This window comes from Entelurus aequoreus, linkage group LG07, assembly GCF_033978785.1.
Source record: "Entelurus aequoreus isolate RoL-2023_Sb linkage group LG07, RoL_Eaeq_v1.1, whole genome shotgun sequence".
Taxonomy (NCBI): Eukaryota; Metazoa; Chordata; class Actinopteri; order Syngnathiformes; family Syngnathidae; genus Entelurus; species Entelurus aequoreus.
The window spans coordinates 52,697,165-52,769,253 of NC_084737.1; the positions used below are offsets into that span (position 1 = coordinate 52,697,165).

General features: G+C 38.9%; 4 protein-coding genes and 2 non-coding genes across 9 annotated transcripts; 2 read left to right on the forward strand and 4 right to left on the reverse strand.

The window, feature by feature from the left end:
- Positions 1–5,760: 5,760 nt before the first annotated feature.
- naca (nascent polypeptide associated complex subunit alpha) lies at positions 5,761–24,683 on the reverse strand. The gene is made up of 8 exons (XM_062053949.1): positions 24,602–24,683; positions 23,967–24,041; positions 9,257–9,342; positions 6,773–6,850; positions 6,542–6,688; positions 6,314–6,442; positions 6,097–6,219; positions 5,761–5,885 (listed from the first exon to the last, which is right to left on the reverse strand). The coding sequence occupies exons 2-8, from the start codon at positions 24,034–24,036 to the stop codon at positions 5,871–5,873; spliced, it is 648 nt and encodes a 215-aa protein (XP_061909933.1). The 5' UTR covers positions 24,037–24,041; positions 24,602–24,683; the 3' UTR covers positions 5,761–5,870.
- Positions 5,951–6,023, reverse strand: LOC133654433 (small nucleolar RNA SNORD59). Its single transcript, XR_009826888.1, has one exon. It is a non-coding gene; the product is annotated as a small nucleolar RNA SNORD59 (small nucleolar RNA).
- LOC133654435 (small nucleolar RNA SNORD59) lies at positions 6,922–6,993 on the reverse strand. Its single transcript, XR_009826890.1, has one exon. It is a non-coding gene; the product is annotated as a small nucleolar RNA SNORD59 (small nucleolar RNA).
- Positions 16,782–19,752, forward strand: LOC133654002 (E3 SUMO-protein ligase ZBED1-like). Of its 3 annotated transcripts, none has more exons than XM_062053927.1 (4): positions 16,783–18,039; positions 18,300–18,434; positions 18,610–18,915; positions 18,992–19,752. In XM_062053927.1, exons 1-4 carry the CDS (start codon positions 16,927–16,929, stop codon positions 19,112–19,114), a joined length of 1,677 nt encoding a protein of 558 aa, XP_061909911.1. In that variant the 5' UTR covers positions 16,783–16,926; the 3' UTR covers positions 19,115–19,752. The 3 variants fall into 3 exon arrangements, with proteins under 3 accessions (XP_061909910.1, XP_061909911.1, XP_061909912.1); XM_062053928.1 differs by having other exon boundaries at positions 16,789–16,999; positions 17,084–18,039; positions 18,610–19,752; XM_062053926.1 differs by having other exon boundaries at positions 16,782–18,039; positions 18,610–19,752.
- A 427-nt stretch (positions 24,684–25,110) lies between the features above and the next one.
- On the reverse strand, positions 25,111–38,431 carry prim1 (DNA primase subunit 1). 2 transcript variants are annotated; one of them, XM_062053941.1, is made up of 14 exons: positions 37,885–38,431; positions 37,702–37,825; positions 37,435–37,592; positions 37,255–37,361; positions 37,104–37,177; positions 36,881–37,017; positions 36,723–36,781; positions 35,680–35,791; positions 35,507–35,596; positions 29,955–30,087; positions 27,329–27,398; positions 27,120–27,241; positions 25,401–25,499; positions 25,111–25,315 (listed from the first exon to the last, which is right to left on the reverse strand). In XM_062053941.1, exons 2-14 carry the CDS (start codon positions 37,811–37,813, stop codon positions 25,296–25,298), a joined length of 1,293 nt encoding a protein of 430 aa, XP_061909925.1. In that variant the 5' UTR covers positions 37,814–37,825; positions 37,885–38,431; the 3' UTR covers positions 25,111–25,295. The 2 variants fall into 2 exon arrangements, with proteins under 2 accessions (XP_061909925.1, XP_061909924.1); XM_062053940.1 differs by having other exon boundaries at positions 37,702–38,429.
- Positions 38,432–48,869: 10,438 nt separating this feature from the next.
- On the forward strand, positions 48,870–66,950 carry LOC133654010 (rho-related GTP-binding protein Rho6-like). The gene is made up of 5 exons (XM_062053947.1): positions 48,870–49,102; positions 51,910–51,997; positions 64,639–64,748; positions 64,833–64,967; positions 65,035–66,950. Exons 1-5 carry the CDS (start codon positions 48,983–48,985, stop codon positions 65,278–65,280), a joined length of 699 nt encoding a protein of 232 aa, XP_061909931.1. The 5' UTR covers positions 48,870–48,982; the 3' UTR covers positions 65,281–66,950.
- Positions 66,951–72,089: the final 5,139 nt, after the last annotated feature.

Sequence of the window (72,089 nt, forward strand, 5' to 3'; positions counted from 1 at the left end):
TAACAATCTACAAGGTTAATACAGTTCGCTTGTCTTTCTTCCCCTCCTATTATCTGCTTTCTTTTGTATCTCTAGTTATCATTACAAATATGTATTGTTGCATTTGAAACAATTGTATTGTTGATAATAGAGATGATTATTGTTATTATTCATTATCAACGGTGCTATTTCTATTGGTATTCGTATTGCTCCATTTGTAGTGTAATATGTTCATTATTATCCGAACCCTTTCACTGTATTTCTTTTGCACTATCTTGTTTTGCTTATGCATTATTTATGTTCTTAGTTTTTTTTTTGCTCTATGCTTTTTAACCTGTAAAGCCCTTTGGTCCAATTTTAAAATTGTTATAAACGTGCTATATAAATAAAGTTGCTTTGCCTTGCCATTGTCATTTCTGTATTATTATTTACTTCACTAACTGCTGCTTTGCTATCACTTTTCGTATCATATTTGTGCATATTGTATTTGCTGATGCTGTTCTGTTGTTGTTGTCTCTTTGTCTTATCCCCGCAATTTCCCCCTCTGTCTTCCTTTTTCCCCTCTTTCTATCCCCTCCTGCACCAAATAATAATATGAATCCATTTAATAAAGTCAAATACAAATAAGGCAACAAGAGAAGTATCCCACACTTCTCTTTTGTAAAGTAAATATTATACAGCCGATATGGGCATCTACATCAACAATATAATTTGCCTGACTAGCTGCACAGGACAAAAAATAAATAAATAAATAAAATAAAATAACTTAAAAATAGAACTACAACAACTTCGGATTGTTTTCTTTGCTTTACTTTGGCCAAAAACAGAAAGAGCACATTCTTAATGTACATACCATACTGTAAATAATCCTCTTGACAAAACACTTGAAGTTTGTTGAAAATTCTGAGGAAAAATTGGTGCAGTTTCAAAAACACCATGAAGAACACAATGAATTTAGAATCAATGAATTTAGAATTAATCTCAGTGCATCTACAAAGCAATTAAACTTTAAGTCACAGCCCATCTAGGATTGAACAAAAAACAAAATAAAGCAGAAATAAAAGCTTTTATGTATCAACTACCTAATTTGTCATTTCCACATATTAATCCTGTGCTAACTCATACAAACTGAGGTAAAAACTATTTAAGATGGTTGAGTTACTCCCTGCTTTTGAGGCATCACTGTGTACTGATAGAAAAATAAAAGCTGTGCAATGTGTGAACAATTTCAACAAACCAAAAATAAAAATGTAAAAGACCTACTCTTTTGCAGTAAATCACAGTGTTCACTTTCTTTAAATTTGCACAGAAGACAATTTTCACAGAACTATATCAATGTGCAGTGTCTCTCATGCAGCATTTTAAGTGAAGTTACCAATTGCTTGTTTTACGTTGGGCCGAGGGGGAGGAGTGTACCTCTTGCTTAGTATACATACCAAAGACTATAAAAATGGGACCCATTACCTCCCTGCTTGGTTAGAATTGGGGGTTAAATCACCAAAAATTCATTACCGGGCGGCCACCGCTGCTGCTCACTGCTCCCCTCACCTCCCAGGGGGTGAACAAGGGGATGGGTCAAATGCAGAGGTTAATTTCACCACACCTAGTGTGTGTGTGTGTGTGACTGTCAGTGGTACTACTACTACTCGACCCTGTATAAACTATTTGCTTGCTTAAAAGAATTGCTCTTGCGAGATCCAGTGGACACATTTAGAACTGCAGTTTCTTAATGTAAAAATGCAGCTAAATTTTTTAACACTCAGCAAACTCATTACGCGGGCCGGATTGAACCTGTTCGCAGGTCTTATCCGGCGGGCCGCATATTTGTCATCCCTGATACATATATACACACACACACACATACATATATATATATATATATATATATATATATATATATATATATATATATATATATATATATATATATATATATATATATATATATATATATATATATATATATATATATTCACATACATATATATATACATATATATATATATATATATATATATATATATATATATATATATATATATATATATATATATATATATATATTCACATACATATATATATACATATATATATATACATATACACACTTAATACAAGTATCAGTTATGTCTTTGTTTGTGGAGCTTTTCTGCATGTTCTCGTTAGCCAAGTATACACTAAAAACTTCAAGCGGGTATTAGTAGTTTTAAACTGTGCTCTACTACACACCTCCAACTACTCTTCTATTAAAATATAATCGTGCAGATCTTTTCTTCACTCTTTTATCCACCAGAACTGTATTTTCGAACAGTGATTCTTCGTGGTACACGGGTTCCATCTAGTGGCATGCCAAAGAATCACTTAATTAAAGTACAGTGTTATATTTTCATTGTGCCTTCTTTTTATTGAATACTTAGGCCTACTACACTACTGTGTTTTAATGTTGGTCATTATGGGAGTACTTGGAGAGCCAAGAGTTTTGAGGTGGTACTTGGTGGAAAAAGTTTGAGAACCACTGATTTAGAAATAAAGCCCTTCTCTATAAACAGCTTTAGTCATCAAATGTTCAATGGTAGATGTAGAGGGGGTGCATAATGTTTTGGTTTTGTTGTATTCCAATGAACTGGGGAATTTTTGAAAAACAGATCTCATAATACATAATAGTTATTTCTTCAAATTATATTTATTCCTTTTTTATGTGTTATAAAGATCTCTAATTTTTGACAGACCCTTTATTGCCCAAGATTTGAACCCCACAACCTTCTCTTCCTGGGGTAATGGAGTCATTTCTCCATATTGAAAATAGAAAGAGAGGGTTTTTTTAAGATACTTCTTTACCTGGTACCACACTACAATTATATTATTGGATTTGTTTTTCTTTTTAAATTCTTTGGTGTTTGCAAAAAACAGGAAGAGTAGATCAAGCTGGAGTTCCTCCATCTGTGAAAAAAGTTTGCAATATTCTCAGCTGTGATGGGACATTAAAGCCTCCTCTGCCAGTTGTGCCATTATATTCCTCTAAAGAATGTTTATTTTCCTAGTAGTGACATTGGTACCGCATGGAAGTCCAAAAGTATTTTTTGACATTTCTTGCATTATCGGTTCATAAGAGGGACAAGCGGTAGAAAATGGATGGATTGACATATTACTAACAATATATGAAAGTTGTGGAACAATTAGAATCCCCAAGTATGTGAACCAATCTAAAATGTTGAATAGGATGGCACTCTCAGGTCTTTTTACGCTCTGATTTAAGAACATTGATGATTTAGTTTTTTTCAACTTATAGCCTGAGATGTTTTCAAATGTAAGCAATCAAGAGTTCTAACAATTCAGAGAAAAATGTTTAAAAAAAATATATATTTAGTAATATTACATCAACTGCAAAAACAGCCAGTTGATCCTTGTCAATTTTGGACAAAACCGTTTTGATCTTTATCAACAGTGTTTGGAATTATTTTCTCTAGCTTCCTGACTAGTATAGTCAACATTTTAAGTCTACATCTAAAAGATTAATTTGCCTAAGCTGTGTTTTCACATGTGTTTACTTTTCCCAGTTTTGATAGCAAAAGTTATTAATGTTCCTCTTAAGGACGCTGGACGGATTCCATTATGCAATCCCCAACATTTCTAATAAGGCTATCATCAGCTAATGTTTACATGTTTGATGAACCTCAATGAAAAACCCTCCCTTCAGACTCAGGATTGTTCCTCATTTAACCCTCAGAGTAGATTTGGGACTCTTTTGACCCCCGAGGTCATTTATTGCTTTAATTTTGGCCATAACTTTGGTTTTGTTATTCCGAATGGAATCTTTCTATAAGAGGGGTTTTTCATGTTTAAATATATTTTAATTTTAAATACTTTTATATACAAACCATACATATGTTATAGCCATACAGTAGCTAAAAGACAAAAAGGGCATTATGAAGTTTAGTCTACAGAGCATGTTTGGATTCATATTTATTTCTACTTTTTCTGCTCAAATCAGTCAATTAACTTCAGTCCTAAATACAACTAGCAAACATGTCTTGTTTTTATTGCTTTGATTTGATCCAATCATGTAATATTTTTTATTTTGAAACACTTCCGTGACATGTACTTATCTATAAAGTAAATGTTAAAAGGCTGAGCAAATTTGTAATAAAATAATTTTGGATAAACTATTTTTTTGCTGCGTCCGATTACAAAAAGGTCTCCTTTGACCACTTCCATCCACCCATTTTCTACCGCTTGTCCCTTTTGGGGTCACAGGGTGTGCTGGAGCCTATCTCAGCTGCATCCGGGCAGTAGGCGGGGTACTTTATAACTACAATTTGTAACAGAGTCATTACACAATATTCTTCCAACAGGTTTTTCACCTTTATCTTTAAGTCTTTATAGGATTGACACTGGTTTTGCTACACACATTTCAATAAATCAAAATTTTGACAAGTATCTTGAGTGTTGGGGTTTGGGGAGGAGACCCTGCCCCAAGTGGAGGAGTTCAAGTACCTAGGAGTCTTGTTCACGAGTGAGGGAAAAGTGGATCGTGAGATCGACAGGCGGATCGGTGCGGCATCTTCAGTAATGCGGACGCTGTATCAATCCGTTGTGGTGAAGGAGCTGAGCCGGAAGGCAAAGCTCTCATTTTACCGGTCGATCTACGTTCCCATCCTCACCTATGGTCATGAGCTTTGGGTTATGACCGAAAGGACAAGATCACGGGTACAGGCGGCCGAAATGAGTTTCCTCCGCCGGGTGTCGGGGCTCTCCCTTAGAGATAGGGTGAGAAGCTCTGCCATCCGGAGGGAGCTCAGAGTAAAGCCACTGCTCCTCCACATCGAGGAGCCAGATGAGGTGGTTCGGGCATCTGGTCAGGATGCCACCCGAACGCCTCCCTCGGGGGGTGTTTAGGGCACGTCCAGCCGGTAGAAGGCCACGGGGAAGACCCAGGACACGTTGGGAAGATTATGTCTCCCGGCTGGCCTGGGAACGCCTCGGGATCCCCCGGGAGGAGCTGGACGAAGTGGCTGGGGAGAGGGAAGTCTGGGCTTCCCTGCTTAGGCTGCTGCCCCCGCGACCCGACCTCGGATAAGCGGAAGAAGATGGATGGATCTTGAGTGTTATATTCTGCCATCTACTTTTTCCTGCTTTAACACTTTTTCTTGCTTTGAGGTTTCTCTGGATTTAGAGCTGGTTTATCATCTGTTCCCTAATAAAGGCTTATAATGCCCCCCACCTTGAGCTTCTTGAAGTTTCTATTGTATTAATTTGAAAGTAGTTTTATTTGTTCATCCAGAAAAGTAAGAAAGTCAAAATCAGTCATCCATTTTATTTTGAGCCTCCATTTTGGATTACCACTCACTAGTTTGGAGTCATGGTAGCTCAAAGAGTTATGGGGATGACCTGACAGCAGTGATAAGGTTGTATGAAACATTTGACATTTTATTATTGCGAAACCAGGATGTAATCAATGCAAGAATATAATTGGACGAGTGCTGAGATAGTACAGTATTTTTTTTTATTCAGTCGGGTTGTTCTCTCTTTAAACATGGATTAAATTATTTCATAAAATTCAAATGGGGTAGGTCTCTAAACTCGGCATCACCAACAGCTAAAAATCTTATTCTGGAAGTTGGGTTAACAAGTATGAATGTAGCTTTGTAATTGAATGGAAAATTTAAATAGTCTTAACTGTATGTGATGCGGTTTATTACCTTGGGGAAAAAAATACTGCTTTATGACTTACCATTAGCTCTTTAAAAAAGTTATTTTTCCCCCAAAGAAGGACAAACAACATTTTCATATTATCAAGCCACAATTTTATTTCCATAGTCGGTATAAATTCTATAAATGAGCCAATATTGAATCAGCAACCACACAAACACTCCTTTTTGCCAGGGTCCCCCTTACATTGTCAACTCCTGCAATGAAAACAGAATTGATCAGCAAGTGTTACGACTTCTTTCCTCCATGAAGCTCAAGAGCCTCTTCTCAGGCACAGAATTGGCTTCACTTGACTCAGAAGAACGAAAGTCACTGTATTAAATCATCACTGAAGAGTTCTCGGTTTGAGCAAACCACTTGAAATGGCCTACTCAAGTTATTATCTAGGAGATAGTCTGGAGAACTTACCATAATTGCATTGACAATGTCATTGTTGTTGTTTTTCAGGGCACGAACAGCCTTTGCCCGCGATACGTTAGCTTGTGACATAACCAGTTCAATGTCTTTGACCTCAACTCCAGTCTCGTCAACCTAAAATAAGGTCAGGGTTGTAAATGCATTGTATGTACAAACAATAAAAGCGTAAGCTTTTGATCATTTGTCCAAACAAAGAAAATCTAATAACCTCTTCTTCTTCGCTCTCCTCCTGTACTGTTGGCGTCTGTGTATTTTCCTGGATATTTGACACAGCTTCTCCCTGCACTTTGAATTTTTCTGCAGCAGCCAGCTGTGCTTGTTGGGAGAGATCTTCGATCTAGATTACAAAACGGGGGGAGATCAATACAAGAACACTAACACAAAAACACTAACGCATGCATGCAGTAAAAGGAGCCATAACTTGATTACTCCATACCTTAGCTTCACCGAATACAATATATGTGTCTGACGCAGGGCTTTTGTACACATCTGGTTTGGTAATAACGAACAAGATGTTCTTGGACTTGCGAATGGTTACTCTGGTGACACCTGTTACCTGTCTGAGACCAAGCTTTGACATTGCCTGTTTAAAAATATAAAGAAAATAAATAGAACATGTTGCATGGTTGTAGCAAAGTCTGAGTTCACGACAGGAATTTGGGATTACCTTTCGTGCTTTCTTTTCACTGCGGCTCTGTTTGGCTTTACTGACGGGTTCCTCATCTAATTCAGCAGCAGCCGCAACCTGTTTCAAGCAAAGTTCATCCTTAAATTTGCAACCAGAAAAGTTGGCATTTTTATCCAAAAATATTTTCTTCGTCTCAGTACAGAAAGGGTGGCTTCAGTATGCTCAGAAGAACGAAAGTCACTGTAAAACATCATTGAAGAGTAGGAGTGTAACGGTACATGTATCTATATTTGTTTGAGTACAGAAGCTTTGGTTAGGGTCAATTTTCCACATGGGATAAATTTCAAGTGAGGCACAGGATGGGTACATTCGCCATTGTTATGCACCTCTCACAAGCCCAGGTATTGTGCCAAAAAGCGGATTCAAATTTAGTAACCAGATATTATATATTGCACTAATTTACTTTGTCAACAACAAAGCTTATATTAAAGCTGTCAAATTATTGCACTAATGGCAATTATTTAATGAAATAATTTAATATTTGGCATGTTATGTTATGAAAGTCACAGACCTGATCCCAATAGAACATTTATGGAGGAAGCTGAAAGTCTGTTGCGGAGCAACAGCACCAAAAGCTACAGGATATGGAGAAGTGGGCCAAAATCTCCACAGCTTTGTGTGCAAACCTGGTCAATACTACAGAAAACATTGGCTCGCTGTAACTGCAAACAAAAGTTCCCTTACCAAATATATTTTTCTGATGTATCAAAAACGTATTTAATGCAATAAAATGGCAATTACCTAAATATCATACAATAAATTTCTTTTTTAATATAAGATTTAAAATTTTTACAAGACATATACAGCAGTATACATTGAAGTTTTGGCTGCAGTTCACTTGCTACTGATGAGCCACAAGTGAGCAGAAATGGATAAAGAAAAGGGCACATTATGGAAATATCAGGTTCAAAACCATAGCAAGTTGTTCTCCCGACAAGGACTATTTTTTGCTGAAGAGGAAAAAAATCCCTGCAGCAAACGCCTGCTGCGAGCGTCGTTCTAGAGATTGGTGGTGCTTCACTTCCAGGTTCAGATTACGATTAAGGTGCAGAGATAACATAACATTTAGATTGTTACTGTGACTGCTTCAGTAAGTCGACAAAAGTTCAACAGAAATGAAAGACAGTCGGCAGGATGTCGAAAGGAGACTTTTTTTTATTGCAAACAGTCGATCCGACATCAAAACATGTCAAGACACTTTCTCAAACCAATCACACCCTTTTCCTGCTTCAAAATAAAAGTACTACGCTATACATCCGGTTTAACTATGTTTAGGGTTTCTCCTTAATGTAGGGGCTTCATATTAGCCGCCACACCTAACAAAATAAATATAATGTATTGTAGCGTCCTGCTAACATCGTGCCCAATTACGAAACGGTGTGTTCAAAGACCATGGGAAAATGACCACCATAACACACTAACATACACATTAACACCAGCCATACGCTCAGGGTTGTCTGGAGCGGAGGCAGCGTGTCCACGCTTTAATATATTCGAGATATAACCGGAGACAGCTATCTTCACAATTTAAGATGACACTGCGTTTTTTAATGAGAGAAATGCTGCCAGCAACACGAAGCAATTGTGCTTTTCGCCTTGAACATGGCGTGACAGAATCAAAACAGAGTCTCTAAATACAAGTACAATCGCCAGTAACACCATAAATAGATGGCAGATTTGTTGCAAGTTGTTTTTATTGCAGAAAAGGTGACTAAAAGGGATTTGAGAAATCTCCCCCTCCAAAAAAATTCTTAAGTACATTGTACAAAAAGCAGCAACAATCTAAAAATGGAACAAAATATTATGTAAGAAAATATATATGTTAATACTATACTTAATAGATTTGTTTTAAATGTATATTCACATCCCTTTTTAAAGAATATATGCATCATAGCAAATCATGCAATGATGTCATATCAGCCACGCCCCCACCGCCACAGGTATTTTGGCAATTTAGGGGAAACCCTGACATTGAAAAATTAAAAATGTCTTATATTACCATCATGCTTTGTCAGAGATGTTTTCTAATGTTATTCTGTGATATTTGCACCTAAAGGAATGCTAGTATATCACTTAAGGAATATGGAGTGTATTTTTCTGGCTGGCTGAAACATTGTGTAAAGTCTGTTATAGCATGTTCTCGTCAAGTCCTCAAATGTGATTTTCAGCATTTTTATTTTAGATTTCATGTCTCACTGTTGAAGTGTACTTATGATACAATATTGGCCCTTTACATGCTTTATAAGCAGGAAAACCTGCAAAATGGTCAGTGTATCAAATACTTGTTCTCCCTACTGTATAGCAAAGTACATGCCCACATTTTAACATTTTCTATATGATACATCTATATTTTTTTTAGAATTTTATTAGAAAATGACCTTATGTTCTAATGTTTAATTTAAGGCGTACCGTTACAACCCCATTAAAAATTCACACCAAAACATAGGGCAAAACTTAACACACCTGGGCTTGCTGTGTCTGTGTTTGTGCTGAATCCTGTTCCTCTAGCTCCGGGACCGAGTCGTCACTCTCGGACTCTGTGCCAGACCCTATGTGCATGAACCAAAACAAAGTTGTAACACAAAGACCCTTAACTTACCGTATGTGGAAAATGCTATTATTCTGGGCAATGACAATTAATGAAAATAGTCAAAAATTAAATTGTATTTTGCTCTTTCAACCACATTTATTTTAAAAAGAGTGTAGTCTGTGTATAGCGTCCTAAAGGTATTAAAAACCAACGTAGATTAGACCTTCAAATAGAACAAAAAAATTATTTACATCGTTATTTGATAAATATACCTAACTGAGCACATGGGAAAAAATATCCCTTTAACAACAGGTGGACAGATTAGTAACAAGGAAGAAAGAAGGAAATACCCTTATCATTCTTGATCACAGGCTGCACCACTGCTGGGATTCGATCAACTGGAGGGGCAGTTTTGAGTGATGGGACAGGATCTGTACTTATCTCAACATCAGATTTGACAGGGGCAGGCTTTGCAAGGGCTTCAGCAAATGTAAGTTTGCAGGATTTTTTTTCAGAGACACAAGAATCTGCAGTAAGTGTGGAAACCAATTTGGTGTCCACAACTGGTTTGGCGCTCTGTACAGGAGCTGGTTTAGTTTCTATATCAGGCTTGACCTCAGCTTTTGGCACAAGTTTCTCTGACTTCGCAGCCTCCGCTACAACATGCTTGTCCTGTGGGGCTGGCTTGGCAGCCTCCACGGGAGCGGGTTCATCCCGTGGGGCTGGCTTGGGAGCCCCCACGGGAGCGGGTTTGTCTTTAGGGTCTGGCTTTGCAGCCTCCAGGGGAACAGGTTTGGCAGTCTTGTCTTCTTGAGCTAGCTTAGTGGCCTTTACAGGAGCAGCCCTGCCCTGTGAGGTTGGTTTGGCTGCTCCCACAGCAGGTGTGTCCTGTGGCGCTGGATTTGTAGCCACCACGGGAGCGGGTTTGTCCTGTGGGGCTGGCTTGGTAGCCTCCACGGGAGCAGGTTTATCCTGTGGGACTGGCTTGGTATCCACCACAGGAACAGGTTTGGCAGCCTTGTCTTCTTGAGCTGGCTTAGTGGCCTTTACAGGAGCAGCCCTGCCCTGTGAGGTTGGTTTGGCTGCTACCACAACAGCGGGTATATCCTGTGGCACTGGCTTGGTAGCCTCCACGGCAGCGGGTTTGTCCTGTGGGACTGTCTTGGTAGCCACCACGTGAGCGGGTTTGTCCTGTGGGACTGGCTTGGTAGCCACCACGGGAGCGGGTTTGTCCTGTGGGGCTGGCTTGGTAGAAGCCACGGGAGCAGGTTTGTCCTGTAAGACTGGCTTCGCAGTCTCCACAGGAGTTGGTTTGTCCTGTGGGACTGGCTTGGTAGCCACCATGGGAGCGGATTTGTCCTGTGGGACTGGCTTGGTAGCCACCATGGGAGCGGGTTTGTCCTGTGGGGCTGGCTTGGTAGAAGCCACGGGAGCAGGTTTGTCCTGTAAGACTGGCTTAGTAGAAGCCACAGGAGCAGGTTTGTCCTGTAAGACTGGATTGGTAGCCACCACGGGAGCGGATTTGTCCTGTGGGACTGGCTTGGTAGCCACCACGGGAGCGGGTTTGTCCTGTGGGGATGGCTTGGTAGAAGCCACGGGAGCAGGTTTGTCCTGTAAGATTGGCTTAACAGTCTCCACAGGAGCGGGTTTGTCCTGAGATACTGGCTCAGCAGCCACCACGAGAGTGGGTTTGTGCTGTGGGGCTGGCTTGGTAGCCACCACAGAAGCGGGTTTGTCCTGTGAGGCTGGCTTGGTAGCCATCATGCGAGCGGGTTTGTCCTGTGGGGCTGGCTTGGTAGCCACCACGGGAGCGGGTTTGTCCTGTGGGGATGGCTTGGTAGAAGCCACGGGAGCAGGTTTGTCCTGTAAGACTGGCTTAGCAGTCTCCAAGGGAACGGGTTTGTCCTGTAAGACTGGCTTGGCAGTCTCCACGGGAGCAGGTTTGTCTTGTGGGGCTGGCTTGGCAGTCTCCACGGGAGCAGGTTTGTCTTGTGGGGCTGGCTTGGCAGTCTCCACGGGAGCAGGTTTGTCTTGTGGGGCTGGCTTGGCAGTCTCCACGGGAGCAGGTTTGTCTTGTGGGGCTGGCTTGGCAGTCTCCACGGGAGCAGGTTTGTCTTGTGGGGCTGGCTTGGCAGTCTCCACGGGAGCAGGTTTGTCTTGTGGGGCTGGCTTGGCAGTCTCCACGGGAGCAGGTTTGTCTTGTGGGGCTGGCTTGGCAGTCTCCACGGGAGCAGGTTTGTCTTGTGGGGCTGGCTTGGCAGTCTCCACGGGAGCAGGTTTGTCTTGTGGGGCTGGCTTGGCAGCCTCCACAAAAGTGGGTTTGCCGTGTGAAACTGGTTTGGCACCCTCCACGGGAGCGGGTTTGGCCGATGAGTCTTGCTTAGCAGCCTGAACAGGAGCGGGTTTTGCATGTGAGACTGGATTGGTAATCGCCACAAAAGTGGGTTTGTCCTGTGAGACTAGTTTGGTAATCTCCACAGGAGCAGGTTTGTCAGCAATTTTGTCCTGTGGGGCTGCCTTGGCAACCTTAACTAGAGCAGGTTTATCCCAAGGAGTTGGGTTACCAGCGTTGTCTTGTATAGCTGTTTTGGCAGTCTCCACTGGAGAAGCCTTCACGGGAGCAGAACTGTCCTTAGGGGCTGGCTTGACAGCTTCAGGAGAGGTGTTTGCTGTTGCCTTAACACTCTCAATTTCCCCCAAGGATTCAGCTTTAACCGAGGCCAAGCTGACATTTGATACCTTTAGAGGGGATTTAGTTTGCAATGCATTTATGGTATCTGAGGTAACAGTTGGAACTTGTTTTTCTTCAGTTAGATTTTTTTTCTTAGGAATCTCAGCAAGCATGTTCTTTTTCTGTATTTCCTCTGGAGGCACATTCTTAGATTTGGATTCTTTTTTAGATACCCCTCCAGGTGTAATGGTATTACACTGATTTGGAATTTGTGTTTGCCTTTCAGGTGGGATAAGTGGTGGGAGATCATCAGCAGCAGGAACAGTAGCATGTGTCAGCATAGCTACTTGAGCAAATTGGGAAGTTTCTGGGTCTGCAGTAGCTTTTGCAACAACTGGTGATCTTTTTGGCTCAACTTGGGCAGGTTTATCACCAACAAATGGCTTGCTACCCTTTGATTTTTTACTTGTTTCATTGACTTTGACATTCCGAGGTATAAAGGACTCTTCGTTCTTGGCCTTTTCTTGTTTGCCAGCCTTTACAATCTTTGGGGCAGAACGAGTACCCTGAATAGACGAAGGGGAAGAAGCTAAAGGAGATGGAACTGGTGACAAGGGAGTTGAGGAAAGTGTAGATTTGGGTGAGGTAGGAGAAGAGGAAGATGCAGACATAGAAGAGCGTTTTCTCCTGCCAGGAACAGCCTTTGGGGCAGAAGAACCCTGAGCACTTTTGGCATCTTTGCCTTTGGACTTAGTGGGGGCAGCTGTCCGAGGTTGCTGGGAGGAACTTGGGACAGGTGGTGTAGCTGAACAGGAACATATTTTTTTACTTTCTTTTGAACCAAGAAGTGTTGCACATGCTGGTTAAATTAACAAACCAAAACACAAATATTCAAGGGGTAAGAACACAAACTTGTTCAACACTGGAGTTTGGTTCAAAATGATTGTTTAAATGCCACACAGAAAACCTTTCGGGAGGTGCTTAAGTCTCAACTAAAAATGTTTTAATGCATTCTACACACATCACACCATGCACATCATCTGCATTGAAACTCAAATAACTATTGAATTATTCTCTGTAAGACTCTTATAAGCCTGCTAATTTCATGTTAACCGTTTAGTCTCTGCTATAACGTGGTTCCAAATAGAGTTCTTTTTAACTATATTCTACTTATTTTGTTGTCTCATTGCTTTACATTTGACTTAGCTTAGCAGTTAGCATGGCTTCCCATCTCCAGCTCTTTCTTGCGCAGTGTGAACTAAACAGAACACATATACGGCAAAAGCAGGATGGGAAATAATGACAAACCTCACAGGTTGTGGCCAAAAGGTGTTTGAGAAGTGTGACATTGGTCTGTTCTCATTTTGCGCTAGCTCGGCCACATTCATTTACAACTCTCCATCCAGGATAAGATTAACCTGGGATTTCGTCTTGAATGGATTAAATTGATTTTTCTCTTTATTACTTGTAAATACATCTTTAGAACCAAATTTTAGAAAACTGATGACTGTTTGCTCTTTTCTAGGCTCTTTGTAATGTACCTCTTTATTTGAAGATTAATCATGCAAATGCTGTGTTGAGGAAGAAATTGTAGCCTCTGCTGGATCAGTCAGACCTTTTTTAGAGATGGCACTGGTGCCAACTTGGACTTTTCACCTTGCTAGGTCATGTTCTGAGATATGGTTTTACCATTTGGTTGATCATCGGTGAACTGAATATAAGTTGCTCGGGCAGGGCTAGAGAGTTATGGGGAATTCTCTGATGGGTTGGCCTTATTTAAAGTATGGACAAGCATCTCAGTATGGACAAGCATCTCAGAAGAATCAGAGGAATGTATTACTCCTGCAGCTGAAAGCTAACAGGGCAAGGAGCACTTCAGGGAATCTCGGGTGACAAACTGGGTAGTTTGTACTCAAAACATGAAATGAGAAAATTACTTGCCTGTGGTTCGTGGGCAGATGTTGGAAAGGAGTGTTAAACACTGAATCCATGCAGTGTTCAATTTTTTTTAAACAAAACGTAACCATATCACTAAAGTATGGGGGTGCACAGAAAATATTTGATATGACAAAGTATGTCAATGAAAAAATTAGATAACAAAAAAAGTAATGTGTTATAGGTGTGTTAGTGTGAGCAAATAAGTGCTAATTTTCCCACGTGCCGTGCTGTTAACTGCTTGTCGTAAACTTCCCCTGAGCTTACTGTAAACAACCATGCTGCAGATTCTGTGGGACTTCTTCACGGTTTTAGAAGACATTACGCGCTATATGTTCTAAAAGCCGCGAGGAAGAAGAAAAAAGTGCTTCAAAATATTGAAAAAACCTTATCAGCCACTTTAAATGCCTGTGTTATGAAATTCTACAAAAAAATCCTACAAAAATGCCCTAAAGCCGTCTGCAAAAAAGATGTGTACAAACAATAGGCAAATCTAAATTTAAAGAATAAAATAATTATGTTGACTATCATTGCGAGACTTAAACCACTTTGCAAAGGTCATGCTATTGATTATTTTTTTAATGCAATTAATTTTTTTCCTCAGCACTCTTTTACACAAATTTTCTCCGTTCTCATGGTTGGAAAACAAAGATATGTCAAGATGTAGCTGTAAAGGTACGTGTATTTTTTGGTCATTGTACTTACATTTGAATAATGACAATTAAAAAACAATTGGTTTTGCTGGATTTCATTGGGAAATACAACACATTTGGAAAAAAGCAGTCTTTTTGTGTCGAAAATCATTAAATAGATCTAAAAAACTAATTATTTTCTATTGGTATATAAAATATAAAACAAATTGTTTTTTTAGATTTGTTGTTGCTTTTCTAGACTGAAATAATAACTTTCAAATTCTTATTCACGAAAAGAAAATTTTATGAACACAACATACACTGACCTACAATCTTGCAGTAGCAAGGAAGACCAGGGGCCGTACTTATCAAGCTTCTTAGAGTGCCATTTTACACTTAAGTCCTGAGAATTTGCGAAATGTAGCCCTACTCTCAAACTTAAGAATAAAAGCTTTTTATCAACGTTCTTAAGTCTAAGAATCAATCCTACTCTCCACGATATTTAAGAGACCTTCAGAGGTGTCTTAAGTGGTTAGGAGTTGCCAGCAGGGGATGGCACTGAGGCGAGAGAGACGTGCGCGAACATTCAGGGAGCGGAACGATGTTCTGGATTTGTTTGATGACGAGCAGCTGATCAAACGGTATCGTTTAGACAGAGCGGGTATTATTTTTGTCACAGATTTAATACTTTTCGATTCCATGTTGATTTCTGCATGTGGCTGCAGTGGGCTAGTATATATAGAGTCACCCACACCAGTTTCAAATTAGTTGCCTAATTAATGAATTGGAAAGAAAATGTTATGACAGTAGCGTATGTGTGTGGCCGTGAGGTGAGTGACGTCAGTGAGTGTGTGGGCGACAGAAGAGAGGGAGCGGTAGTTGGTAGTTTGTTTTGTATTATTTTGTAGTTTATTGTCAAAATATACACTCCCATTGTCCACTTAAATATTTCCAAGATATTTCTTTATTCTTAGACAACGGATTCCCTTCCGTGATTGGTCATTTCTATGGACACAGAAATGACGTCACCTAAAATTCCATTTACGGCACATAGTAATGTCGTAATTCAGCTCTGAGTGTGACACTTAAGATTCAGTCCTACACTTCGCTGAAAGTGTGAGTAAGACGCTTGATAACTAACTTTTAAGTGCAGCTTTCAGCGAAGAATTTATTTACTCTTAAGTCAACTCTTAGCAGACTTCTTAGGAGTAATTCTGAGAAGCTTGATAAGTACGGCCCCAGATGTTTTGGGGCAGGTCTTACAGCTTTTGTCATTTAAGAGGCCCAATAGCAGTGGGGAGTGTAGAGAAAAAGAAGGAACGAAGTGACTACAACTTTATACTAGGGTTGTATGGTATACGGGTACCAGTATAGTATCGCGGTACTAATGAATCACTATACTCTAAAAAGTACCGGTTCCAAATTTTTTTTTACGGGCATGATGGCGCACCGTCACGTCATTACATTGCTGGGTTTACGATCAGAGGAGCATGTTTGGCAGCGCACAATCATGGAGTACTTCCAAGCAGACAGTGTATAGACAGAAAAGGGAGAATGAACGCATTTTGGTCTAAAAACTGACAAAGCTATAACACGGAAACGCCCTCAGGAAGAGGTGCTTTAAGACATGGCTAGCAGCTAACATCCATCCGGAGTCGGCATTGTTTTAGCTACTTCTAGATCACTAATCCTCGCCTCCATGGCGACAAATAAAGTATGTTTCTTACAAGTATCATCCCTGCAGGACAAGGAATAGCTAAACATGCTTCACTACACACCGTAGGTTACAACAGCTCACTGGCGTCACTGCTAACAAAAGCTAGTGCGCCTGAATGTAAACAAAAAGTACAATAGTGTATCTAGTCGATAATACTATTATTACCTCTGTGTTTTATAGGCACAAAATCTGTCCTTTTTTAAAATTCATATTATGTTTCTAAACTCAGGAAATATGTCCCTGGACACACGAGGACTTTGAATATGACCAACGTATGATACTGTAACTACTTGTTATCGGATCGATACCTAAATTTGTAGTGTCATTCAAAACTAATGTAAAGTATCCAAACAACAGAAGAATAAGTGATTATTACTAGGGATGTTAACAATTAATCGATTTTCGATTAATTGTCGTTAAGAAATTACCCGATTAAAATTAACGATTTCAATTAATTGACAATTCCGTTCTGTCACGGTCGGTGCGGTGGTTTTCTGTGTGAAGGTAATGCTGAGTTTATACCTCGCTAGTCCACACGAGGGAGTTGTTGCTTATTGTACTTTTTCCAAGCAGCAACACCATCACGTGACCAGCCCTACATGTCCGCTGTACACATGAGAGTCCACATGCGAGAGAAGAAAAACAAACATGAAGCGACGCAAGAGAAGTGCTGTGTGGGAACATTTCACCCTAAAAGAGGACGATGCAACGTGCAAAATATGTAAGGCTGTTTTGAAGTACAACAATTCAACCAGTTCGTTAAATTACCACCTAAAAAGTTTACATGCCGCTGTGCTTGGAGGAGAGAGTGGAGGCGGAGCACGGCCAGGCCAGCCCTCCGTCGCCGAAGCGTTTTCCAAAAGAAAAGCGGTGTGTGATGACGCACGGGCAGAGGGCATCACCCAGAGGATTTGCAACATGGTTGAAAAGGATATGCTGCCTATAAGCATTGTGGATGGCAAGGGGTTTCGTGAGTTGATGAACTATTGTGAGCCAGACTACCAAATCCCTTCTCGAGAAACAATAACAACCCGCATAGAGGCTCGCTACAAAAGAAAGAAAGCCGAGCTGAAAGCACGACTGGCCAACACGCATGTAGCAATAACCACTGACTGTTGGACGTCAAATACAACAGAGAGCTATATCACCGTCACTTGCCACTACATGGAGGACTGGCTGATGAGGTCGGCAGTCCTAGCCACAGAGAGTATGCCGATGAGCCATACGGCTGATAATTTAGCAGAACGGCTGAATGAAATTGTGCATGCATGGGGGCTGACCGGGCGAGTGATAGCCTGTGTTCACGACAACGCGAGTAACATCGTCTTAGCAAACAGCCAACCTCGAGTCGACTGGGCCTCTGTTCCATGCTACACCCATACCCTACAACTGGCCATCAACGATGGTTTCGCTGGGACCCTGCACCAAGTCATCGCAGCTGCAGGAAGATTGGTCAAACACTTTAAGCACAGCACTAAAGCCACCAAAGCGCTGGAAACCAAGCAAGGCCAAATGGGCTTGGAACGCCACCAGCTCATTCAATCCTGCAAAACGAGGTGGAATTCAGTCTGTGACATGTTTGCGAGACTGGTGGAGCAGCGGTGGGCGGTGTGCGCCGTACTATCAGACCGCACGTTCACCAAGCTGTCTGATGCTCGGACACTTGAGATCAGAGACGACCACTGGAAAATCATGGAGGAAATGGGCCCTGTTCTAGTCGCTCTGAAGACAGCAACTACCGTGATGTCTACAGAGACTGAGGTAGAGTATTACTTTACCCCCCCCCCCCCTTGCACGATTTTGTCATTTGAATTTGAATGCTACTTTATGCATATCACTGTTCTCTGTGTAATATATTTCCAATGTCATATATTATGAGTGAAAAAAAAGAGGGGGAAAGAAAACGTAAGCTTTCTTTTAGTTGACCTTGTACCTATTTACCTAACCTGTGAATCTGTACTGTTATGAAACTTTTCTATACAAAGGAACTAAACTCAACTAATATATATTTTTTTCTTCAGGTGTCCATATCCAACACGTATCCCATCAGCTTCGGTTTAATCGACGTGCACCTCAAGAAGAGAGTCGAGGGAGACTCAGGCAAAGTGGCAGAATTCAAATCTAAAGTGGCTGCTTCACTGAGCAGACGGATGAAGGTAACAGCTAATGTCTATTATTAATATTATTATTGCAGCATCTAATAAATAACCTATACAAAACATACATAGCATTGTACAAAATATGCATTGCCCATGTAAGGTTAGGTGGCACTGCTTGCTTATTATATTAATAATTGAAGTTATATTATTTATTTGTTTTTATTTGACACAGATTGCATCTGATGACTTCCTAACATCAACCCCAATGATAGCAACGATGGTGGACCCTCGGCACAAGCACCTGTCATTTCTCAGCCCAGCCAGGAGGATTTCAGCAAATGCCAAACTGCTTGAACTGGCTCAAGCAGAAGATGTGAGCTCCACATCCACAACAGCAGATGGAGCAAGCTCTGCCTCTGCCAGTACCACTGGAGAGGAGGAGGAGGGGGCTCAGCCAGACGTGCCTGTCCAGGAAGCTGCACCACAGAGACACACATCTGCTATGGTTCAACTCCTGGGTGCCTACTACACCAACCAGGTCACTAATGATGTGGAGAGAGAGCTGGACAGTTTTCTGAAGGATGCTGTGCCAAACCTTGATTCTGATCCCACAGATTGGTGGGGAAAAAATGAAGCAAGGTATCCGAGGTTGGCAAAAGTGGCAAAACGATACATGTGTATCCCTGCTACATCAGTGCCTTCTGAACGCGTGTTCTCAGCATGTGGCCTTACTGTAACCAAGCTGCGCTCACGGCTCACACCTGAGCATGTAGACATGCTCATATACTTGAATAAAAATGAATAAGCAATTGTACCCATGGGCCATGTTACATGTATGAGGCAGAGAGCCTTCTCTAAAATGTGACTTTTCCCTTTGTTAAAATTTCAATTGTCCACCTGCCTGATGATCTAAATATTAAGTTGATTGTTGTAGCCAGGGTTGGCTAAACTTGGCTTGCTTAATATTTTACTATCACGATCACCATTGTCTTTCAGGAATGTTTACTTGAAGTTGTTGTCAGCCTGTTTCAAGCTGACTGATTATTACATTAATGTTTACACTAATAGTTTGTGAGAGACAAACTAAGATGGGCATAGTGCATGCACTTTATTTTATTTTATGCAGTGACATGTTTTTCATTCAGTTCTTCTGTCAGCCTCACTTGAGCCCAAATGTTAAGTTGAATCAATGACTGTTCTTCTGCAGCAGGCTTAGGTTTACTTATTTTGCTGTTACTTACAATTTCAGGGATGTCTGCCTTATATTTTTTCAAGTTGACTGTCATATAGGCACTTTTCCCAGTTCAAGAGGGATTCAATTAATGTTGCAGCTTGCAGGCTGCTAGCCTTCTAATAGTTTGTGAGACAGACTAAGATGTGCATTGTGCATGTTGTACACTTGATGTTACTTTATTTTTCTTGTCTTTACAGTAGTGAGTGAGTGACATGTTTTTTCACTTCAGTTCTTGTCAGCCTCACCTGAGTCCAAAGGTGAAGTTCTGCAGCAGACTGCAACAGCCAACAGGCTTACTTATTTGCTGCCTGCTGTTACAATTTTCAGGGATGTCTTCCTTGTATTTTTTCAAGTTGACAGATAGGCATTAGGCACCTTTCCCAGTTCAAGAGGGATTATATAAAATAAAGCTAGCTATTATGGCTGCTGCCACTACCAAGTCTTGCATGTGTGACAAGACTAAAGTGCACTTTATATTATATTCCTCATGTTACAAAGATGACTTACTTTTGTATCAAATAAACATTTGATTAGGGAATACAATGTCCTTTGTATTTTATACCAGCAAAATTTTGATTTTGATTTTGTACCTTATTGAGGGGAAATCTCAGATGGGGGGAAAACGCCGCTTTATCAACTAATCGATGATCGATCGATAAGGTTATCAACTATCAATTAATGAAATAATCGATAATTTGCATCCCCAATTATTACATTTCAACAGAAGTGTGGATAGAACATGTTGAAACGGAAAATAATCAGATATAGGGCTGCAACAACTAATCGATTAAAATCGCTTATAAAAATAGTTGGCGATTAATTTAGTCAGCGATTCGTTGGATCTATGCTATGCGCAGAGGCTACTTTTTTATTTATTTATTTTTATTTTTATAAACCTTTATTTATAAACTGCAACATTTACAAACAGCTGAGAAACAATAATCAAAATAAGTATGGTGCCAGTATGCTGTTTTTTCCCAATAAAATACCGGAAAGGATAGAAATTTAGTTTGTCCCTTTTATCCGATTATTAATCGATTAATCAAAGTAATAATTGACAGATTAATCGATTATCAAATTAGTTGTTAGTTGCAGCCCTAATCAGATATTAACGGCAAACGAACAAGTGGATTGATTAATACATTTTTACAGCTTGTCCTTTATAATTTTGACAAAATAATAGAATGAGAAATGACAATATATTATTGAATATGTCAGCAGACAAATTAGGAGCCTTTGTTTGCTTACTTACTACTAAAAAACATGTCTAGTATGTTCACTATTTAATTTAAGGCCAAAATTGTTCTTTGATTGCAATAACAAACATGTTTAATGTACCGTAAGATTTTTTGTTCAAATAAAGCCAATAATGCCATTTTTTGTGGTCTCCTTTATTTAGAAAAGTATCGAAATACATTTTGGTACCGGTACCAAAATATTGGTATCGGGACAACCATACTTTATACTACAATGGCGGACTCGAGCAAACCTTTTTGGGTAACACTTCACCATATATGGAGATATCCGCTGTTACTAGCAGCAAATACATCACTAGCTGCTCAAATTCCAAATGTCTCGTTTGGAGCAAGTACAAAATAATGCAAGATTGTTTACTAAATATCTCAGTCATGCTGCCTTGGTTTGCGTTCAAATTTGTAAGACTTATGGGGACCCAAATACACAAAACAGGTACTGACAGGTAAGAAAATTTGGTTTTGCATGATGGGACCCCTTTAAAGCATAACAAAAAGCTGAGAGACTGCTTCTATTCCAAAATACTCATAGATTGGGTTATTGTCCCGATATTAATATTTTGGTACAGGTACCAAAATCTATATTGATTTGTTTCAAAATAAAAGGGAAACATGTTTAGCTCGTCTCGTTCTGCACGGGTGATACTTGTGAGAAACTGAGTTTGTCGCCATGGAGGTGAGGATTAGTGATTCAGAAGTAGCTAAAAACACGGTGTGGACAAGCATTAGCTCACTATGTTTAAAGCACCGCTGGCAGGATAGTGCTTCAGTCTTTATCAGTTGATTTTAAGCCAAAATACATCCGTTCTCCCTGTCACATCTCCACTTGTAAATGCTGTGTGCGTGTGTTGACTTGTGACCTGCGCCCTGGCTTAGATTACCAGCAATGTCACACTGGTGCGCAATCAATGCATGAAAGAAAAAGTCTGCTACTTTTTAAAGGCAGTACACCGTATTTCCTTGAATTGGCGCAGGGAATATAGTATTCGCACGTCTAGAATTACTGCCGGGTTAAACTCGTTTCTCAAAATAATTAACGCATGCTTGGCCTTATCGCCGGTTTATTATTGAAGCTTGATCAAATTCGTTTCGCAAAATACTAATTTTATTATCGCATGTCTATAATTTTCACCGGGTCAAACTCGTTTCGCAAAATATTTAGCATATGGCTAGAACTTCCACCGGGTCAAATTCGTTACGTCACGAGTGACGCATCTGTCCTCATTTTCAAAATGGAGGAAGCTGCTTTCAGTAGTTTACAATCGCACAAAGGAAAAACGATAAAGAGCTATTCAGTAGGATTTAAGGTCCAAGCTATTGAATACCGGTACAGTATGCTAAAGAGAACAGTAAGCAGCTATGTTTTATTAATATACCGTAGCTGCGTGTGTGAAATACTGTATAAGTCATTAAATGACTCCCGCCTCCTGGTGGTAGAGGGCGCTGCCGTGCTAGTGATCCTTCTTGCGACTTCCGGTACTGCAGAAGAAGTGAACACACGCAGCAAGAGATTTTTTTTCTCTTCCTTTTAACAAGGAGGATTACATAAAATAAATCTCAAATAAAACAGTTTTCTAAACTGGACTTTCAATCGAAGCAGGAGGTAATAATTAAAGGAATATCTCCATCGAGACAGAGACTTTTAAAACGGAAAAAAGAAAATAATGAAGACTTCTATAAACAAGTTATCGATGCTTTTGGTCAGAAGGAGCTGCAAATGGACTCCATTTATAAGTACAGGTAAGACCATAATAACGTTTTTTTTAAATTAAATGTGCTTTTCATGATGGTATGCTTACATCACACTCAAAGCGCACGCCTAAATATTATGGATTCCTTTTGGTAAACGCCGGAGTGAGAAGAGGTTTTAAAATAATTACCGCCCCTGCGGCTATTCAAGGAAATACGGTAGTACCCTTTTCTATTCATTAGTACTGGTATACCGTACAATCCTAAATTAAGGTATCACTGTATTTATTGGTGTTCACAATGTGCTTCTCCTTGCAAAAACAATTGATTTGAGTGCAAGCTTACACAGGTCTTACTATTTTTTTTTATCAGGCAGCACAATTACAACACTGAGTTACACCCTCTGATTCACAATTATAAAGTGGATGACAGAATGAATGCCACACTAGCTTATAAACTTAACTTTAGGTACAAGTTAATGTCTTGATTGTACTTCTTGTTAAGCAAAAAACAACACTTAAGTTAAACCCTCTGATTCACAATTATAAAGAGAATGACCAAATGAATGCCACACTTGCTTATAAACCTAACTTTAGGTACAAGTTAATGTCTTGATTGTACTTCTTGTTAAGCAAAAAACAACACTTAAGTTAAACCCTCTGATTCACAATTATAAAGAAAATGACAGAATGAATGCCACACTTGCTTATAAACCTAACTTTAGCTACAAGTTAATGTCTTGATTTTACTTCTTGTTAAACAAAATTACAACACTTAAGTTAAACCCTCTGATTCACAATTATAAAGAGAATGACCAAATGAATGCCACACTTGCTTATAAACCTAACTTTAGGTACAAGTTAATGTCCTTGATTTTACTCCTTGTTAAGCAGTCCACAGCTTATTAATGTCGGAGACCAACAATTTTGAAGCCTTTCAGATCAAAGTTACATGTGCTTAATTTATTCTCGAAGTATAAACCATTGTACCTCTAAAATTATTACAATTTAACAATCTGCAACAGAGGCAAGGACTACCACAATTGCATTGGTACAAGTTGATTTGCCGCATCAGTAAATATTTGTGAACTGAGATTTCAAGACCATTAATGTGCACACAAAACATGCTTTTTAAAACAAATGCAGTTGTCAGAGCAAAACACACTATAGTGTATTAATACAAAGGGATCCTGGATTTCTCTGAAAGCAAAGCCATGACAGTAAGCGACACATGTGCAACACATGGCTGCTGGAGGTCAGTTACGTTGCATGCACCCGATATCAGCAATCCAACCACCCCATTTAAATCAAGTGTGCACGTTGTGACCGTCATCAGCATTATTGCGTAGCAGTGTCCCACAAGTGTCGCTGTTTTGATTTAGCACAGCATGCAGATAAGATAGAATATACGAACCGGTTTCCACTTGTGGTTGCTGCAGCTCTTGCTCCGTGACAGGGACCGTTTCTGTTGCTTCGCCAGGCATGGTTGCTGACAAAAGACGTTAACATTACGTCATAGCAAAACAAGCAGTAATGTGAACTAAGTACGGTAGACGAGCTTTGTCGACAAAAAGCACAAACGTTAAGACTTTCTACTTGTAATACACTGTCTACTCGTAACACACTGGTGTCAATACTTCGAGCTAGAAAGGCAACCCGTGCTTTAGCTACTAAGCTACACAGCGGTTTTACTTCAGCTAGGTTGCTTCTTTTTTAATAACGTTGAACGTTAACGACAACACTCATCTTCGGCCTTTACGCAAATACCACTGTTTAAGACAGTAGTTGTCAAAAAAACTCCTTCATTGATTACTGAAAAAGCGGCCCTGAAAACCTGCATCTAAACTACAGAGCCATCAAAACTCCCCCATTTTGAACTGGCTATCGGAAGCACAAACTCGCATATAATGTTGACAAAATGGACAACATATGCGAAATAATTTTACCGAATGATGAACACTACTTTGATTTAACTTATAATAATGTAACTATGAACTATAATGTCTCAAAACCAGTTGGATGATATTAGATTTATAGCGAGACACTCACCAGCTCAGGATGCTATTTCCAAGATGGCTGTGAGAAAGAACTTGTGACCTCTTTGAAACCGGATATCCCGTTTCAGATATTACCTTCCGCTTCTGGGTTAAGTTAAAATTGAAACGCTCAGTGCTGTGCTTCTTTTCACATGTATACTGCGCTTTTTTTTTTTTTTTACAAACTCCAAAGGTAATGACAGAATAGTAAAAATACTTTAGTATTTTTTGTTTAAGTGACTTACTTTTTCAATCAATAAAACGTTTTGTTCAGTAGAAGTAGAGAGTAATGCAAATACTTTCAGTGTAACAAAATACACTAAAATACTTTGGGACTGGTCGTCCAAACAATTTATGTGAAAAACAATTCTTAAAAAAAACTAGTATTAATAAAAATAACAATTATTATTATTCTGTTATCACTAATATTAAACTCAATCTGACACAAAACATGTTATATGTGCACATGTAATTAACCAATGTTAAATACAAATGCAGAAATCAACTTTGACATATCATGGGTATCATACAATGAATATTTTATTCAAGAATGCAAATTCTATGTACGTTTTCATAACAAAGAAGGAAGAGAGTTTGAGGTAAAACATACAAGTTGAAAAATCAAGTGAGTGTTTATCTGTGAAATGAAAACATGATACAACTAAACACCACCAAAGAACATGGTAAGCATGGTCAGCTTCCGTAAATCAGAATTCCTTTTGAAGGTCTGAAAAGTGGGGCAGGACAGCAAATTAGTGACAGTAACAATACAATTTAAGATGTCAATGTTTTCTCATTAAAACAAATCTTACCACTCTTTCTGAGAAGTTCTCCTTTCCAAGATTGAGAGACTACATCCAGAAAATTATCAAAATACTTAATATATTTTGCAAGGCTGGTTCTTTTGTAATCTGTGAAAACAGTGAGCAGACAGTGCTTTAAAAAAAACAAAAACAAAAACGAACTGAAAGATCACTTTATTAAGTGTGTAACGATTCCTTTTTAAAATGATTTCATTCGGAATTTGTGTTTTCCAATACAATTCAGGGATATTTTTTTTTAGAATGATACGATCCAAAAAACAATTCAGTGAGATTGAAACGATTCAGTAACTTTTTAGCAAAAAATAAAAATTAAATAGTGTGACTGTTAAATAAATACTAGATACTGTGAAGTTTAATATATTCATGTTATTTCTTGTAAGGGGATTAGGTATAAAATAAGTAAACAACAATTAATGACATGCATCCCCATCTTATTTGAAGTGCAACCATCACTTTAGATTGAATTAACAAGAATAAACCTTTTCTGCTCTCATTTTCAATAAAAGTACAGTAACCAACATTTTATCAGTAGCTTTCCCGTCTACTTTTGCTGTTTTTCAACATAAAATATTCCAATATTAATATATATATAAAAAAAAAAGGTTTAATTATCAGTAGATTTACCTGAGAAATTAAGTGCAACCAATTTTTTTCAGATTAAATGAGTAGTGGTTTGACCTGCTACTACTCTCATTTGAATAAACAAGAAACATCATAAAGACATACTGGAAGTGACAGAAAACTATTTTCGGCAACACACAGGCCAAATGGTCGAAGGTGTCATGAACAAATTTGGAAAGGTAAGTAAAGTGTGACCACTTTTTAAGTCATAAATAACTTTTTTTTTTCTTACTTTTTCAATAATACTAATATACTGTGAGTGTTTATTACACAGTTTTAACCTTCTGTCCAAAGTTGCTCCATCGGCGAATTTGCTGCTCTGTCACTTCTGTTTTGTACGTAGCATCCTTTATGGTTTAAAGTCAAGTTTTGGCTTTATATTATTGTGTTGTGTCATTTTATTGGTTGTGGCTTTTACAACCGTGCTGTAGCTGAAAGTTTTTGTGTTGTAATTAATGATATAGGCTTGTGCCATTTGCATTTGGTATGACCTTTCTCGATCACAGTAGGTATCCGCCATTTTTGTTTTGACGACGCCACTGACGGGAAAAAAGACATAACGCTCAACGTCCTTTTCATTAAAAGTGCTAAACTTTATATAACGTCTGCCGTTCCTAAATACAATGTTTTCTTTTTTCTACTATTGATAAAATTGATATATTGGCTTTAAAATCGATGTTGGATCAATACTTACCTTGCGGAAGGCCAACTTGCTGAGCACAAATCGATTTGAAATTTAGGAATATACATGGATCTATCGTTAAACCCCTATTGATTGTCACGCTCACCTTTTCTATTTATTCCAACAAATATTTTAACTAATCCATTAGAGCAAATCTTGTGATGAAAGAAATAAATCAAATTCCAGGCAGCTGACAAAACTGTCTTAGGTATGACTATGTCATTAAAACACAAACAGGTAATTGACAACTGAGGTAATATTGATTCTAAAAATGACTGCTAATAAGTGGTGTAAAAAATTTTAAAAAAGGATAGGCTACATGTGGACAAGTGACACAATTTCTTCAGTGTCTAGAAAAATTGGGTGAAGAAATAAAAAGTATTGGTTGTGTATAATTAATTCACCTCTTAGCTTTCGTTTCTCTGCGGCTACTTTCTCATTATCCTTGTCTTCTGCCTTTTCCTCGTTTTTCTCCACTGCCACCTCCTCACCTTCCCTAGCTCGGTCCAACTCTTCACAGATCATACTACAGAGACATTTAAACATCAACAAAATATGAAAAGAGTATCAAAAGAGTACACACAAGTTCAACACAAGATCAGTTATTTCTGACCTGATAGTGGGCACGGTCAAAGGATCAAACTTATCCAGGTCTTTGAGGTCCATGGGAACAGAGATGCGCCCTGACGAGAGTTGAGAGATTGAAATACTCAACATTAGAGTTGGCAAAAGTATCGATACAACACACAAAAAATACCTGCTTTTTTCACAAATCCAATCACAATCGATTTTCACAATCGAATACAGCGAGATGTTTCAATACTCGCAAATTAAAAAAAAGTATGACAATAGTGTGACAGTGCAGCATAACTGTAGGAGTGGCGTAGCTGTTTCACAACACACCGGATGTGCGCCTGTTTTGCCAGAGAATAAGACGTAGCAAAAATGATCTGTGGGTCACCTTAGCTTATATGTACATTATAGATATTAAAAATGAAAGGAAGGTGTCTCTTGTGTCATGAATTTATTCAGTAATCAAATACAAGTGGCCACAAAAGTAAAGTATTTGCAGCATGAGTGAGAGCAGAGATCTGCAACCGCAAGCCCTCAGAGTGTGCATTACCACAACGTGCTGAAAAACCTCCAGAAGCGTGCAACCAAACCTTTAACATGAGAAGCTGACCTGAAGTTATTGGAATAAATAATAAAAATAATATATGAGAATACATTTTTCTTTATAGATTTACTGCTGTGAGTACACTACTACAACAGAGAAATGATCATGTTCTTACTGTATGTAATTGCTTGTATTATGACAAGTGATTTCTTACCCGGAACTGAAAACCAGTGGTGGTCAACCAAGCTAAGATGGCTGTTGTACAGCAAGCAGCACGCAAACTACCTGAGTACATAGAGGGCCTATATATTCCTGCAAAAACTAGATATGAACAAAACAAATCCAACTATGCAATGGAAAGGATCCTTATACTTTATTTTAAAAAAAAAAAAGAAAGAAGATTTTTTGAGTGAGGATTATTTGTCAGTGGAGTTACCAAACATATCGAACTGTCGTGTGCTCCTAAACGTTATTCTACATGACAAAACAGATGAAAACTTGGAAAAGCATGGAGGTCTAGAACTTCTTTGTGTGTGGTTGGGTCAAGGAAATTGACTCTCCCAGACAAGTATGCATCGTTTTGCTCAGGATAAGGTTGCTTTTCATGATTTTACTTTTGTCTACTGCCATGTTTGTTGCCAGCTCTTGCTGTTGCACGCACTGTTTACGAGTATGTGTGCTCTACGAGTAAGTTGGTCTTTTGACACTGACTTATGATGCCGGATGTCTTTCTTTTACAATATAATTTCATTCACTTGCAATTACCCATTTATGGAAGTAATTCGGCTTTGCTGTTGGCTTTCGTTAAGTTGTCTCCGCTGCTATGCTAAGCTGTAACAACATACCGCTGCGCGCGCACAGCACGCTGACTAAAGGTACGCAATAAATTCCGACAGAACAGCACAGGCAGGTAGCCTACTTTGGTTCCGTTTTGCAGTTATGTTATAGTGTCTTCAAAAATAAAAACATTTAAAAGCAAGACTGAAGTTTATGCACGTTTTAAATAAAAGTAAGGTTAATAGATTTTTAGGATCTTTCAAAATCATATGTAAGACCTTTTATGAGATTTTACGAACATTTTTGACATTTTAAGCCAAGGCCTTAAATTCAAATTGTTGGATTTAAAGGGGAATTTCACTTTTTTTTAATTCAATTTTGCTTATCGTTCAAAATCATTATGAGAGACATGACAATGCTTTTCGTGTCGTTCTTGCTATTTTCGGGTCTTAAATGGCTGTAAAAGTGTATCAACTTGTCGGAATACATACTCACTTTTATTCTGTCCAGGTGAGATGCATGATATGTGATCTACAATAAACTTACAGGGAGCGAGCAAGCAGCAGACTATTTGATGATGTAAATATAGGCACACACGGTAGTAATCACATCGCCGCTATAAACAGTTTGTGTGCGTTTGCGCTTATACTAACAATATCACTAATACTTAGTTAATATTCAAGTCACGAAATATAAATGTAGTATTGTTGGCGCTTTTTGAATGGTTATTTATTGGATTTTATGGGCGAAATAGAGGACCTCCCAATAGGTCCGCTGTAAGCACTTTTATTTACATTTATTTACAAGTTAGAATGCATTAAAAAAAAAATCCGTCGTCATGTCTTTCATGATTGTGAACGAAAGACAAATTTGCCACAAAAGTACAGTTCTCGTTTAAAAGACCATGCAGGTACCCTGATATTAAAATAACATTAAGAACAATATTGTTTGTTTAATACACCTTAAGGCTCCATGCGAGTGTGGTTCTTTTAAGAATATAAAATAGTTGACTATTGTTGTTATTTCTGAGCATATTTAGAAGCACGTCATTGTTTTGGTGTACTAGGAGGCTGCAGTCCATCGCTTTTCTTTTTAAATTGTATAATAACCTTTTGGAAGCTCTTACTGCAATTTGGATTTTGTACATAAATAGTAAGTAACAGCGATCTTAAATACTTAACAGCTTGAAAGAGTTTTCAATAAAAAAGTGAATTTAAAAGTATATGGGTTAAGTTTATCTCTCACATAAGTATTGAGAATTGTGAAATTGATAGGTATCAACTACTAAAATTCTGTACGGTGGCAACCCTCGTCACCATCATAAAGCCTGCTCGCTCACACATACCTGTCTTAGGGTGGACACTGAAGGGACTCTTCAGCAAATGGTTCACCCCTTTGCTGACATTCACATCGAGTCGTGGGTAACAATACTGCAACATGATTTCTTTCTCAAAGTGCTGACCCTTCTTGGCAGTTGCCTGTATATACACAGAGAACACATTTGTCATTAACCTTCTTTTGGAAGAAAGTAGGGCTGAATTATTATGGCAAACATAATAATCACGATTATATTAATTGTATTGTAATCACAATTAATAACACAGTTATTAATCAATTTGCAAACATGAGTATTTATTGTACCACAAAAACTCAACTTTATATATTGTTTCAAAAAACAAAAGATAGAAATGAGTAACAAATAAACCACAAGTAAAATAACAATATTAGTAACAACAATAACAATATAAAAAACAATACAATTCAGTTTTTTTGTTTTTTACCTTTTACACTCATTTTACCAACATAGGATGTGTCTTTGCGTGTCATAAAAAAAGATTTAAAACATTTTCTCTTAATAAATGCAAAAATCCTTACATTTATTGGTGCAATACATGTTTGGACAATGTTCAAGTTAAGTTAAGTTAAAGTTAAAGTACCAATGATTGTCACACACACGAGGTGTGGTGAAATTTGTCCTCTGCATTTGACACATCCCCTTGATCACCCCCTGGGAGGTGAGGGGAGCAGTGGGCTGCAGCGGTGCCGACAGTATTTTAATTCAAAGCATAATCATTTTGTAAATGTATCAAAAAGCGTTTTAAATACAATATGCTTTTGTAAAGAAATTCAATCTTTTATTTTGTTAACGCAGTCAGACCGGATGTTGCACACAGTTCTGTCATTGTAAAGATGGGAAGTGTGCTGTTGTTCTGAGCTTGACGATTTTTGAAGCATCTTTAAGCTGTTAAAAAAAGAGAGCTTCTCAATTTGTGACTGCTGTCTTGTTTGTGCATTGATCTTACATCCATGGTGTTGTTTACAACAACATAAGCAGATGAAATGTGTTGTGGGTGCATTAATTGTTCTTGCTAGCTTTAGCTTCGTAGTGTAGTCGCTGTTTCAAGTGGCCGTCTCACCTTGTTCAGTTCAGGACAGGGCGGTTGAAAATTTCAGGGATAAATAAGCGGTCTAGGACATTATAATTGTCCAAACAAGTGTTCATTCTCCTGTATTTCACTCATATTTTTGTGAATTTCCTGCACTTAACAGCGGATTTGGTTTCACTGGCCAATTCTATGATTCCGTCCACGGTTACGTTAACACGGATATCATATGGCCTTACTTTTTTGTTAGGTTCAGTGATTGTTGATAAGGCATATCAGCGCTGTGTCGAACAAGAAGTGGCAACCATGGTGAGATCCAAAACTTCTAGTAGTTGTGGTCTTTTTTTCACTCATCTGTTTCACTATTACAAGCTCCAGAATTTGCATGCAAATTGCACAGCCTATTAATCGTTTGTTTCCCGATTATAATATTTTTATGACCGTGTTAAAGGGGAACAGCACTTTTTTAAAAAATTTATTTTGCCTATGATTCACAATCATTATGAGACAAGAACACACTTCTTATTTTGTGTGGTTTTTTTCCCCATTTTTTTTAAAGATGATATAAAACGCTTTCAAGATGCGGCTAATGGGAGCCACTGTTGTAGCGTTCAAAGCCCTCTAAAACAATTTCAAAACCCTCCATCAACGTTTTGTATACATGCTGCAAAGCTATATATAATGTAGTAACAGACATGTTCATAACAATATCTAACATGTACAATATTTACCGTATTTTGGTCATTTACATTAATAGCGGGACTTCCTTTTCTGGCGCATTTATTTCCGTTTCCAGTACTTACGCAAACAAACACGTGACGTGAGTGTGTTGTAATCATGACAGACTTGGTAACAGACATTGGAGACGACTATTTTTGGACAAATGAGGATTCACAACCTTATCTTTTTGATGCTGAATATACGAACTGAGAATAAACTGATGCTTCTAGAAGCGAGCACGAAAAAGAGGGTCAAACGTTGGAGCAGACGGAAGCCCAGAGAGTGAGCTCGGTGCGATTTGGTCACACTGCAAATCTGGAACTTTTGAGCCAAGCTATACCGAATTATTGGAGTGCCCAAATCAACTGGAAACGTCCCCGGCCAGCTTGACCAAACGTACAACTGTCCATCGAGTAAGTTAGTATACTATTGATCATGATACATGCAGCACATCACCGTACACTACAGTACATACGCTGTCAAGCTAGCTGTGTACAAACAAAATATGAAATGTGGGCTAATACTTTACAGACACTGCAGGGTTTCCCCTAGATGTATCTGATCGTGGCGCTACACCACGGCTAAATTGAAGCCGCCACACCTTGAAAATTAAGATTTTTTTTTACGTGGAAACAAATTAAGTAATATATTGTGTGAACGGATATATAGCCTATATTATTTAAGCACTATTGACAAGTGATGCGCAGAAAATGTGGCCACTGTAAAACTTTGATCTACCGTAAGCAAGACGCACGCGAGTGTCTGGAGCCTCGGCGGTAAGACGAGGCAGCTTTGCTGCATCTTTGCTCCAGCGGCTGGCGGCTCAGCTCGGCTTCGCACTCCAGCCAGACCCACCCTGCCCTTGCAGCCAATCCTCGTCCTGAAGTTATGGATCTGACTTGCAGACTTCTCCTACCCGCGGCATTGTTTTAACATGTGATACCAGATATACAGCAGTGGCGATTGCTAAAGACTGCAGGGGAAGTTCAGTTTCCGGTAAAATATTTTTTAAAAAGTGTTAAAATGTGTTATTTTGTGTTTATATTTCATGGACTAAATGCGTGAGGATGTGTTTAACTTTAGTTTAGAATCAGATACTTTGGCGACTGTTGGCGCAACTTTTTTCATTGTTGCGGGAGCGTCACAGTGCTGCAGACAAACTACACAATCATTGGATAAATACTCGACTTTATCCCGAACACAGACGATGAGCGAGTGAATAAGAGTGATTGAAAGGGGGTCGCCAGGCTTCCGCATGATGATTGGATGACCAGTCTGGGCTGAAACCCTTTTGATTGACAGCAAAATGAGAAATCTTGGAATATAAAACACTGCCAAATAATTTTTCAACATTCATTCCATTGTTCCTATTGATATTTATATTTTTTTAGGTTAAGTTTTCTTTGTAAAATCTAGCATGTTTATATATTTTATCTGTCATTGTAGACTGTACTCATGTTAAAGAGTAGCTGAAAAATAGCTCCCCCCTACTTAAAAAGACCAGCAGCTGCCACTGGTGTACAGCTTAATTGTAAGAGTCACTTTGTACAATAACAATTACAAAAATAGAGCAAAGCGATATAACAAAAATGTTAATAGTAATGATTAATAATACACCTTTTTATAATTATTTTATTATTTATCATTTCACTTTGTACAATAACAATTACAAAAATAGAGCAAAGCGATATAACAAAAATGTTAATAGTAATGATTAATAATACACTTTTTTATAATTATTTTATTATTTATCATTTAAATTTATGTAAATCATGTTTAGCTTTCATATATATGCATCATCAACACTTACGCAAATTTTATGAGGGCGTCAAGTTAACCACGCCCCCACCGCCACATGTAATTTCAAGCTGGGGGAAATCTTGATACTGTAATATGATTGTTCATGTTTTTAGACATTACGGATTGGTGTCATATCACATTGTGTTAAACAGTACAAACTCAAATGCATTTTGTGCTGACGTGGAAGCAAGTTTATATCTTGTCGTACAGTAGTTAGCTTTTACGGCTAATACTGTAACAGCCGAAGTGTTAGTACGCTAGAAAAAGAGCTCCTCCATGTTCGCTTTTATAATAACAATGTCGCTACAGCTTGGTTATTTAACAGGTTACGAAACATAAATTAAGTATTGTTGGCGGTTTTTGAATGCATTTTTAAACTGATTTAGAGGTAGAATTGATTGCTACCATTAGCTGCACTGTGAGCCACATAGAACGAGCTGATTTGTATATGTTAGAAAGCGAAAAAAACAAAACCTTTTTTCTTCTTGTCTCTCATAAGGATTGTGAATGATAGGCAAAATTCTAAAAAAGTGCAGTTCCCCTTTAAAGGAGCCATATTTAATAATGTGGCCAGAAATGGTACTCCAATCACGGTCAAAATTCTGTAGTCCCCTCCCTCTCTCCCTGACTGAGGTTGCCAGATACGCAGCCGAATCCAACTCAATCGACGGGGCTACTCCAAGGAATTTCAAACGTCTACAGCCTCTTACTATGGGTTGGGTGCTTGGACCATAATAGCTAAATATATAAGCGTTTTGTCAACAAATCTCTAACACATTTTACACAGTAGTTAGGCTACTTTCAGGAAGAATATCACAGCAAATGACAATCATTTGGTTATTGTCAGTACTATCAGAAAACAAAGACTAAAACAAACTACAACCGATGCTAGCAATGGTTATACTGGTGAAAATAAGTAGAGCATGCTTAGCAGCCTAATGTACACCCAAAACTAAAGAGGAGACATTTTACCAAGGTAAGCCTATAGGCTACACGAATGAGGAATTATTTTATCATGTGATTTGGCTGTCTCCATACCTTTCACTTTGCCATGATGACAACTGTGCTAATGTTGGAACCTATTTCCTCAGCGTATCAGCATATTGAGAACAAAATAGGCACTGACACTACCCATATCCACATAGGCTTTATTTATCGAAGATATATTTTGCCCTGTCAGTTCGAATACACATCGACATACAAGCTAACGGGCATATACAGTATTTCCCCCGTTAGCCTATATGTCGATGTGTCATTGACCGGGCTAGCATGCTAATAAGCATTGACTAGGAGCTAAACACCATCAAACTAAGCATTCGTTGCATGAACATACTAGCTTTGTTAGACAAGATCATATACTGTATTGGACAATATAGTTTAAATACAAATTGCCCATTTCCATTTATAACAAGTAATAAGAAAACGTAAATGCCTGACTTACCTATCAGGGAGGAAATTAGCAAGTTTGGTGTCGGATGAAAAAATATTCTCCGCCTTCAATCGTCTCCATCTTTCAAAAGCATTCCCAATACAAATTCTTGTTTTGTTCCTGGCTTTGTCATGAATAAGTTGAGAATCGTAATGACGCCTTTTAAATTTACTAAGGTCTGACATGTTTAGTAACTTTACCAGTGGCAGTAGCTCGACGAAGAGGGTGGTGTGTAACTGGCAACCTGGATGTGACACACTCACAGACTTTCCAATTGGTCAAACGGTATAGGGCGGGACATCGAAATTAAAACAATAACAAGTTTTCGGGGCTGTAAATCTAATTTTGAAATGAGCATATCCCTGCTGAACTACTGTTATCAGTTATAGAGGTATTCGAAAAGAACATGATTTATTAATGCCTTTTGACATATCAGGGCCATTTAATGCTTGACATGAAATGATTACATATGGCTCCTTTAAGCCATAATCAAAATCAAAATGTGATTCATTGTCTAGCCCTACAAGAAGGTATAATTATGTAACAACAAAGAGCATCACCAACCTGTTTCCTAATTGCATGGTCCATGATGAGATTCCATCGATTATCCGGATTTCTCTCATTTTTGAAATCCTGCTGTAACTCCTTTCGAACATGTAGACCAGGGTTAAGGGTCAGTTATGCTTCCATTTGTACTCTACAGTTAAAGGGGTGGATGAACAAACAGGAAAAAGGATATCTTCAGGCAAAAGGCCCAGCACTTTATCAACAGACTCCTTGCGTCCGAGGATGTCCTGTTCTTGCAACGCGTATGTGGAAAAGTAATGCTCCACCACTGCCAGAGACTCTCTGTTGAATGTATACGTAGACTTTAATACCAGAAAGTTAATGTCAACGCAAGGATCAAAGGGCCTTACAGTGGAACCTCAATTTACAAACCTCATTGTACAAACTTTTGGATTTACAAACCACAGGCCGAGTAAAAATATGCTTTAGTGTACAAACCTTGTCTCAGTGTATCAACATTTCATCCACCCATTGTGTACCTGCATCGCAGCAATTTTGGGCATGACAGCACATCCATTGTGGGCGGGCTGATCGATCTCCACTGCTCATTCTGTCAGCAGAGTAGTGCTGTCCTTAGCTAATTTTGTGTACTTTAGGTGGTTTTAGCCTTTTTACACAATTTTTAAATTTTGCCAGCTCAATATGAGTGCAAAGACAGCTATGGAAAAGCCATATTTGGTTTGAAACATTCAGGAGATATCCATAGCATAGTTCAAACTTCCTCCCCCAACCTTCCACTGAATGCAGAAAACATTAACCAACAAGGTAAGGTAGATGTTATTTTTTTTAAATTCCTAATAATTGTAGCGACCTGCCTGTTAGAGTTAAGGAATTTTGTGATTTCAAACGGTTAGTGCACCACAGGGCTAGTGACAGTGTGTGTGTGTGTGTGTGTGTGTGTGTGTACGTGTAAGCAGGGCGGCTGCATAGGAGGAGGACATTTGAGCAAGTTTTGTTGTTTGTTTTTTTTTTAAATAAAAAGTTGACCCACCCTTTTCATATTTCTTTGATACACAGCACTGTATAGCACTTTATATTGCGTTCAAACTTGCACTAAACTTTGGACTTTTGTCAAGGCTGAAACACATTATTCATGTTTACATTTTTTCTCTCGAAAAAAACTGCTTTAATATACAAACATTACTAGTTACAAACCCTGTTAAGAACAAATTAAGTTTGTAAATCGAGGTTATTCTGTATTATAAAGTCATACTTGATAAAGGGATGAATTGGATCTGTCAGCACCACTTTCTTTACAGTATCTTCACCACCCTGTGAAATGACAAAACATTTGCTCAACACAAGAAAATCTACAAGGACTCATGTAGCTGTCTTACAGTAATGATCTGGTTTGATCTACAATGCTCTTACCTTGATCAAACTGAGGTATTCTGCCACTGCAGATCGAGCAGATACCGAAAGCTTCCTGGCAGATTCATCACACACCCAACAATGAACACCCCTTCTGCCAGAATACACCCACAGGAGGAGCTGGAAACCAAAGTCATCTAGAATAGCGCAAATAAATCGTTAAATCAAAGTCAGAACTTTGTGTAAAGGAATTCATGAGGCTTATTAACCAATGGGGACCAACCTCTAAGCGCTCTGTCCAAGATTCGTATGGCGATAGTCATCAGAGTCCAGCACTTGTGACAAATGTCTGCAGCACTGCAATTCAAGTGTGAGTGGACTCAGTGGCTGTCAAGAAGTACATTCTACAAATACCAATTGCATGAGCAAATTACCTGCAACAGCTTCTGACATCATCATAGTCCGTCATGTCGATATCAAACACCAGCTCCTTCTCAAGAGCCTGGAAGGTTCCAGACTTCACTGTGTTGTGCTGACTAGGCTGTAAATATTAAAAGCAGTCAAAAATTATTAAACTGACAGTTTGTGGATTATGAAATATTATGCCGACATACTCTGTGGCTGTAGACTGCTCCAATGTCGATTTTGTATGGATTCATCTTCTGCATTTCTTTCTCCAGCTCGTTCTGCGTGGTAAAAGACTGGTAGCGGACGTATATGTCATCTTTGAGGGTGAAGGAGAACTCTCGGTTCTGGAAGTAGTTCTTTTGCACTTATGTCGCCATTGGAAAAATAAATTATATCAGTAAGTGCATCTGTTCATAATAATACACGGAACAAAATCATGATTTAAACGTGTAAGTAAAGTACTGAACGCTCACCTCCTCCATAGTTTAACCAGCGGTAGTACTGGGAGAATGGAAACAGTCGTCGGTAGTAAAGCGGTAGTAAATCCGGCAGACTGGCCTGGTCATAATCTGATGGTGGTGGCATTCCCCCGCAATACTAAACTGTCGTTAAATTGTGAATAAAGTGTCTCAAATGTCTTAGTTTTGTACACCCACCGACTGTCAACTCGGTGTGTTGTTTTGCGACAGACACAACGCGGGAAAACGCTTCAGCAAAGCACACAGCCAATCAGAAAAAGGCTGCTGGGTGACGAAAGCGGATGTTAGAAGTCCGTACAGGAAACGTTGTAATGTATAATATAATTATAAAATAAAGGTAAATTCATATCTTATCAATAGCAAACTTAGACACGGCGTTTAATATACCAAATACAAAAGTTTACGATGGATGATTATTGTTACAAAAAAAAGCGAGAGAGGAAGCTTCGGAAGTCTGGTTAAGTATTAAACGATAACCATATGGTGCAGGTCATATGTGGACTCTAGAGCAGTGGTCCCCAACCATCCGTGCACCGATTGGTACCGGGCCGCACAAGAAATAAAACAATAAAATAGAACAATCAATCAAATCAACCTAAAAAACACAATATATACATTATATATCAATATAGATCAATATAGTCTGCAGGGATACAGTCCGTAAGCACACATGATTGTATTTCTTTGTGACAAAAAATAAATAAAAAATAAATACCATAACCCCAACCCACCCCCCTCCCCCCACCCCCGGTCCGTGGGACAAATTTTCAAGTGTTGACCGGTCCGCAGCTACAAAAAGGTTGGGGACCACTGCTCTAAAGCAGAGTCTATTGAACTGACTGTATCAAGAACTAGCCTGTTAACTGTGGTCGACCAGCTGAGACATGCGCAGGTTGTAGAGGGGCCCACATGTTGATTGTAAAACACCTTTCACATCTATAGAGGGCAGTAAAGTCCCAGTTATTAAAATAATTCCCAGGGTTTGGATTCCCTTTAACAATAGGTTTTCATACACTGTACTGTAATTCCATCCATCCATCCATCCATCCATCCATTTTTACCGCTTATTCCCATCCATCCATTTTCTACCGCTTGTCCCTTTTGAGGTTGCAGGGGGTGCTGGAGCCTATCCTAATTGACAATTAAATAAGAAAAAAGGTAATTCCATTTTCATCATAATTGCCCCCTAATCAATAGACAAATACGCCAAGAAAACAGCAGGAAAAAACAAAAAAGAACACCGTTTTAAATAGACCAGAGGTGTTTTAACACCAGATGCAGGGTCCAAATAGATCAAATAAGGAAACCAAGATCTCATTAGGAAACCAAGATCTCATTGGAGAGGTGGGCCTCTTTGTCTAACACTTGTAGAATGACAGCCGATTGTTTTCCTCCCCTTTAAAGAAAAAGAAAAATACAATGTATGGTAAAGTATTAGGATAAGGTCTCTGCTTTTTGCAGATGATGTGGTCCTGATGGCTTCAACTGGCCAGGATCTTCAGCTCTCACTGGATCGGTTCGCAGCCGAGTGTGAAGCGACTGGGATGAGAATCAGCACCTCCAAGTCCGAGTCCATTGTTCTTTCCTGGGAAAGGGTGGCGTGCCATCTCCAAGTTGGGGAGGAGATCTTGCCCCAAGTGGAGGAGTTCAAGTACCTAGGAGTCTTGCTCACGAGTGGGGGAAGAGTGGATCGTGAGATCGACAGGCGGATCGGTGCGGCGTCTTCAGTAATGCGGACGCTGTATCGATTCGTTGTGGTGAAGAAGGAGCTGAGTCGGAAGGCAAAGCTCTCAATTTACCGGTCGATCTACGTTCCCATCCTCACCTATGGTCATGAGCTTTGGGTTATGACCGAAAGGACAAGATCACGGGTACAAGCGGCCGAAATTAGTTTCCTCCGTCGGGTGGCGAGTCTCTCCCTTAGAGATAGGGTGAGAAGCTCTGTCGTCCGGGAGGAGCTCAGAGTAAAGCCGCTGCTCCTCCACATCGAGAGGAGCCAGATGAGGTGGTTCGGGCATCTGCTCAGGATGCCACCCGAACACCTTCTTAGGGAGGCACGTCCGACCGGCAGGAGGCCAAGGGGAAGACCCAGAAAACGTTGGGAAGACTAGGTCTCCCAGCAGGCCTGGGAACGCCTCGGGATCCCCTGGGAGGAGCTGGACAAAGTGGCTGGGGAGAGGGAAGTCTGGGCTTCTCTGCTTAGGCTGCTGCCCCCGCGACCCGACCTCGGATAAGCGGAAGAAAATGGATGGATGGATGGATGGATGTATGGTAAAGTGAAATTCATATCTGCATTTTATCTCATCTTACGGAGCAGCAGTGAGCAATTAGCACGCACAGCAAACAATGACCCTGATCTGAGGTTGAGAGGGTGTTGCTCGAGGGTACCTTGGCAGTATTAGATTCAGACTTGCATTTTCTCAATTGAAGCATACGTAGCTTTTTCCATCTAGCCCCAAGACTGTGAAATGATGACATGTTTAGGACGGAAACAACTGACGAACACTGCAAATATTTCTTGATTTCACTTCAGTGTATGGTAATATTCTTTGATCATAGCCATATTTGCATAATGTAGAAGCTCTCAACCATTGACTCGAATTATGCAAATGTCTTTGGCTGCAAGGCTGAAGGATGTGGTGAGTGTCTTTTTGTTGAAACTGACTTTCAGAAGATACAATTTGTCTGTTTATCTAATTATGTGTTAACAACTTGAGAGGCTTTGACGTCTAAAAGCATCTTGCCTACCTTATCTCCATCTCTGAATAATGTTCTGTTTCTATGTAAGGGACGTAGTGTCATTGTGCATGTTAGTCAAGGTGGGCACAAAAATAAAGTATTGTGTGTGATAAAAGTAGACCAGAACTATTAGGATATTGACACATAAAACAACATTTTTGGGTTTTGCTCCATCAGAAGTGTTCTCCCATACAGTGAAGCAGTTAGTTTTAATGCTGCTGTTGTGGATGTAGAATTATTTTATACCAGTGTTCCGTGGAGGCAGTAAAACACGCATGTTGATTGCAAATGGTGAGAGAACACATATGGAAACAACCGAGCTGTTTGCCTCATTTCTCACGGCGCCAGGCAGTATGAGATTGATGTCACCCAATCAAATATCCCCTTTGTACATTAGCGGCGTCAAAATGCCAAGCGCCTCCCGACAGCTGAGCAATTGTTGCAATTTATGTTGCGCACAACTCGTTATGCTCCACTTTCCCTCAAAATGGTTGACACGTCAGTATTCTCTCTTTTACTTCAGATTGATGGGGCCATCTGTCGTCTATTTAGGCCTGGCAAGGTCGCTGTAAGCGCCTTCAGTTACCACATGCTCCTCGTTCTATATAAGCATATGCAGACATCAGCTCACTCACCTTCAGATGCATCAGCTTTATAGGCAGATTGAGCATCATAAATGAGGACTACTGTGAAGTCCGTATTCCAATCATTCTGTCTGATGTGCTGACCTTTGAACTGAGATACAGCATGGACCTGCATGGGCCCATAAAACTGTACATGTTTTTTAGCATATTAGCTGCTTGTAAGCAACCACAGTGTTGACATGCAGCAGATAATAGATATGGCAGTTAATGTTTGCACTAGTTATAATTACAAAAAAAGGTGTCATCCTGCATATACACACACACATTCTAACTGGCCTTTAAATTCAAAGCACTTGTTTACATTTTTAAGCTTTACTTGACAAAAAATGTGATAAAGTGTACCTTTAAACATTTTGGAAAGGTCAAGTAGCATAGACTGTATGTGTACTGTAGCGTCCACTGACAATATCAAGTGAGCACAAATCCTTCTTTCTATTGTGTTTGTTTTACATGCAGGGATTCAATTAGAGCAGTTGTTGACACAGTCAAACTAAAAATTTAATTAATTTTGCCTTTAAACATGACTGAAGTGAGCTGGGCGGATATGAAAAATGTTGTTATTCTTTATTCTGCTCAACTGCCACACCTCATGTTTTAAAAACCTATAAATACGTCTCTTAGAATCCTTTTAGATTATGTTTGTGACATAATTGCCTTTTATTGTACGTCTACCTCAACAGCTATCTTGCACAGTATTTGCAGAATTTGTAGCGTGACTTTTGATGTTTTAGTTATTTAGGTCATAATTTCTCAAGATAATTACAGTAAGGAACATAAAATGGCGACAATAACATGTTTGACAGTATTTCTGCTTGCACTTCATGAAGTCTTCCAGGCAAAACAATGTATCATGTTAAGGAAAAACATAAATTCCATTCATTTTCTTGTCCTTTATTTGCTGAAATTGTACTTAATTAGTGATGTGTAATAATGAATCAGGAGTTATTTGTTGTGGTTTTGCTGTTACATTAAACATCAATGCTTTTGGAAGAGAAAATGTGATGAAACAGTTTTCCTAATTTGTAGCCATAGGGATTTTGGCTTTTAGTCAGAAGGACTATTGTCAAATTGACAGAACATTACAACTAAGTAAGAAGAGTTATGACAACTACAATTAGAAAAAAAAACATGGAAACTCATTGAAAACCCATAATAATAAGTTCAGTTAACTTCAGAAAGTAAGTCAAGGTGGGCCTTTCAACCAACTAGCAGGAGCCAGCAATGTGATGTCACGCGCAGTGTTGAACCTTAAAAAATCTGATCAAATAAATTCAACCAACCTATTTTTTAAATTCTCTCATATAATGTTTTCCGGTGAACGTTACATGCTACAAATACAAATTACGAGTAGTATCAATTGTCTCCCGATGGGTGGCATAGAATGGCAGGCTGTAAACGGAGGGTTACTTATTTGATCCCAGCCTGGTCAAGCTCATGCTGAGGTGCCCCGCTACTGATGGCTCGTGGTTAGCGCTTTGTCTGAGTGAATTTTTTTGGATGGGTAAATGTGATCATGTATGTACTGACTACAAACATATACTCAGATATAGTGATGCGTTATATGAACACAGACCATTTACCATGTTGACCCAACTAGATTTTCAGTTGTAGGAACTTGCTAAAATATATTGATCCAACTTATTTCAAAGTTATCTCAACTAATATTTTCAAGTTCATCTTACATCAGACTGAATGTCAACTCATGTTTCGAACTAAATATACTTGCCACTATGAGTTGACTCAACTTAACACAGTCAAAGCAACAAGATGACCTGACTGAGTTAAGTTGAGTCAACAATTTTTTTTTTTTACAGTATACCTCTGTGGTAAATTGTCATGTTCACATAAAAAAGCAATTGGGTTCGAGGGTTTGAATCTCCATTAAAGTATCTCTGTGTGGAGTTGGAATGGTCTTTCCGTGTGTGGTTTTCTATACGGGTACCTCGGCCGGCTTCCTCTCACATCCTCAAAACAGTCATTGGACTCTAAATCAGAGATCTCAAACTCAATTTACCTAGGGGCCGCTGAAGGTAGAGTTCAGGTGAAGCCAGGCTACACAAAGTATTCACTTCAGACTCATGCTTTAATCATGTGACTAAATTTGTTAACTACTTCCACCAGCCGCAATAGGGATCCTGAACTATGGTATCTTAAGGTAGGCTCTAAGTAATTTTAAATGTACAATTTAATGTAAGAAATCTATATTTTAACATTATTTAGAACTCAAGAATGATATGATGGTTCTCAAGAAGAAACTTCAGCTTGCTTTAAAGAAGTTTGTGTTGCTCAATTTGGGTTTTTTGTGCTGTAAATGTTGTGTTTGCACCGCTATTATAGTTAGTGTACAGTGAGATTTCCACAATATGCATGCATGTTTGAAATAAACTCAAACCATAACCATATACATATATTTATAACTACACTATTTTTTGGACTATGAGGCAACTTAAAGTCTATTTTCTCAATAATCGACAGTGCGCCTTTCAACCCGGTGCACCTAATGTACGTATTAATTCTGGTTGTGCTTACCGACATCGAAGCAATTTCATTTGGTACATGGTGTAATGAGAAATGTGACCAATAGATCGCAGTCATATATAGGAGATACGCGTGGACTGCAGGTTGACTGACACCTGTTCAATATATAACGCTAGTAAATACTACACCAAATCTTTGATGTTTCATTGAGAATATAGAACATTTTCTTTTTATCCCCTCCTGCTCTGGTCCGGCTGCGCCAAACACCAACTGCAATACATCCATTTAACAAAGTCAAATACGAATAAGGCAACAAGAGAAGTAACCCACACTTCTCTTTTGTAAAGCATTTCTGTACAGCAGATATGGACATCTAAATCATTAATATGATTTTCCTGAGTGGGTGGACAGGACATGTTGAAAAAATAAAACAAAAGAGAATATAGAACATTACACACGGCGCTCCAAAATTTGTCAAAAATGTTTTAGTACAACTTTGGTAGGCTACGAAGCCGCACTGCCTAATGCAGGGTTATTAAACTACATAATGAAGACGGCCGCAGTTTCAAGATCCCAAGGGCTCAGGGGCCGGACATTGAGTTAAGTTAAAGTTAAAGTATGATTGTCACACACACACTAGGTGTGGTGAAATGCGTCCCCTGCATTAAGACCCATCCCCTTGATCATACCCTGGGAGGTGAGGGGAGCAGTGAGCAGCAGCGGTGGCCGCGCCCAATTCCAACACTTGATGCTGAATGCCAAGCAGGGAGGTAATGGGTCCCATTTTTATAGTCTTTACTATGACTCGGCCGGGGTTTGAACTCATGACCTACCGATCTCAGGGCAGACACTCTAACCACAGGGCCACTGAGTTTCGTTGATGATTGATGTTTCTTCTTTTTAATTATTTTCCTTTTTCAGTTGTATATCTTTACACTTCTTCCTTCATTTAGTTTAATACGACTAAAAATATAAATATAAAATAACCCTGACAAAATAATAATGTCCATTGTGTATTTTACATAAATCAAATAGAAGGTTTAGTGTTAATACATTCACACAATAAACTACAAATGTTTGCGCATATAGGAAAGCCCCCCCCCCCCCCCCCCCCACAAATGTAGCTCAACACAATTAAACCTAAGGTGTAGCGTTATTGCCCTCTACTGGTCAAATTTAGCACTACATGTATTAAAAAGAGGCTTAGAATAATAAATAAAATTACACAACCACGAATACTAAACACATCCCGAAGTCAGCAATTTCAATACTAAACAAACAAATTATCTTTATGCACAATATCTACTCACAAAGATTGAACCAAGTTTTGTGAAGAAGCTTACACGTGGATTTCTACCGTTGTTGCTGCTTGTCTGGAACAGTGTGTCCGCCGCCTAAAATGTCTGCCAGAGAACAATGACTCGAGCAGCGGCTCAGGGCAGAGCATTCATACTATATTGTCCAGTTGCCGTTAAAAGTCAGACTTTCGCAGTTCGCCGTTGTAGTCAATAAGTTCCTTTTTCTCTGTCCTCTTGTTTTGGGGCAGACTGGCTTGTACATGCACATCCTGTAATACAAAGTAACTTTTTAACACATAGTAGCTAATAGTTCCAACTTAAATCTGTCAGAAGACTTAATATGGAGCCCAGTAAAAACTACAACATGGCTACTGGGGTGGAGATGCAGTCGAAATGGACTTGGCCTGGAGGACTTAGGCATGTACATAAGAGCGCCTAAAAATGGAAGAGACGATCAGAAAGCAGCTTGAAGATGATCTGTAAAACATTTTGACCAAAGAACCACCTTTACAACTTATGTAAACCAGAAGGAGGTGTTTCAAATGTAGAAAAACATTTAAATTAATTTCAACGGGAGACGTTGATTTGAGATCCAGGTGTTTAAAGTCAGTATATGCTAAGTTATTGAAAAAAACATAGTTTTTGTATAGCTTGTATGTTATTGGTGACAAAGAGAATAATTAGTTATATCTGATTTATTATATATATCTAATATTCAATAATGAATTAGTTTAATTTCCAGAACATGTAAAACTACAGTAGTGTACTTTGGACATCCCTGAGCTAAATTATTTGAATGACAGCCAAGATTGCGTTTGTTTAGTTATTTGGCATTATTAATTTGATCTTGCTCAAACAAATGAATGTGATAAAAGGTAATAATTTTGTACATTTTGCCATGCATTGTTGCATCCATATAGCATTGGGGTGATGTGGCTCAGATGGTAGAGCTGCCAACCAGAAACTTGAGGGTTTCAGGTTTGAATCCAACTTGCACCATCCTAGTCACTGCCGTTGTGTCCTTGCGCAAGACATGTATAATCACTCGCCATAGAGCAATAGATGATATTTGATATTACCTGACGGCTTCTATGTTAGCTACCTCTCTTTGTTTATAATGTATATTTTCTGCTGGATCTACTCTCTATTTTATGCTGTCCTTTTTTTGCTGCAGCGGTTACATATACTGTAATATTGTACATGGTAATTGTTATATATTGTATATATTATATAAAAATGTAATATAATATAATAATATAATATATCAGTATATATTATATACTGTATATATGTTACAGTATACAGCTTTAACATGTAAAGCGACTTTGGGTACTTAGAAAAGCGCTATATAAATCCCAGGTATTATTATTATTATTATATGTAAATATTACATATATGTTATATTTTATATTGCTACTATGGTAAATTTTTAGTCTACTTTATACCTTTTGTTTTCACCCTCTTTGTGTGCCCTTGTGTGCATTATCCTTTCCATATTTTGTAACGGAGCTACTGTGTGGAACAATTTCCCTTGTGGATCAATAAAGTTTGTCTAAGTCTAAGTCTTTACCCACCTTGCTCCTAGTACCAACTACAATGGTGTAAATGTAGACCAGTGATTCTCAAACCAGTAATACACGTGCTCCATATAGTAGTGCGCCACTTAAAGGCCTACTGAAACCCACTACTACCGACCACGCAGTCTGATAGTTTATATATCAATGATGAAATCTTAACATTGAAACACATGCCAATACGGCCGGGTTAACTTATAAAGTGCAATTTTAAAATTCCCGCCACACTTCCGGTTGAAAAACTCCTTTGGATATGATTTATGCGCGTGACGTCACAAAATCCACAGAAGTGGTTGTACACCATCAACCCGATACAAAAACCTCTTGTTTTCTTCGACAAAATTCCACAGTATTCTGGACATCTGTGATGGTGAATCTTTTGCAATTTGTTTAATGAACAATGGAGGCTGCAAAGAAGAACGTTGTAGGTGGGATCGATCGGTGTATTAGCGGCTAAGTACAATACTTACAGCAACACAACAAGGACTACTTACTACCCCCAACCGATTCTTGCCGCCAAACCCACGGATGAAGTCTTTCGTCGCGCCGTCGATCGCTGGAACGCAGGTGAGCACGGCTGTTGATGGGAAGATGAGGGCTGGCTGGCGTAGGTGGAGCGCTAATGTTTTTATCATAGTTCTGTGAGGTCCGGTTGCTAAGTTGCTAAATTAGCCTTAGCGTCGTTAGCAACAGCATTGTTAAGCCTTACCAGGCTGAGAATTTTTAACCGTGTAGTTACATGTACATGGTTTAATAGTATTGTTGATCTTCTGTCTATCCTTCCAGTCAGGGGTTTATTTCTTTTGTTTCTATCTTCATTTGAGAACGATGCTATCACGTTAGCTCAGTAGCTAAGTGTGTCACCGATGTATTGTCGTGGAGATAAAAGTCACTTTAAATGTCCATTTCGCGTGCTCGACTCTCATTTTCAAGAGGATATAGTATCCGAGGTGGTTTAAAATACAAATCCGTGATCCACAATAGAAAAAGGAGAGAGTGTGGAATCCAATGAGCCAGCTTGTACCTAAGTTACGGTCAGAGCGAAAAAAGATACGTCCATCACTGCCTCTCGAGTCCTTCACTGTAACGTTCCTCATCTACGAATCTTTCATCCTCGCTCAAATTAATGGGGTAATCGTCGCTTTGTCGCTCCGAATCTCTCGCTCCATTGTAAACAATGGGGAATTGTGAGGAATCCTAGCTCCTGTGACGTCACGCTACTTCCGGTACAGGCAAGGCTTTTTTTTTAACAGCGAGCAAAAGTTGCGAACTTTATCGTCGATTTTCTCTACTAAATCCTTTCAGCAAAAATATGGCAATACCGTGAAATGATCAAGTATGACACATAGAATGGATCTGCTATTCCCGCTTAAATAAAAAAAAATAATTTCAGTAGACCTTTAACTCAGTGATAAGTGTTTTATTTTCCTATATTCCAACACAGTGTTACTGTTCAAACTCTGTGTAATATTCCAGTTGCCAAAAGTATTAAAAGTTGAATGAAGCCTTGTTTTCAATGAATACGTAGGCCTACTACGCACATACTTGCCAAACTTGAGACCTCCGAATTCGGGAGATGTGTGTGTGTGTGTGGGGGGGGGGGGGGGGGGGGGGTTTGGTGGTAGCGGGGGTGTATATTGTAGCGTCCCGGAAGAGTTAGTGCTGCAAGGGGTTCTGGGTATTTGTTCTGTTGTGTTTATATTGTGTTACGGTGCGGATGTTCTCCCGAAATGTGTTTGTAATTCTTGTTTGGTGTGGGTTCACAGTGTGGCGCATATTTGTAACAGTGTTAAAGTTGTTTATACGGTCACCCTCAGTGTGACCTGTATGGCTGTTGATCAAGTATGCCTTGCATTCACTCATATGTATGTAAAAGCCGCATATATGTGACTGGGCCGGCACATTGTTTGTATGGAGGAAAAGCGGACGTGACGACAGATTGTAGAGGACGCTAAAGGCAGTGCCTTTAAGGCACGCCCCCAATATTGTTGTCCGGGTGAAATTCGGGAGAAATTGGGTAGAATTGTTGCCCCGGGAGATTTTCGGGAGGGGCACTGAAATTCGGGAGTGTCCCGGGAAAATCCAGAGGGTTGGCAAGTATGACTACGCAACTCGACAATGGGTTTGTCAATGTGAAGTGCTTTGAGTCACTAGAGGAAAAAAAGCGCTAATAAAATACAATTGACTTCACATTACAACGTGATATCAGTATTTCTTTTTTTTCTTTGCCTTAATCTTTGTGTTGTGTTTTGTTTCTTGTATATATAAATTGCAAGAAATTGGTATCGGCAAATGGTCCTGTGTTTACTTGGTATGTGATCGATACATGACTTTTACAGTATCGCCCAAGAAAACGAAGCGATGGGGGGATGGATTTGCGTCGTGCGCACGTCTTGCAGCTCATTGGTTGGCGCCACAATATAAAAGTCCCGCAGTGTCCTCTTTTTACTTGAACATCGAGCACATCCAGCTAACGTCACCCTTAAAGCGAAGCGAGCACCAAGTGGTCGCTGTGTCGATAATTGTCGTATTCATCCCCAGCATGAAGGAGAGACGCCTCCCGCAGCCTTTGGTGGCGCGTTGCAAACTAGTGCTGGTTGGAGATGTCCAGTGCGGCAAAACAGCCATGCTGCAAGTCCTGGCCAAGGACTGCTACCCAGAGGTAAGATTTATCTCTGCACCACGCCGCCATACATGCACGCATGTGCACTTGAGGGACCATCATCACTTGTCTCCCCATCATAGGTGAAATATATGCTGCATTATTCGAGATGAGTGATGACGTCGGAGTAAAAATGTCTCTCTGAAGGGAGCCAGAGCTGTTATATTGCTTTTTTAGACCCCCCCCCCCCCCGAAATTACTCGTTTTCATGAAATAATTAATCACTGGTAGAAGTTTAAAGTTAATATTCCAGTTTGGAACTCTTGTGTGAAATATTGTCAAATATTCATATTTCATCTGGTTTGTGTCTTCATGGTAAACAAGATGGTAAAAAAAAAAATGTTTTTTTCCCCAATGCTTTGAAAGTGATATAACAATTTTCCACACAAGAACATTTCAACAATAAAAGAAAAAATGCCTACAAGTAATACATCTAGTATGCTCTGTGTATACAAATATAAATACAACTCAATTGAAAATTAGCACAATATATAAATAAAGTGAATATAAAATTGTACTAACTGGTGTGTGTACACCACAGGTGTCAAACTCAAGGCCCGGGGGCCAGTTCTAGCCCGCCACATCATTTGATGTGGCCCGCGAATGCCTGGAAAAAATTGGTTTCAATAAAATACTTTTTTATTTATTTTTAATTAATTATTTTAATTTGTTTTACTCAATGCATTCATTCTTCAAATTTTGACAGAAAAAAAATGCATAGTTTAAACTTCAATATGGTGGAACAGGGGTTAGTGCGTGTCCCTCACAATACGAAGGTCCTGGGTTCGATCCTGGGCTTGGGATCTTTCTGTATGGAGTTTGCATGTTCTCCCCGTGACTGTGTGGGTTCCCTCCGGGTACTGCGGCTTCCTCCCACCTCCAAAGACATGCACCTGGGGATAGGTTGATTGGCAACACTAAAATTGGCCCTAGTGTGTGAATGTGAGTGTGCATGGTTGTCTGTCTATCAATCAATCAATCAATGTTTATTTATATAGCCCTAAATCACAAGTGTCTCAAAGGGCTGCACGAGCCACAACGACATCCTCGGTACAGAGCCCACATAAGGGCAAGGAAAACTCCCAGTGGGAAATCGATGTGAATGACTATGAGAAACTTTGGAGAGGACCGCATATGTGGATAACCCCCAACCCCTCTAGGGGAGACCGAAAGCAATGGATGTCGAGTGGGTCTGACATAATATTGTGAAAGTCCAGTCCATAGTGGATCTAACATAATAGTGAGAGTCCAATCCATAGTGGGGCCAGCAGGAAACCATCCCGAGCGTAAACGGGTCTATCTGTGTTGGCCCTGCGACGAGGTGGAGACTTGTCCAGGGTGTACCCCGCCTTCCGCCCGAATGCAGCTGAGATAGGCTCCAGCACCCCCCCCCCCCAACTCCGGAAGGGACAAGCGGTAGAAAATGGATGGATGGATGGATGGATTATCTGATCATGCCAATTATATCATTATATACTGTATTGCAAAACTATTTTTGTGAGATAAAAACAGTTAAATATCTGCTTGTCACCTTTATTTATGATTTAAAAGCGAGTTATACATTAAAAAAAATCTAATAATCAAATGCATATGCATTTCGATTAATCACAGGTTATTACCCGCATGCATAATGTAAATTCATTTTTAAAAAGCGGCCCTCTGAAACACAGCCATTACTGCGATGTGACCCTCAATAAAAATGAGTTTGACACCCCTGGTGTAGACCTAAACTATTGGCTACTGTTGCTACGTTTCCTTAGACTTTGGCTCATTTTGTGAGGTTTCTCAGACTGCGTGGCTCCGGTCCAGTCAGGCAGCGCACACATGAAGGCAGTGTGGGCAATTTGCATTTTAAAAATGGCTCGCAACTGCGAATCGGTTCTTGTCGTATCACTTAAAAGAGCTGTTCAAAAGACTCGCCTCTTGAACAGAGGTACTTTAGATGTTTATTATTGTTGCGCAGTAGAGATGTCCGATAATATCGGCCTGCCGATATTATCGGCCGATATATGCGTTAAAATGTAATATCGGAAATTATCGGTATCGTTTTTTTTATTATCGGTATCATTTTTTTTTTGTTTTTTTTAAATTAAATCAACATAAAAAACACAATATACACTTACAATTAGTGCACCAACCCAAAGAACCTCCCTCCCCCATTTACACTCATTCACACAAAAGGGTTGTTTCTTTCTGTTATTAATGTTCTGGTTCCTACATTATATATCAATATATATCAATACAGTCTGCAAGGGATACAGTCCGTAAGCACACATGATTGTGCGTGCTGCTGGTCCACTAATAGTACTAACCTTTAACAGTTAATTTTACAAATTTTCATTCATTACTAGTTTCTATGTAACTGTTTTTATATTGTTGTACTTTCTTTTTTATTCAAGAAAATGTTTTTAATTTATTTATCTTATTTTACTAATTTTTTTAAAAAGTACCTTATCTTCACCATACCTGGTTGTCCAAATTAGGCATAATAATGTGTTAATTCCACGACTGCATATATCGGTTGATATCGGTATCGGTTGATATCGGTATCGGTAATTAAAGAGTTGGACAATATCGGAATATCGGATATCGGCAAAAAGCCATTATCGGACATCCCTATTGCGCAGTGAAGGGTAACTCCAGCATCTAAATGAGTAAAATATAAGTACGGCATCTTGTCTTGGCACAAAAGACTGGTGCAATATCAGCTATACAGAATATTTAACAAGTTCGTCACCAGTCTTTAAAACATCACACGTGATGGCAATAGAGTTTTTGTGTCATAAAATGACTCCTGTAATTTCTAGACATACGTCCCTACTGTGTTTGAGAACTACACAGCCTGCATGGATCTTGACGGCCAGCGTGTTGAGCTGAGTCTTTGGGACACATCAGGTGAGCATTGGCTTCCTCTTTCTCTCCCCTTTTTCTTGAGAAACTCCTGGATTGTTTGTGCATGAGCATCCATTTGGCGAGTACTGTAGTTGTATTATTCTTTGTAGATTTTAGTGGTACTAGTTGTCCCTCCCCACAGAGACAGTCTGCCTGCAGACATGCAATAACTTTAAATATGGCTGCATTCATTGTTACTCTGTACAAAAGATAGCTGCTGCTGTTGAGTTACGTCAGCCATGTTTTTTTTGCAATTAATGTTGCAGGCTTTAAATAGCAAATTCTTTCAAATGTTATTGAATATTGGACAAATATTGGTTCATTATGAATTGTGCACTACTCTACTAGTTCAAATGTATTTCCTGGTCCCACTAGGAACACATGCTATTGTGTGGTGTCCTAGTGTGTTGCTTGTTTATAGTAGAGAATATCTTAACTGTGTTTCTCACAGGACTGCAATCTATTTGTGTGGTGTGTTGTGGAGATAGGCGCGTTAGATGACGTCACCGTCCCATTTGCATGTATGTCCATGACGCATGTGCATGTGATTGTGATGGACGCTCTAGGACAGGGGTCGGCAACCTTCAGCATACAAACAGCCAATTGAGCCCATCTACAGCCGCACACTCTGTTTGATCCCTACAATGACACTACTTATAGTTTAATTGTATTATTAAATCAAACACAATACAGATAACGACTCGTCAAGTATTTTTGCTCTGATAAGCTTTCCGCAGCAGTCCAAAAACTGCTCCTTTTTGGTCATCTCCAGCTGGGTATTTTTCTGTGAATGCTGTGTGTTCGTCTTTTAACATTTTATTTGTTGTTGTTTGCTATTTTCTCCCCACCTATTAAGCACACAGGTGAACCAACCTCATCAACAGTGAAAGCAAATTAATTTGTCCATGAAGCAATGAATGTTCTATTTTTATCAGAAATGTTTATCTTTTTTGATCTATCAATTGCTAGTTTACCGGGGTATTGACTGCTAAAAACAATGCAACTGCTTGGCAGTAAAAGATGCATAGGGCGTGTGAAGTACATTTGGATTGACAAAATATTAAAATATGATTCATTTTTATACAACAAGATCACTGAACTCTCCAAAATAACAAGTGTTACTTTAAAATTAACTAACTAAATAAAATAAAATCAATTAAATTTAAATAGCTATTATTTATTGACATTTTGTTTCAAAGGAGGAACCGGGGCGGACGCATGAAAGAGCCGCAGGTTGCAGACCTTTGCTTTAGGAGAATGTTGTGGGATATACAAAAAAGGAAAAAAACATGAAAAACAAAACAAATATTAATAAAAAAACATTTTTTTTTCTTTTTTCGTCACTGCTTTTTGGTGATCGTCATTGAATACTTTAAGACCAGCTGCTCATTGAGAAGAGCAATACAGTCATCCCTCACCAGATTGCGGCATTACTATATGATAGATTAAAATACTAAACAAAAATGCAAGCATTTCCATGTATTTTTGGCCTAAATTTAGCATTTTCAAGTACAAAATGGCTAAATAAAGTACAAATATCTATACCACAGTAGTAGGCCACTAGATTAGACCAAACCAATCAGAGCGCTGTTCAGCATTTTGGCCACTGATTGGCTCAGCCTCAGGCAGCATTATTATCCATCAACCATCCATTTTCTACCGCTTGTCCCTTTCGGGGTCACGGGGGGTGCTGGAGCCTATCCCAGCTGCATTCGTACACCCTGGACAAGTCGCCACCTCATCACAGAGCCAACACAGATAGACAGACAACATTCACACTCACATTCACACACTAGGGACCATTTAGTGTTGCCAATCAACCTATCCCCAGGTGCATGTTTTTGGAGGTGGGAGGAAGTTATATTGGATTAAAATAGTGTAGTGTAAGTGTGTGGGTGTTATTACATGTCTCGATGGCTTTCATCATGTTAAAAAAACTGTATTTAGAAGGTCATAAACAGGTTTTCATGCAGATTTTGATGATTAATTCCTACTTTGCGGAAATTGATTTAACACGGTAACTAATTAACAGCGATAACCATGGGTTTACTGTATGCACTCTGGTGTCACAGTACATGTCAGTCAGGTGGCCAAATTCAAACTAGAGACAAGGTGTATGAGGGGTGTTAAGAAGCGGAGTTACGATGCATAGGGCCACCTACTGTACAGTGTTGTCGCGACAAGCTGCATCCACAGACAAACTACAATCCATCTGTCCATCCATTTTCTACCGCTCGTCCCTCTCGGGGTCGCGCACAATGTGTACAGGTAACAGGTAACGCCAAATCTATTTTTTGCGGTCCAAATTTGGCGTTCCACTAAATGTTTGGGGAGCAATGGCCTTTTTCTGACCTTTTGGGGCGGATTACTAAAGAAAACCGAGGTACAGTCGTCCCTATTTTATCGCTGTTAATTATTCCGAACATGACCGCAATATACAGTATATGCATTTCTGCGAAGTAGGAATTATTAATCATATATGGAATATTTTCACAGCTATAGCTTAAAAAAACGGTTTACTACCTTCTAAATAAATTTTTAACATAATGAACGGCATCTAGTCATGAAACAACACCCTTTAGTCAGGTTTTTAGTCTTTTAATCCAATATAATCAGGCTTCCTGAGGCTGAGCCAATCAGTGGCCAGGATACTGAATAATGCACTCTGATTGGTTTGGTCTAATCTAGCGGCAAATACATATATTGTAGGGTTGTACGGTATATCGGTACTAGTAAAGTACTGCAATACTAATGAATCATAAACGGTACTATGATTCAGTACCGGTTCCCTCTTTAAAAAATTTTAAAATTTTATTAACAGGCATGACCACGTGCCGGTGTCACGTCATGACATTGATGGTTTTACGAGCAGGGGAGCGTGTTCGGCAGCGCACAATCAGAGAATACCTAAAAGCAGACACGGTGTGTCGACAGAAAGTGGAGAATGGACGCATTTTGGCTTAAAAACTAATGATAAAGCTATAACACTATAACACCGCTCTACAGGAGGTGCTTTAAACATGGCTATCTTGCTGGCGGCTAACGTCCATCCGCAGTCGTCAGTGTTTTAGCTACTTCTTAATCACTAACCTTCGCCTCCATGACGACAAATAAAGTATGTTGCTTATAGTATCATCGCTGCAGGACGAGGAATAGCTAAACATGCTTCACTACACACCGTAGGAGGATACAATAGCTCACAGAGCTCCTCAAAGACAAATGCCATGGGTGGATCTACACCTGACATCCCCTGTAATGATACCAAGTACAAGAGCGTATCTAATCGATACTACAATGATTATACTACAATGATTTTATTATCACAAAATATTTTTTCCTTTTTTAAAACATTTATATTATGTTTATAAACTCGGGAAATACATCCCTGGACACACAAAGAGTCAAATTATGACCAATGTATGATCCTGTAACTACTTGGTATCGGATCGATACTGCAATTTGTGGTATCATCCATAACTAATGTAAAGCATCCAAACAACAGAAGAATAAGTGATTATTACATTTTAACAGAAGTGTAGATAGAACATGTTAAAACAGAAAATAACCAGATATTAACAGTACATGAACAAGTAGATTAATAATCCATTTTCTACCGCTTGTACCTCATAATTTTGACAAAATAATAGAATGAGAAATGACACAATATAAAAAGTTAAAGTACCAATGATTGTCACACACACACTAGGTGTGGCGAAATTATTCTCTGCATCTGACCCATCATGTTTGATCACCCCCTGGGAGGTGAGGGGAGCAGTGAGCAGCAGCGGTGGCCGCGTCCGGGAATCATTTTTGGTGATTTAACCCCCAATTCCAACCCTTGATGCTGAGTGCCAAGCAGGGAGGTAATGGGTCCCATTTTTATAGTCTTTGGTATGGTTTGAACTCACAACCTACCGATCTCAGGGCGGACACTCTAACCACTAGGCCACTGAGTAGGCCTAATATGTTACTGTATATGTCAGCAGACTAATTAAGAGCCTTCGTTTGTTTACTTACTACCAAAAGACAAGTTGTCTAGTATGTTCACTATTTTATTTAAGGACAAAATTGTTCTTCGATTGGAATAAGAAACATACATTGGTACCGGTACCAAAATATTGGTATCGGGACAACCCTAAAATATTGTATGAATATTTTTAGTTTGTTTAGCCATTTTTATGCTTGAAAATACTTAATATACGATGTTTTTTTTTAGAATGTGCTTTAAATAAATAAAATACTACATAAAAAATATGCAATGTGGTGAGTCCGCAATATTGAAGTGCGACGTGGCGAGGGGCACTCGATCTATTCCAATCTAGTAAGGACTGGATCAACAGCTCCTCTGGTGGTTGCAGCCAAGTAGTGCACTTCATTTTGCTTCAATTGCTTCAAGACATGATTAATCAACAAATAATTGTTATAATTCTTGACAAACAACTGATGGATTAACATGCATAATAACTAGTCGTACGATATAGAAAACAAAAAAAATGCTTATACATGACGTTTGCCAAAGACCACAGACCACAGAATTTCAATCCACAGAAAGACCACAGAATTTGTGTTTACATTCTAGAACTTGATAAAATATATAAAGTGCACGGCACACTGACATGATGAACATGTCTAAAGTATTATGTAAATAAGATCAATAAGGTCAAATGCGTCCACGTTGTTATGGATTTCTTTCATAACTGTGCTAGGAGGATATTGACCTGTGCCGGCTCGTGGAAGGCTTGTTTTACTGGGGATAGGGGGTTGCCTGCACCATGCAGGGGGTGGAAGTGTGTGTGTTTGTGTGTGTGTGTGTACCCTTTCCCATTATAAGAACAGAAGGCAGAAGTGAGGATACTGTGAGAAAACAAATGCATGGCCTCCTCACCGCCTTATGTTCTGTGCAGCCCAAAGAAGCTCTTTGTGTTTTTGTGGATTCAAGCATTCATGTCCCACAGAGTGAATATTTTTTTGGACAGTTAAAACATTACAGAAGTCTTATTTACATTGGCAACCAAGTTCCACTCACCATTTGCTTGTGTTAAAGGGCTTCATGGAGGACTTGAGAGATGGCACACTTTCTTCCTTTTTAGTTATAAAAGTTAGACAAAATATGTGTTTATTATGACACATTCTATCAATAGATGGATAATCTATTGTTCACTGTGTTTTTTGGCAGTAGAGTAAAGGCACTTTCAGTGATGTTGTGTGTTTGTGATGCATGCAGAGGGCCTGGGTGGTGGGTGCCAGTGTCCTTTCATAGCTCTACCTCCTCTTTCTCAGGCCTTACATCATTCCTTGCTTGTTATGTGATTTATTGTTTGATTCCAGAGTTGCATAAGTTGTCTTACGGTACCCTTTTTAGAAATGTCTCTAGACTCTCACATTCCTCAAGATGACATGATTGTTAGTAAGGTCTGCTTATTAGAAGTGCGCCTTTGTGATAGAATTATTCAAACAAAGTCTTGCGGTTTATATCCCCCCGAGGAAAAGCAGAGGAAATTAAATCTCTGTGTTGGTGTGTGGGGAGTTATTAGGTAGCAGAGGCAAGACAATGGGCAGCGGACATCCTGTTAGTCTGATTTTAGCACAGGAGCATTCCTGGGGATCAAAATAGCATCTTAGTAGTGCTGTTTTTACGGAAATGTAAGTTAGAGGCTGTGTGCAACTTGCTCAAAGTAACGTTTTACAAACCAAAACTATAACAAAAACACCACCAGCAAGCTTTTGTTACCATTAGTGGTTTAAGAGAACATATGTATTAAATAAATGTCTAGTTGTTACAATTAGATGTTCAACTTTGTAAAAGATTTCTACACGGACCAAATTAAATATAGGCATTGATTGGCTTTCATTTTCGTGTCTGTATATGTGCGCAATAACTTAATTTGGAGGTTATATGTCCTTTTAACATCCACAATTAATGTTAGAGTATTGAACGGAGACAAGTCAAACACTAGCGCCAGGTGGAAAACGGCCGCTCAGTTAGTTAAAAAGTTAAAGTACCAATGATTGTCACACACACACTATGTGTGGTGAAAATTTGTCTTCTGCATTTGACCCATCCCCTTGTTCACCCCCTGGGAGGTGAGGGGAGCAGTGAGCAGCAGTGGCGCCGCACCCGGGAATCATTTTTGGTGATTTAACCCCCAATTCCAACCCTTGATGCTGAGTGCCAAGCAGGGAGGTAATGGGTCCCATTTTTATAGTCTTTGGTATGACTCGGCCGGGGTTTGAACTCACAACCTATCGATCTCAGGGCGGACACTCTAACCACTAGGCCACTGAGTAGTTCAGGCTGAAACTTGTCCCTTTAGATGGCCTTAGATTTCCCCCAAGCTCATTGATTGGCTTTCTGGGGCAACCTTCTTGCCAACGTGACACGAGCTGTGTGCACATGGACACAATTAATCGGATTAAAAGCCTAACTGGAATAAAAATGCTTTATGTAAACACGCCATTCGGAATATTCTGACTCGATCAGACACATTCGGATCAAAATTTTATTCCGGTCGAGACAGGTGGTTTATCCCGAAAGTCATTTAGATTGTAGCGCATGAAAACACATCTTCCGAAACTCGGGTTAGAATTGTCCTTACTGCGCATGTCTCTGATACTTTGGTGGTGGAGCGGGGACTAAATTTGATAGTCTCGGAATCATACTTGCCAACCCTCCCGAATTTTCCGGGAGACTCCCGAATGTCAGTGCCTCTCCCGAAAATCTCCCGGGACAGCCATTCTCCCGAATTTCTCCCGATTTCCAGCCGGACCTGAGTGAGCAAAGCCTGTCGTCACGTCCACTTTTCCTCCATAAAAACAGCGTGCCGGCCCAGTCACGTTATAACATCTACGGCTTTTGGAGCTCAGTGCGCAACTGCACACACAACAAGAAGGAGACTATTATATATGTCTCCGTTATCCATAGGTTTATCTATAACCCATAAAGTAGGCAGGCACGGAGCTATTTCTCAGCGTGTGTTTATTCCAGCCGGCACGTTAATACACTGACACACAACATCCGGATTCCCATAATGCATTGTTTCAAAACTACGGCAAATAGTAGAGAGGAGTGTTATGTGTGTGTGTATGTGTGTAAATAAATGAACACTGAAATTCAAGTATTTCTTTTATATATATATATATATATATATATATATATATATATATATATATATATATATATATATATATATATATATATATATATATATATATATATATATATATATATATATATATATATATATATATATATATGTGTAAATAAATGAACACTGAAATTCAAGTATTTCTTTTATATATATATATATATATATATATATATATATATATATATATATATATATATATATATATATATATATATATATATATATATATATATATATATACAGGTATATAAGAAATACTTGAATTTCAGTGAATTATAGCTATAAATATACTCCTCTCCCCTTAACCCCGCCCACTCCGACCCCGCCCCATCTCCCGAATTCGGAGGTCTCAAGGTTGGCAAGTATGCTCGGAATGAAGCGATTGTCTTGCTGCTGTCTTCCCTCATTCAACTTGTACATAAGTAGCTTGTAACACAGTTGAGTTTTTTGCTCTAAAACGAGACTTGCGAAAACAAAAGTATGGTCTGGAGTGTCATGTGTCGATGTAACAATACAAGAAGGGATCCAGTTGTTGTCTTAACGAGCTGTTTTATTCACGACATTACAGCTACCCCAAGTGCTAACTGCACAACATGAAGATGCGCTGCAACCCGTACATTAATCACAACATAAAAAGCACGAAAGAGCTCCATTTGAAAAAGAGAGGTACAACAAAAGTTGTGAACAGAAGGAAAAAATTATAAATAAAATATCGTGATAACCTCGGACAAGCAGAGATGCACACGACCATATTTGTTTACAGGGTAAATCTAAAGCTTCTTCAACACCTGCAGTGAGCAAACTTGTCTAAAAGATGGCGCCATAGCACAAATAATAACACACATTTATGTTTATGGTAGGTTCTGCGCATGTCAAAGTCAAATATTCCGATTTAAGGTGTGACGCATGAAAATGCACGTCATAATCAGATTTCTTTTTTCAGGGTCCATGTACACAATAACATTGGAATTGGAATGATGATCAGTTTAAATAAATGTTGTCCATGTACACTGATTGACAGCACGCAGCTGCTGACCAATCAGTGGTCAGGTAAGAATGACTTGGTCTCCACATTGCACTATGAATCACGAACAAGTTTGACAAAAAAAATCAAAACAACAAGAGTCTACTGTTCCACTCAACGATAGTTGTGTTGTCGACTAAGACTTGCGCTATGGGAAAGAGTGAAAATTGCAGCTGGCAGGTAAACATTAAACTTAATTATAATGCAGTCTCTTTTCTATTAGGCGTTTATTTGTAGGGATGGGTAGGCTCCAATGCCACCTGAACGGGACAAGCGGTAGAAAAAATGGATGGATGGATGGATGGATGGATGGATGATACTGTTGTTAAATCGTTACTTTTGAAATTGTGCTGGTGCAAAACCTAAAAGATACAAACTTTGTTGAAAGCAATGCTTTTTAATTTACACAGAATTTTGCAACATGCAAGTTAAACAGACTGGTAATTTAAATTCTTCAAAAATATAAATATACTTATAAGTAAAACATTCAACAAACTAAAATTAAATGCACAGAATATTGTCATAATTATTGCAGCAGAACCAGCAGCAATCCAGATGACAGATTATGTGCAAAAAAAAAAAGATTTGCTGGGTTGTAATGTTGATGTTCAGAATTTAGGGGGATTGTGATTCGAGTATAAAGAGGAAGTGTTGTGGCGCATGCTACTGGGAATCGTTTGGGCGGTGTTGGAACTGAGGACTGTTGTTAGTGTGATAGGTTGGGCAATACGTTTAAAGCTAGCATCAGTATGTGTGCTTTTGTTAGGACCTTAAATGACTTACAATACATTACTCACATAATATCAGCAGGTGGCTGAGTCTGCATTCATTTAGCACCGAAATGAGGCACAGCTTCTTCTTCTTCGGTCTGTCTTTATGCCGTTATGGAACCGAGTATCCGCACACATTCCTGTTTATTTGAGAGGTAGCTTTTTTTATGCAAACTCTTGAGTATGAGTGCTTGTAAAGATTGGTGTCTGTTTATTGGTCAATAGAGAAGGTTGTAAGACCATTTGGAATTTTTGCGGTTGTAGATTTTGATTTATCAATGAAGTCTTTTAAGTAAACTCATAGCCTTTTTTTTAAAATGAAAAATCCCTCATGTGCTACTTGTGGACCTGACATAATGGGAGGATGACAAAAACACTGTTCATCAGGATAAAGCAGTGATTCCCAACCACTGTACCGCGGCACATTAGTGTGTCATGAGAGATTAAAATTCAGTTTCGCTTAATTAGACCGAATATGATCAGTAAACCACAGAGATAAATATTTTTTTTGGTATTACGGTTTTATTTATTGTATTTATTGTTGATTTAGGTACAAGACCCCACTTACACTTAAACTCGACTTACATTTCATATACACACAGATATATATATATATATATATATATATATATATATATATATATATATATATATATATATATATATCTGTGTGTATATATATATATATATATATATATATATATATATATATATATATATATATATATATATCTGTGTATATATATATATATATATATATATATATATGTATATATATATATATATGTGTATATATATATATATATATATATATATATATATATATATATATATATATATATATATATATATATATATATATATATATATATATATATATGTATATGTATATATATATATATATATATATATATATATATATATATATATATATATATATATATATATATATATATATATATGTATATATATATGTATATATATATATATATATATATATATATATATATATATATATATATACACACATATTAGGGGTGTGGGAAAAAATCGATTATATATATATATATATACATACATATATACATATTAGGGGTGTGGGAAAAAATCGATTCGAATTCGAATCGCAATTCTCATGTTGTGCGATTCAGAATCGAGTCTCATTTTAAAAAAATCGATTTTTTATTTATTTATTTTAAAAAAAAAATTTTTATTTTATTTTATTTTTTATTTTTTAATTAATCAATCCAACAAAACAATACACAGCAATACCATAACATTGCAATCCAATTCCAAAACCAAATCCGATCCAGCAACACTCAGAACTGCAATAAACAGAGCATTTGAGAGGAGACACAAACACGACACAGAACAAACCAAAAGTAGTGAAACAAAAATGAATATTATCAACAACAGTATCAATATTAGTTACAATTTCAACATAGCAGTGATTAAAAATCCCTCATTGACATTATCATTAGACATTTATAAAAACAATTTAAAAAAGAACAATAGTGTCACAATGGCTTACACTTGCATCGCATCTCATAAGCTTGACAACACACTGTGTCCAATATTTTCACAAAGATAAAATAAGTCATATTTTTGGTTCATTTAATAGTTAAAACAAATGTACATTATTGCAATCAGTTGATAAAACATTGTCCTTTACAATTATAAAAGCTTTTTACAAAAATCTACTACTCTGCTTGCATGTCAGCAGACTGGGGTAGATCCTGCTGAAATCCTAAGTATTGAATGAATAGAGAATAATTTTGAATCTTGGCAAAAATCTTAGCCACACGATTATCAAATGTAATAGGAAAATTAATTCATACTGACCAAACTGGCTTCATGGAAGGTCGACAATCTTCAGACAATACAAGGAAATTGTTTAATGTTATTTACTATGCTAGAAGTCTCCCTTATCCCACAGCAGTATGTACTGTTGATGCGGAGAAGGCATCCGACCGCATAAACTGGTTATTTATGTTTTGCACATTACGTAAATTTGGATTTGGAGATAATTTTATACAATGGATTAAGATGCTTTATACAAGGCCCATGGCATCAGTCAAAACCAATAATCATATTTCAGAACCTTTTTTGTTAAAAAGAGGACTAAAACAGGGATGTCCTGCATCTGGATTATTATTTAATTTGGTTATTGAACCTTTAGCTGCAAAAATAAGAAGTCAAAATAATATTCATGTTATAAAAATTGGCTCTCAGTATAATAAGCTATCGATGTATTGTGACGACATAATTCTCTACCTGTCACATGTTAACTCCTCTCTACACTATATCAATAATGTCATCACTGAATATGGCTGTTTATAGGGTATAAAGTCAATTGGGACAAAAGTGAAATATTACCACTTAACACTGCAAGAAATCACGAGTTCAGAACTCCAAAATTGGGTTTGGTTTTGAAATTGTATTGCATTATTATGGTATTGTTGTGTATTGGCTTCATTTAAAAAAATTAAAAAAATAAAAAATAAAATAAAAATAAAAAATCGTTTTTGAATCGAGAATCGTGTTGAATTGAAAAAAAAAAAAAAAATCGATTTTGAATCGAATCGTGACCCCAAGAATCGATTCTGAATCGAATCGTGGGACACCCAAAGATTCCCAGCCCTAATATATATATATATATATATATATATATATATATATATATATATATATATATATATATATATATATATATATATATATATATATATATATATATATATATATATATATATATACATACACACACACAGACACACACACACATACATATATATATGTAAGCTGTGAAAATCTGCTGTACAGTATGTGTGCTTGGGTCCTTTTTTAAGGAACACTAATACAAAACCTCACAATAATGTCTGATTGAATGCTAAAAACGTTATGACAGACCGCCTTAAAAAACGGAATAAAATTTGACTTTTTTTTTTACTGAATGAGACACCTAGAATGTACATGAAAATAAAGAATGTGGGATTTACAATATTAACTATGAACGATAAAACACTGAATATTGACAACATGTGAACGTCACACCCCCTCCCGATCGACATATTTTACAATCAAGCGAAACGCAACAAAAATGCAACAAACACAGCGAAAAATTAACGCGAAGGCTAAAAAAAACCCCACCTACAATCTGATACATTTGATACAACACTAAGCTGTAGAACTATGTTGTAAAAATTTCCTTCTGTGTCTGTCCTTGACATCTGCATTTCAGGCTGGCCGCTCTGGAAACATTTTTTGGAAACACACCCCACCCACACTGTTCGGTGCCTCGTCTGAGCTGCTGTGACTTAGATTACCATAGCAACTCATTAAAATACCATAGTAACTAGTATTTCATGCAAAAGCGCAGATTCCAACCATTAAAATACTTTGTATAGTTCAACACTTACGGTCATTCGAAAACATCACTGCAAATCCTAATGGCGGCTACAGTTTCCATCTTAAAGATCTAAAAAAATTATTCGGGGATGTCCGGCGGGCCAGACTGAAAAGCTTAACGGGCCGCATGCGGCCCCCACGCCTTAATTTTCCCAGGTCTGACCTAGACAGTTTTGTTGCTAATAGTGCTATATAAATAAAAAGGATTGGATTGGATACCTGTATTTTGAGAAAATTCTGTGTACAGATCTGAAAAATTACCATGACCTCCTGTTTAAATGCCTGCCCCTGTAGGTTCTCCATATTACAACAACGTCAGGCCCCTCTGCTACAGTGCCTCAGATGCAGTCCTCTTGTGCTTTGACATCAGCAGACCAGACATAGTAGACAATGCGTTAAAGAAGGTACCCATGCACACTGAATATTGAATATGCCACAATAATCACTATAATAAGCCTTACACTGAGCAATGTAACCGTTTCTTGCAGTGGAAAGCAGAAATTCAGGACTTCTGTCCCTGCACACGGATTCTGCTAATCGGCTGCAAGACAGACCTGCGCACTGATGTTTGTACACGCATGGAGCTGTCTAGTCAGAAGCAGACGCCAATCTCTCATGACCAGGTACCCCTTTTCACATCTTTACGTACATTGTGTTGTGTGCCAGCTAATATCGATGACCTTGGTGCAGGGTTGTACCTGGGCCAAGCAGCTTGGCGCTGAGGCGTACCTGGAGTGCTCGGCGTTCACATCAGAGAAAAGTGTCCATAGTGTATTCCGTGCGGCGGCCCTGGCCTGCATGAACAAACTGCAGCCTGCCAACAAGCCCAGCCCGGTCCGCCGTCTCTCTAAGAGACTCCTACACCTGCCCAGCAAGACAGACCTCCTCTCCACCACTTTCAGCAAGGACAAGTCGAAGAGCTGCACCATCATGTGAACACAAAGCGGTTGCACACGAGGACGAGCGTTCACAGCAGTGATGTTCGGAGCAGTGATGTGGTTTCACATTATTTATCCTCGCTTCACTGCAAACGCCCTGTCATTTCTCCCTCTATGTTCGACTGAGACAGGCTTAAAAGAAAGTTCCCCATGGATTGACTGTGAAAGCCTGCATATGTGCAAATGTGGATGCAATGGACTCTTTGCACACATGTTGTTGAGGGAGTTCATCTAAGATCTTTATGGGTGAAGGGAATGCCGCATTTGAACACATTACCTTAATTATCACCCATTCGAAATTCGAGTAGAGGCACTGTGATTCCTCCATCTGCCCGGGAAGTGTCGATATAATGCTCACTTACCAGACACTTTATTAGGTACACCTACACAATCTAATTTGGCCCAATCCCAGAACAATATTACTTGATTTACCCCACATGGGTGTAATCAAGTACGGTTCTATTTTAAACACTGTATTATTGTTTCTTGTGTTGGATCTGATGTTGTGTAGGCATTCCTGATGATTTGATCAGTGTGTCTATTTTTAACTGCTTTGCCCCCGGAAATGTTGTTCCTCTGCTGTGCTCACGTGAATGTCACCATGGGGCACATTGAAGCTATAGTGTGAAAAACACAAACAGCGGTCCTTGAAGGAGTTATTCCCTTGCTGTCCTCTAACGGTTTTTCATTTGGATTAAAGCTGACAGTGAAGAAAGTAGCAGCAAAGGGAGTAATTTGGCAAGGAAGAGCTTCCCTTCTCAAAGGCAGTGGGAGGCTGAACTCGTGGGACAAAATGTGACTCAGCACTCACGTGAGTCCTACAAGGCTGAGGTGAGCCACGTATCATCGCAGTAATTGGGTGATTAACCGTAGAACATTAATGCTTCATCTCAAGACCCCGACAATCCACACCCTTTTGCACGGTGTCATTTCAAATGGTCCTTGATGTGAAACTGGCCTGGTTATGCAACACTTTGTCACCCAAAATGCATTTAAACAAATGTCCTGAGGTAATGCTGGTCAACACGGGGGTGTCAAACTCAAACAGGCTGGTCCTGTCTAGGGAAAGAGTTGTCTCATCCTTCTATTCTTTAAAAATGTTGTTTTTAAGTTACCATCAAAGACATTATTTGTGACCCAAAAAACAAAACATGGATGTTTCTATCTTTACTGTTACTGTTGTATTCACTTGAGCATCAGTGTCTGACAGCTTAGCTAATGGAGAACTTGACAATTTGTTGGTCTGCACCAAGAAGACCGGAGTTGTTCGGTAATGGAGAACACTGGAATTTAGCATGTTGCCTAGCAACAGTGTCAGCGGGGTTCCTGTCTGGCGCGGAGACGGAGGGAAGACTCTCGGAGAGAGGCGCCTCACCTTTTATTTGTTGCTTTAGACAGACCTGTGCCAAGGTGGCGGCCAGTCACCAAACAACAGTCAATAGCAGCCAAGAGGATTTGGAACACCTTCTAAAATGCACTTGGAGCTATATTGATATTTATTTCACAGTACTTCCTACAGCATTTCAGCTTTTTCTCCTTTGCTCATTTTTTGTTCATATCCTACAGCCTGTTAAAAAGTATTTCTGTGAAGTTGCTGATAATGAAATACATTGACTTGTTTCTGTATTTGCTGTTGCCACACACTAGTTTCATCTTCAAATCTTTATTTAAATAAAAGTATTGAAAAATCATTCTCTTGCCAAAGCGTATTTGTTTAAAAACTCAAAACGTATTGCAAAACCATGAAGTCCATCCCTGGATTATTATTTTAACAAAACCATTCAGAAAACTGATATGAGTGAAGCATGACTTTTTGCCTGAGTTAACATTCTGGGAGCTTTTTTTTTTATCCTTGAAGCACATTTTAATCAAATTGGACAAAAGATTATTTGGGTAATCTAATTCAAGGCTCAGAAGAGAAAAAAAATATTTTGTCTCAAGCAAATGTAATAATATATCCTTCATCCCAGGTCAAGGTTACTGCATTTTTCCCATTTTACAATCTAATGAAGGCTGAGGCAGCCTATTCTTCTCTATTGTATTCTTCAACATATTCCTATTAACCTTTTACACTCAAATGCATAATAAAACTACGTGTTAATTGGGTGCAGTGCTTTGTGCTCATAAGATAAGCGACCATCAGGCAACTTTTTATGCCCCTTAGGGAGTGTGTGGCCTACAATCAGATGCAGACATGAAAGATATGGTGTCAGAACAAGCCTGTAAAAGTGATATCACTGAAGCGTGAGCACAGCCTTGGGGATCAACCCTTCCCCCAATACACGCGCGCACACACTGTACATTTCCAATGCCAAAAGCCCCCTTAAACACAATGCTCCACTTGCTTCCCCCCAACACACTTTGACACATTTTCATTTTAAGCACATTCATCGGTTGTTTCATTCTGGAAAAACAAGTTGCAATGAGTTTTCCAAAAATGTCAAAATTTTTAATTTACATATGAGTTAACGTCACCATAAACATCACCAACCATCAACAATAACAGCAACTGATTAAACCACAGGCCTGTGAACCCATGTGTGCCCACACAAACACACACAAACACACACACACACACACACACACACACACACACACACACACACACCTGTTATCACTTGGAATGGGGACCAAGTTTTTGATCATCGCTTGTGGGGACCACCCTTTCTACAGGTTGTGGAGGCATAAAAAAAAGAGGTAAAATGGCCACTGCCCAGTTAGCTCATACACGTCTTTAAATCTCTGGATTGATGAAGGAATGTGCTGATCATTCTTACTGGGGAAACTGGGGAAAAAGAGTTAATATGGTTCATGGGGACCACATTTAAATAATTTAGCATACTTCACACAAATTTGTATGTGACTACTGAGGACCATTTAAAAAAAAAAAGTTCAAATTAAATATGACGTGATCCTCAGAATACAGCACTACAGCTGTCCTCTTATAGGAAGTTTCACCACTTAAATGTTAAAGCAAATCCTGCATCTTCTGTGACATTACTGAAAACTGCTATTTAGCAGTAATTAAGTTGTCTGCAACTCCAACTACCATATATAGAAGGATGGAAAATTATGAATGTGAATCATACTTTAAAGGCCTACTGAAATGATTTTGTTTTATTTAAACGGCGATAGCAGAACCATTCTATGTGTCATACTTGATAATTTCGCGATATTGCCATATTTTTGCTGAAAGGATTTAGTATAAAACAACGACGATAAAGTTCGCAACTTTTGGTCTCTGATAAAAAAAAGCCTTGCCCTTACCGGAAGTAGCGTGACGTAGTCAGTTGTTCACCTCCTCATATTTTCCTATTGTTTTCAATGCAGCTAGAGCGATTCGGACCGAGAAAGCGATGATTACCCCATTAATTTGAGCGAGGATGAAAGATTCGTGGATGAGGAACGTTAGAGTGACGGACTAGAATGCAGTGCAAGACATATCTTTTTTCGCTCTGACCGTAACTTAGGTACAAGCTGGCTCATTGGATTTCACACTCTCTCCTCTTTCTATTGTGGATCACGGATTTGTATTTTAAACCACCTCGGATACTATATCCTCTTGAAAATGAGAGTCGAGAATGCGAAATGGACATTCACAGTGACTTTTATCTCCACGACAATACATCGACGAAACACTTTAGCTACGGAGCTAACATGATAGCATCGGGCTTAACTGCAGAAAGAAACAAAATAAATAAACCCCTGACTGGAAGGATAGAAAATCAACAATACTATTAAACCAGGGACATGTAAATACACGGTTAATGCTTTCCAGCCTGGCGAAGGTTAACAATGCTGTTGCTAACGACGCCATTGAAGCTAATTTAGCAACCGGACATCACAGAGCTATGCTAAAAACATTAGCTATCCACCTACGCCAGCCAGCCCTCATCTGCTCATCAACACCCGTGCTCACCCGCGTTCCAGCGATCGACGGTGCGACGAAGGACTTCACCCGATCACAGATGCGGTCGGCGAGACGGAGGAAGTTAAGGTGAGTTCGGCGGCTAACGCGTCTGCTATCCATCTCCGTCTTCCTGGTTGTGTTGCTGTAGTCCGCCGCTAATACACCGATCCCACCTACAACTTTCTTCTTTGCAGTCTCCATTGTTCATTAAACAAATTGCAAAAGATTCACCAACACAGATGTCCAGAATACTGTGGAATTATGAGATGAAAACAGAGCTATTTTGTATTGGATTCAATGGGGTACCGATACTTCTGTTTCACTGGCTACGTCACGCGCATACGTCATCATCCAAAGGCGTTTTCAACCAGAAGTTTAGCGGGAAATTTAAAATTGCACTTTATAAGTTTACCTGGCCGTATCGGCATGTGTTGCAATGTTAAGATTTCATCATTGATATCAGACTGCGTGGTGGGTTTCAGTAGGCCTTTAAGGTAATAATGTTTTATAATCATGCTGTATGAAAATGTCATCCTAAGGAACACTAAACCAGATTTTGTTTTTGGAAAAATATATTAGTTTTAACTAAGGATGTATACCATACAGAATCACAGTACTATTAATGCCAGGATAACAAATGTTTCACTTTTCACTTAGGCATCTTCAGAATGGATCTGACTATCATTTCAAAAGGTTTCCCTTTAGGGGACCTGTTTTTTTTGTCCCCATACCATCAGAGGTCCCCTAAAGGTGACTGTGTAAACAGAGCGCTGTCCCTATTAAGTAAGCATTGCCAGAACACACACACACACACACACACACACACACACACACACACACACACACACACACACACACACACACACACACACACACACACACACACACACACACACACACACACACACACACACACACACACACACACACACACACACACACACACACACAGTAGCCCTTACCACCTCATGTTGCCACCGAGGTTTGTGTCATCATGGGCCCTCTTCTCCCAGTAGTTGATTCTCTCTGGCCAATTTTTGCTTGTGAGAAGCACACTCATATGCCCTTTTTTCCTTCGTTGTGCAAAAATTCTGTTTGAACAAGCCGCAATGTTTATAACCCAGCCACCCTCGTCCTTGTCCTACACAAGGCACACAACGCTAATGCAAGCGAGGAGTGGACAAAACACGTTGCAAAAACAGTTTGAAAAAAATCATGATTTTACTCCCCAGTGTAACACGTCAAAAATATTATCCGTTTAAATTCTTTTATTCATGATTATAGCTCTTGCGCGACGGGCGCATGCAGCTGTGATTCACAGCTATGAACCCCAATCATTAGAGGGCTGCAGCTGTCGATTATTTAAGTAATCGAGTATACCAAATTAGCCTCAAAGCGTATTTTGGCAAAAATAGTTAAAATAAACTAGGACTTTTCTCATTACCTTAATTATTTCTTCTCATCCATGCATATAACATTGAAATTGCATTTTCAACAAGAGAGCGTCACAATATGTTAATTATGTATAAATAAAAGTAAACAAATGAAACCTGCGTCCAGCCTAAAATCAGGTAAAAAATAAAACCAAACTAAACAGAAAGGCTCTTTGATAAAGTATGCATTAGAGCACATTCAAATACTGTATGTAATATATTACAAATGCTAAAACAAAAAGCTTAAGCTCTGTTACAAAATAAGAAATCCATCCATCCATTTTCTACTACTTGTCCCTTTCGGGGTCGCAAGGGGTGCTGGAGCCTATATCAGCTGCATTCGGGTGGAAGGCGGGGTACACCCTGGACAAGTCGATACCTCATCACAGGGCCAACACAGATAGACCGACAACATTCACACCTAGTGTCCTGTAAATTGTGCATTAGCATATGAACATTGCTAAAACATTGACACATTTGAGAAAATTAGAGTGAAGTGAATTCAATTTGTATAGAGCAGACCTGGGCATTCTGCGGCCCGCGGGCCGCATCCGGCCCTTTGTGCGTCCCTGTCCGGCCCGCGTGAGGCCAATTATAAATTACAAAATACATTTTAAAAAGTATCTATGTCGAGTGTGCAATACAACGGTGCTGCTTTTGTTTTGAAAATCGTTATTTGTATTACTTCCGTGTGGACGTATGCGTGATTGTGAGTGAATGTGAACAACTGCAATTACAAAATAAAGTTGAAAAAACATCTATGTCCTGCGCGCAATACAACTGTGCTGCTTTTATTTTGAAAAGTATTATTTATGGGCGTGTGTCCGTGTGTAACCTGCGAGTGAAGGTGCACATGCAGCGACAAGTGATGCACGGTTTACACCCGAGACGCCAAAAAGAGAAAAGTTGATGAGGAATGGCGTGTTTTCAACAACACATGAACTGCAAAGCAACGTCCCCTCACCTAAGGTGCGTGCCTGCGCAATTGCGCACTGCTCAAGCGTCTGCTGCGCGCAGCAAGTATATGCCGCGCACCAAATCAAATCCCATCTGAATTATAAACAAAATAAACATATTTATTCTATGGAATTTTGCAATGCAACTTTGAGTGACAGTGACAACAAGCGGCCCTAATGGTGTTCGTCAACACCGTTCAATTGAACACCGTTCAATTATTGTAACGTCTATCGAGATGCTTCGAGGACAGGAATTATATCGATCACTTTATTGAACAAAACTGTTTATATTCGGACATAACCACACCAAAAACATGAGTAAAACAATTCTATCTCGAAAAACTAGTCATTTTCTGCCGTACAAACCAGGCCAAAACCAACTTGTCATCTGTCACCAACACGCATAGCACTAAACCACTGGTGCGTTTAAGGCCACACAAAAAGTCGGACAACTCAAACACCACACAAAGTTACACTATGACTCCTCAGTCATACGTGTGCTTATTTT

Excerpts from the sequence above, each read along its gene's own strand:
- LOC133654002 (XM_062053926.1), top strand. The coding sequence starts at position 16,927 with ATGAAGCGACGCAAGAGAAGTGCTGTGTGGGAACATTTCACCCTAAAA. Across the intron at positions 18,040-18,299 it reads TGATGTCTACAGAGACTGAG|GTGTCCATATCCAACACGTA; the intron begins GTAGAGTATTAC and ends TTTTTTCTTCAG. Across the intron at positions 18,435-18,609 it reads CACTGAGCAGACGGATGAAG|ATTGCATCTGATGACTTCCT; the intron begins GTAACAGCTAAT and ends TATTTGACACAG.
- naca (XM_062053949.1), bottom strand. The coding sequence starts at position 24,036 with ATGCCTGGCGAAGCAACAGAAACGGTCCCTGTCACGGAGCAAGAGCTG. Across the intron at positions 6,689-6,772 it reads GTGAAAAGAAAGCACGAAAG|GCAATGTCAAAGCTTGGTCT; the intron begins GTAATCCCAAAT and ends ATTTTTAAACAG. Across the intron at positions 6,220-6,313 it reads AGGAGAGCGAAGAAGAAGAG|GTTGACGAGACTGGAGTTGA; the intron begins GTTATTAGATTT and ends ACCTTATTTTAG.
- prim1 (XM_062053941.1), bottom strand. The coding sequence starts at position 37,813 with ATGCCACCACCATCAGATTATGACCAGGCCAGTCTGCCGGATTTACTA. Across the intron at positions 37,178-37,254 it reads GATGTCAGAAGCTGTTGCAG|TGCTGCAGACATTTGTCACA; the intron begins GTAATTTGCTCA and ends CTTGAATTGCAG. Across the intron at positions 36,782-36,880 it reads AATACCTCAGTTTGATCAAG|GGTGGTGAAGATACTGTAAA; the intron begins GTAAGAGCATTG and ends GTCATTTCACAG.
- LOC133654010 (XM_062053947.1), top strand. The coding sequence starts at position 48,983 with ATGAAGGAGAGACGCCTCCCGCAGCCTTTGGTGGCGCGTTGCAAACTA. Across the intron at positions 49,103-51,909 it reads CCAAGGACTGCTACCCAGAG|ACATACGTCCCTACTGTGTT; the intron begins GTAAGATTTATC and ends TGTAATTTCTAG. Across the intron at positions 64,968-65,034 it reads CGCCAATCTCTCATGACCAG|GGTTGTACCTGGGCCAAGCA; the intron begins GTACCCCTTTTC and ends ACCTTGGTGCAG.